Genomic DNA, 72,089 nt, shown 5'->3' on the forward strand with positions numbered 1-72,089 from the left:
AAAGATAAAATGTCAATTGTTAAACGTTCGATGGAACTATTTTAAATTGTCATGACCAACAAATTACTTATTTACAATGTAAAATCTTTTAAATTTACATTTGGCAGAACAATTTCATTTTAATTTTTGGAAACCTTTTCCTTAATGGATTCGATTTAAATAACTTATTATTGAGTGATGAAGATATTATGAATAATTTAAAATTGTTCAGCAGCGGCTTATATTCTCCGCCATTCTGAATGGAATGAGTATGCTTTCACATGAAAGTTTGTTTTTTTGAAAATGATCTGTACAATTGATGAAAAGTACCTATTCTGGTCATATTTTTTTTTTAATTCACAATATTTAAAGTAAGAATAAGTTTTATATTGAAAAAATAACTTTTGTTTTTATCATTATATTATTCACGGAGGTGCTATTCTTCCTTTATAATATAGGTTTTTGATATTTGTAATTACTTAATCACTTTGTTTCGTCTATTCGTCTATTTGTGTATTGGAATAAGGACCTTGCTGACTTATACTGTAGACGTGCGTCTGGCGTACTTAATTACAATCCTGGTACATTTGATAACTAATTATACATCTTTTTTAATTGAAATAATAGTTAAAATTTCTATTGCACTTTTCAATTTGAAAATAAGATAAATGAAAAAGTGAATATAACCAAAATTCCGAACTTTAATCGTGAAGTCCTTTATAACATGATGGAATACACCAAACGAATGATTTGCCTGTAACATTTTCTATTGTTTGTGATTTTAAACCTTACTGACCATTGACCGGGGGGTATACTACTGTTGCCTTTATTCATCTGTATCCCCCCACACCCAAACATTATTCCACTGGTTTATCGGTGTGTTCACAAAACAAAGATTCCAGTTTGTCAAAATATAATTAAGGGTTACATTGGTCGAATGTTGGCGATAGATTGATCGTTAATACTGTAGGAAATAAGGGGAAAATGTCTTAATTCCAAAATCAATGTATCGCGTTTAATATTGCTATTTCCTACTGTAAAAGCCTCGACTATGTGTATATTATACTTAAAACTATTGTCAAGGCGTCAACATATTCATATAACAGAATCCTGAAATGAAACCTTACTATCAGAGCGAAAGGACCATATGACATTAGGAGGGCATAATGCTCCTGACCAGGGATGGGGTAATTGAAAATGTAATGGTAATTAGGTGTAATGCATTACAATTTTCCATGTAATTGAATGTAATGTGTAATTGAGCATTTTTTTAATTACATGTAATGGTAATTTAATTAATTACATTGAAAAAAGCATGTAATGCTCAATTACTTTTGAATTACATTTGAATTACATATATTTTTCTGGTGTTAAAGATAAGGATTTGTGTTAAATAATAAAAAAAAAAAAAAAAATGTAAAATAATACTTGTTTTTGAAATATTGATATCACATACTTTTTTTAATATATGAAGTCTATACTTTATACTGAAGTTACAATGTATATTAATATTTATTTGACCTACAGATGTTTTTTTTTATTAATTATTTTTTAATTATAAAAAAAATGTGAGACACATATATTAGTGTTCAGAAAGATCTTTTAACTAAATAGATTGATAAGTAATTTATCGCCTTGTTAAACAGTTCATTTAGAATTTTAAAATCACTGCACACAATCATTTTGTCAAATTAGTATACACAAAAGGATTATAGAAATAAAAATTAACAGCTGTAAAAACAAACAGCAATTACTCAGATTAAAATGTCCAGAGGCAATGCCACTGTTACATGTATTTTTATCTAATTAGCAAGATATTGCTAATATTAAGACATTATACATTCATTATTTGTACTAAAAATTATTTTCAATATTGTGACAGGCACACTTTTTGATATTTTTAATTAAAAAAAAAATATTTATGATTTATGTATAATATCTTTATTTATATTATGTTTAATTTAAATGACTTCATTTCTGAGATGTCAAAATACCCCTTGATGTATTAGTTTAAACATATTTATTTATAGTGGATTGGGAAACAAGTTTTGCAACTTATATTAATCCCTTTCCACTTTGCGGGTGCGAGTGCTGCCTTGTAGCGGCATTAGCCTACTCTTTTTCGAAATCTACAAGGGTGTCTTTAACGTGCAAGAGATATGGCGCTCTCTTAACACGGGTCAGCCATTTATCGTCCCCTTCCGACGGGCTCTCATGGTTTATGTATTGACAAGTTAATAGGAACCAATTCCCCCTCCTTTCAATATGATGATCTTCTGATCATAGAACTTCCACCTTCTGATCAAGCAATATCTGCCACATTAGCTCCTGTCGGAAAGCTATTTAGAATTGATGTCAAAGTGTTCAGACCAGAGAGATTCAGACTAAATGACAAATCATTAAAATAGCTAATGATCATCAAATGCAGTGCTTAAACTATGCTTTTATGAATATTTTACACATGCATTATTTATACATGTATAATATTGTTAAAAAATACCATGAGGAAATGTAATGTGTAATTTAATTAATTACTTTAGTAAAGTAATTGTAATTTAATTAATTACATTTCAAAAACAGTGTAATGTGCAATTGATGTAATTGATCATTTTTGCAATGTAATGTGTAATTTAATTAATTACATTCCAATGTAATTGACCCCAAGTCTGCTCCTGACAAATTATCCAGATATTGAATGTGCAAGTCTATGTCTATCATTATGAATAGACAAATAAGGGGTATAAGGTCAATAAGACAGAACCCTAATTCACAACAAAGACACAAATAAGATATGAGCCACACAAGCAATCAATATACTAAACACAAATAAGCTAGAATGGTAACTAAGATAACCCTGTGAACCTAACCTGACCACAGCGGATAATTTCAGATAAGCCACCAATGACTGTTAAAACAGGTTTCATCATACAATAGAAATTGTTTACAGATGGGAAATGAGTAGGTTCAGTAAGACCCCTTTTTGGCCCGCAAATAAAGCAGTTTTACAAAAAATGTAATCTTTTAGCTATTTACTGAAAAATAGAATGCTTCTGCTACATAAATATGGGCCGTTTTTTTTACAATACAATGCTCATATATCGGGTACTAACATCATCGAGTCATGCTAAATTACTGAAATCTTCACAATTTTAGCATTTTAGTTAAATTTTAGACGTTTTCCCTTTTAAATAAAAGTGGCCGTATTCGTACTCATTCATAATATTGAAATGTAAGTTCTATTTGATGATGATACATAACATATATAAAGGTTGAGGATGAACACAGATGTGGCCACTTTCATTTTTGACGGTATCGGGACCGTTCGCCCTAGTAACATGTTCACCTTGGGTTCGTTTGCCCTGAGTTCGTTCGCCCTTAGAGTCCGTTCGCCCTACTAAAAAATATTAATATTCAGGGCATTGAAGTTGAATAAACTTAATCAGATATATTTCTATGGTATATATTCTTGAAATTTATGGAAACATGGAAATATCTAAAAGTTTATGGCTTGTTAAGGATCATTAATTTATTGTTTTATGACAAAACAATTCGGATCACTGCTAATTTTGATACCTGTCTTTTGATGGATTTATAATATAAAAAACAAATTTGTTTTGATAATATATTCAGCTTGAAATTATTTTTAAAAAATGTACGAACTGTAAAACGGATTTACAAATCATTCATTAAAATACTCTGAGACTAGTCTAAGTTATACTGCATACATTAGTGAATGACTGAATACAATTATTTTGTTAACAAATATCAACAAAGATAAATACATTGTATTCCTGTATTCTAAGTTGCAATCAAAGGGAAAATGATGAAATTGATTTCGGCAATATCAATATTCGGTGATTTTTTCAACAAACTTCAACATATTTTATTCAAATACTTAAAATTATGCCACTAGACAACAATTAGTAACTAGAGGCTCTCAAGAGCCTGTGTCGCTCACCTGTTACTGTATTTACTGATGTCGGTCATCTTGGTTGGTAGGTGGGGTCATTAGACACTTTTTTTAAATAGATACCATAGTGATGATTGTGGCCACGTTTAGTTTAATATGGCCCATAGTTTTAGAAAAGAAGATTTTTGTACAAGTTACAAAAATGACAAAAATTTGTTCAAAATTGACTATAAAGGGCAATAACTCCTTAAGGGATACTCTTACAATTTTTATCATGTTGACTTATTTGTAGATCCTACTTTGCTGAACAAAATTGCTGTTTACAGTTTATCTCTATCTATAATAGTATTCAAGATAATAACCAAAAACTGCAAAATTTCCTTAAAATTACCAATTTTAGGACAGCAACCTAATAACGAGTTGTCAGATTCATCTGAAAATTTGCGAGGGGATAGATCTTATTCTGATGGACATTTAAATCTTGAAAGATTTGTTCTAAATGTCTTAATTTTAAAGATATAAATGAAAAACTGCATTTTACCACTATGTTCTAATTTTAGCCATGTCGGCCATTTTGTTTGGTAGGCGGTGTCATCGGACACATTTATCAAACTATATATCACAATGATAATTATCGCCAAGTTTGGTTTAATTTGGCCATGTAGTTTCAGAGGAGAAGATTTTTGTACAAGTTACAAAAATGACGAAAATTTGTTCAAAATTGACTATAAAGGGCAATAACTCCTTAAGGGGTTGACTGACAATTTTGGTCATGTTGACTTATTTGTAGGTTTTACTTTGCTGAACATTATTGCTGTTTACAGTTTATCTCTATCTATAATAGTATTCAAGATAATAACTAAAAACTGCAAAATTTCCTTAAAATAACCAATTCAGGGGCAGCAACCTAACAACGGGTTGTCCGATTCATCTGAAAATTCTAGGGCAGATAGATCTTGACCTGATTAACAATTTTACCCCATGTCAGATTTGCTCTAAATGTTTTGGTTTCAAAGATATAAGCCAAAATATACATTTTACCCCTGTGTTCTATTTTTAGCCATGGCGGCCATCTTGGTTGGATGGCCAGGTCACCGGACACATTTTTTGAACTAGATACCCCAAGGATGATTGTGGCCAAGTTTGGTAAAATTTGGCCCAGTAGTTTCAGAGGAGAAGATTTTTGTAGAAGTTTAGGGACGACGGACGCCAAGTGATGAGAAAAGCTCACTTGACCTTTCAGGTCAGGTGAGCTAAAAATAAAAATCAGGGCGAATAGACCCTGGGCGAACAGGTATCAGGGCGAACAGGTACTAGGGCGAACGTGAATTAGGGCGTACAGACCCGGATTAATTTTTGACAATAACAATCTGAAAGGTGACGTTTTTTGTCATATTTGAAAGATTTTTCATATTTAAGCTTGATTTGGAGCGTTTTAAATGACTTAATCAGTTTAAATCTTTCATATACACTAATTGAATCAATTGAAATAGACACTTTGGTGTTTAAAAAGTCCAAAATCTTTTGTTAGATGAACCTGAAATTTGAGGCGAAAATCGTCCCTTACCGGACCTACTCTTTAGGAATAGATATTGATGCTATAAAACAAGGTTCAATTCACCATTTTCATCAAGTTATTGTTAATTGAACATAGTAAAGTTGGTTGTTAAATGTCCAGCGGCAAATATAACAACCATATCCTGATAATGTGAAATAACTAGCATTGTAGATCATTACTGTACAGTGAACTCCTTAACAAGTAAGAGGTTTAGCTAGCTATGAAACCAGGTTTAATTCACCATTTTCTACATAAGAAATGCCTGTACCAAGGGAGGAGTATGACAGTTCTTATTCCTTTGTTTGATGTGTTTAAGCTTTTGTTGCTGCCATTTGATTTGTGACTTTCTGTTTTGATTTTTCATTAGTGTTCAGTATTTTTATAATTTTACTTTTTACTTACTCGACTAAAGATTACAAAACGAACAATGATATACTGTCATTCTTTGTTTCCGATGCAAAGAAAATAAAGACACAGTCTAAAGGAAACAAGATATTTATTTTCAACAAACCATTAAAGATAAAAGGATAACTACATTAAAATCATATAACCCTGAATAAAATGTTTTTACTGTCAAATGTAAAATTAACTTTTGAAAAAACATCTTAATAAAACTTCAGTATCTGTCTATAAAGAGATTTTCACATAAAATTCTTTGAAAAATGTAACATGCAATATTAGTAATTAACAAATGTGGATCGATTTCAAAACAATTTACTTAAATAAAGCTTAATATAGTCTCGAATAAAACTGCTAGAGATCTTGAAATGCAAGATTTTTTTTCTGAATGTCTGCAGACATTTTTACAGAGTAAAACATTATAAAAACATATATACACATAATTCATTGTCTAACATTATGATTGTTTTGGCTTCTGAGCAGAAGATTCAGATAAAACGTTAAGAGATATAATATAACACTTTACAATACTTGAATGTACATTATATTTCATGTTAATAATTGGCCTACATTTTATTGATTGTATTTTCTGTGTAAATAATTGAAGAAGCTCTAGCATTAGTGCAAATGATACATGATATTAAATATAGTAATATACAAATATTAAACTATGAGTAATAATTACAGAATGATTTTTTTCTCTTCAATAAATATGTTATTTTTATACTTGCCTTTTTTTTTAAAGGACAATCCATAAAGATGTAAAATAAAATCCATTGCCTTAAAATTTAAATTAAAAATATAAATAAAAGAAGTGTTTTGCAATAAGATCTTTTGAGGTAGTCTCGTTTTACAGGGTTTTTAATTTCTTAATTATGCGTAGATATTGCAATAATATACAAAAACAACAATTGTTTATCAATTCTTATAACTGCTGTTTTGAAATCAGTTATTGAAAGGATATACAAAAGTTTGTGTAAAACATTTTTATTTTTCTAAATATTTCAAATTTTTATCTGAAGAAGCATTATTTAAATAATCGAATTTTCAAATCTTAATTAGAACAACTACTAGATTTTTCAAAATACATACAATGATACTATCTTCTTTGAACATTTTGATTTATGGTCATAAAAATCCTTTACTTTAAAATTCGATTAAATTATTTTTTCTAATGAAAAAAATCACTAATCTTCAATTCCAAAACACTTCATACATTTTCATGTAAGGTTTTGCAATAAAATAAACATTTTCAACAATGAAATGAAAATAAAAATAAATATCCATTTAAAATAAAATAAATTCAATAGATAACTTGGTCTCTTTCTGTTTTACACTATTTCCTTGGCGCAATAATTGAATGCCTATTTAATTGGGAAAACAAACCAAAATCTCATTTTATCTATTTTTTCTTATTTGCATAAAATTTAAAAAAAACAGTTTTTGGTATTGTCATGGATTTCAGAAAATAAAAATACAATTTTTCAGTAAAACAAAATGAAAATGGAAAATAATAAATCTATAAAAATATGACTAAATTACATGTCTTTTAACTATAAAAACTGAATAACATGGCAAATAAAAAATAAACTAAAACATACTGATAAATAAGATAAATATATAGCTCAAGTGTTGATAAAATCAGAAATAAAATCTATTCTTTAAAATATGTGATACTGGATTTCAATCAGATCTGGTCCTCCACCATTTAATAAACATTTGATACTGGATCCCTGTTTGACAACATCTGACCTTTGATATACATTTGATTGGGCATTGTCTTATTGTTTGTTTCTTTCGAAGTAGTTGAAATCAATAAGGAACGTGGCTCCTAATAACAATGTTTTCTTCATCACATCTAGATCTTGAGGAACTGAAAACAAAAACCATTAATGCATTATACAACATTTTGATATAGTGATGTGTTTACGTAAATATCTTAGAACATTTTTAAATGATAAATTAAACAAGAATATGTGTCCATAGAACACCATGCACTGCTTGACCATAATTTTCCATGTTCAGTGATCTCTGGGAACATTTTACATCTTCATGTACATGTGCACTAAGTTTCAAGTTGATGTGACTACAACTCTATAATAAACTACTGGGGATTCATTTATTTTTGTAGGTACCAATTTTCGTGGTTTGAGGAAAACTTGCATATTCGTGGATATTTAATTTTATGGTTTTGACAAAGTATATATCATTCCTTTAGAAAATTTGTAATTCATTGTGCATATTGAAATTTATAGTTCCCCTGTACCCACGAAAGCCACGAAAATTGGTATCCAACAAATATTAATGAATCCACAGTACCTTTACTAAAATATTTTACCAATATTGGACAAACACACAGACCAAAAACATAATACCCCTCTACTACTGTAGACAGGGCTGTTAACTTACATGTGACTTTGAAATCGTTAACAGCTCCACAGATTTCTCGACAGCCTCCCCAGTGTTTGATGATTTGTCCGATCTCATGACCTTTCTGGGCATCTACAACCTGAAATAAAATAAGTCAAATATCAACACATATTTACAATTTGTCCGATCTCATGACCTTTCTGGGCATCTACAACCTGAAATAAAATAAGTCAAATATCAACACATATTTACAATTTGTCCAATCTCATGACCTTTCTGTGCATCTACAACCTGAAATAAAATAAGTCAAATATCAACACATATTTACAATTTGTCCGATCTCATGACCTTTTTGGGCATCTACAACCTGAAATAAAATAAGTCAAATATCAACACATATTTACAATTTGTCCGATCTCATGACCTTTCTGGACATCTACAACCTGAAATAAAATAAGTCAAATATCAACACATATTTACAATTTGTCCAATCTCATGACCTTTCTGGACATCTACAACCTGAAATAAAATAAGTCAAATATCAACACATATTTACAATTTGTCCAATCTCATGACCTTTCTGGACATCTACAACCTGAAATAAAATAAGTCAAATATCAACACATATTTACAATTTGTCCGATCTCATGACCTTTCTGGACATCTACAACCTGAAATAAAATAAGTCAAATATCAACACATATTTACAATTTGTCCAATCTCATGACCTTTCTGGACATCTACAACCTGAAATAAAATAAGTCAAATATCAACACATATTTACAATTTGTCCGATCTCATGACCTTTCTGGACATCTACAACCTGAAATAAAATAAGTCAAATATCAACACATATTTACAATTTGTCCAATCTCATGACCTTTCTGGACATCTACAACCTGAAATAAAATAAGTCAAATATCAACACATATTTACAATTTGTCCGATCTCATGACCTTTCTGGACATCTACAACCTGAAATAAAATAAGTCGAATATCAACACATATTTAAAATTTGTCCGATCTCATGACCTTTCTGGACATCTACAACCTGAAATAAAATAAGTCAAATATCAACACATATTTACAATTTGTCCAATCTTGTGACCTTTTAGGGCATCTACAACCTGAAATAAAATAAGTCAAATATCAACACATATTTACAATTTGTCCAATCTCGTGACCTTTTTGGGCATCTACAACCTGAAATAAAATAAGTCAAATATCAACACATATTTACAATTTGTCCGATCTCATGACCTTTCTGGGCATCTACAACCTGAAATAAAATAAGTCAAATATCAACACATATTTACAATTTGTCCAATCTCATGACCTTTTTGGGCATCTACAACCTGAAATAAAATAAGTCAAATATCAACACATATTTACAATTTTATATATTGATATTAAATTTAAACATTGTTTTACAAGTATTATAAGCACAACTCAATTCTATCCAGAACCAGGATGCAAACATTAGAAGCATTAGGTGGGGATTAATGGCTTGATTTGCAAATTAAACAAGCATTCTGAGAGTGTTGCATGGTAATACATATAGTCCCCTACTGGTAAAAAATCATTGGTATGAACAAAACTCTTACTTGATCTATAACTTGTCATGGTGTATTTAACTACATAAAAATATCAAGTCAATAACTTCAATCATGACGGTAAAACTGTTGAAACCTGATTATTTAAGTGATTTTTTTATGTCCAAAGACCATAACTCTGCACAAAATCATCAGACTAGAACACAATTCCAACCAGATCTGTAATTAGTTATAATAAAGCTATAATATACTAATTATTAAATCAATATCTTCAAGAATGACAAAAAAAAAGTGTGAAAAACTGATTATTTTAGTGAATATACACATGGCCGTGGCAATGATAATCATTTGCTAACACTCAGAATAAATTTGAATATCATGGCCAGCCATGTGTAAATTTAAAACAAATCTATGGTTTCAATGAATTATTTATTAAATGAAATATATATCCTTTATCAAAAATAGTCATGGCTTGTGTTTTGAGTAGGGAGATGACTATTAAGAACCCAGATGCACACTATGACTTTTTAAACCATACACTGTGCTTTAGGCACAAATCATTCATCTTTTGAGAGGCATTGGGGTCAATGGTTTGATTTGCAAGTTTTAAAAAAAAAAGCAGATCTTTGAAGACAAGTGAAGAAAAATGGTAAAAGTTTGTTTCTATTGAAAAGTCGCAGAAAAAATGAGTCTGACTCTCTAAACCTTCACTACCATACAACAGACACAAAATTTTTCTTACAACATCTTCGTAAACCCTGCCAAGTGCAGTTTCTAAATACAAAGTTACTGTGTCAACTTTAGCCTTGGTAAAAATTGAATAAATCATATCCTTAAACACACTGACAGCCAAGTTTACTGCTACAGACATCATTACTACATGAACTACTGTCACATTCAGCATACGGTTGTCATCACAATTCCATCCTCTAACAACCAAAGTATTGCCATTGGTTGTCATTTTTATGAATGAACAATCGTTATACCTCATAGTCTGAACCTGTGATGCATTAATGAAAGTAAAATATTGACAGGTTCACATTTATGTACAGGGATATGTCAAACACAGGGTTGACACCTAGTTATTGCATGTTGTGAAATATGTTGATATTCAAAGGTCAATCATTCTCATTACTTTACTTGAGATATAATTTGAATTGGTGTTTTAAAGAGGAATAGAAATGAGCATTGGGTTACGTCAATAAGAGCATGGGTAATTTATATCTATTGTTAAAAGAATTATTTTTTATAATTGTTTAAATAAACCAATTTTTCAAGACGTTTCGGCCAATGGCCTTCTTCAGTTCTTTATTTTTCCTCTCAACTACATGGCTGACATTACATTCAATCATTTTTGAAAACAATTATTTTTTACATCTGATAAAAAAAAATCAAAGTCAAAGAGCAGATTGCTCTGAGGGCAATACAAGCATGGGTAATTTATATTTAATGTTAAGCATTATTTTTCACATCTAATAAAAAAGTCAAAGAGCAGATTGCTCTGAGGGATACGATTGCCATTATTTCATTGACACATGTTTATATGTACAAATGTAGCTGGATAATATTAATTTCAAAACTAATTCAACTGCACATGTAAAATGTAATATTAGTAATCTGTATATTTATAAAATAGCCAATCTCGAATACAAATGTATGAACAATGTACTTAGAACTATTGTGTTTTATTTTTGTACCATCAATTCTAAGTTTACTTTCCACAGCAGTCACTGAGACTCAGAGTGAGAGAAGGTATTACACTTCATATCTTATCACCTATTTTCCTACGTTAATTGTAGGAGGAACCCCATTCTTTACTCTTCAAAGATTTAATTTCCTTTAGGTCAGTGGTCATGAGTCCTTTCTGTACACATTCCTCGGTTTAAATTGTGATCGTTTTTAATATAATACGACGTTTATCGACAGATCGAGTTAATTTTTCTCAACGAGTTGAATCGTTATGATTCAGAATTGAAGGTAGTTACTTTGAGAAGGGAGACAACTCAAAACAATAATATGGAAGACTCCATTTTGTCTGAAGGGGTGTTGTAGTTAAACCTTTACGATGTGGACTACATATATTTTAAATTATATGATGCATATGATTTAAAATTATGCATCAACAATAACCCTCCATAGTGGACATACATAGAAAGGATCCTATGAGTTTTAAATTAATCAGTTGATTTGGGAATCCAGAGCAACCATTCCATCTAACGACCTAGATGGTTCTCTATTTCTTTATAAAAGTACAATATCAAATATCAGTTTCATAATGGTGAAATATAAGAAAAACTCCAGTTCAGGTCTTATATGACAGAAATAGATTTATCAGAATTCAGAGAACTCTTGCATTTTTATCAAAACTGTGGAATTCCCTCTGACGTGTTTCTAAATTAATAAAAACACTAAATATAAATACTGCTTAATTCTGATTTTCTGTGTTGTTAAAAACACACATATAAGACAAGGGAAACATCAAACATGAAGATTATGAGAAGAACATTACAAGAAAGTTGTTTATGTTCAATCTTTTTGCTTGTTTTTACCTTTTAAAGCAAGACAATCATAAGAATCTGAGATGTTGCTGAATGTTTAGAATAAAACGATTGACGTGAGGGAATGAGCCCTGAGTCAACGGTAAAAGTCTACAGATTGCTTGAAAGCAATCGTATTCCAAAAATGCAACAAGCATTTGTTTTTGATAGTATTTATTATTTATTTTAATATAAATTCGTTTATTATAATATAAAATCATGACACCTATATTTTAGGCAGATTACATAAGTTATATTTTAGGATAACTCATTTTTGTTTAAGCAGGTAATTTTGTTATCTATCTGGCTACACAGATAAATAGTTAGGTAACTTCTAAATATCTTTGCAAAACAACACTTATCTGACAAAAGAAGATTGCATTCTTTAATTGTCTATGGACATTTTAAGTGTTTGGAGTACATGTCTACTTCAAGTGGTTAAAACTAGCAGAATCAATACTTGTGCTTATTTTTAAGTAAATAGACCACACCATAATCAAACTGTACTCTTGTAAAAACTTTTTGGATCATTTCCGTGATATATTTCAATATCAAAAGGTCATCTAATAAAATTAAATTTGTGATGAAGAAAATAATTAATGGACAGATTTAAAGCTTTCATCTGGGTGTTTATTTAATGAAAGAATATTATTCCTGATGGAATGTACCTTATTTAATGTGCAGCTTAATTGCTAAATATCGTAAAACTTACAGGATATATATACTACAAGACCTTGCTTATCGCTATTCTGAGTCGCTATTATAGACAAAATGTAGTCTCAGCAATCAAATAAATCGGAAAATTATCTTTCCCTCTTATGTAACAATTTACTTCAGTCACTTACAGAACACATGGTTTAGGTATATGGAGTCATATATATCTTTAAAATTTTCACTTATTTAATGATCCTTATCGAGTTCTGTGAAATTTTCACACATTCAATGACCCTACAGAATCATCTGTATCAACATAAACCAGATGCTTCGCAGGGCGTAGCTTTATACGACCGCAGAGGTTGAACCCTGAACAGTTGGGGCAAGTATGGACACAACATTCAAGCTGGATTCAGCTCTAAATTTGGATTGTGATTAAATAGTTGACACAGCATAGGTTTCTGACACAGAATGAATGTGGTCTAATGAACTTAAAATTTTTGTTTTCTCTTAGAGCAATTCACTATGCTGTTCAATATTAATCCTCTCAAAAAAGAAATTTTCTTTTTATTTATGAAATTTCAAATGAGAAAAATTGAACCCAATTTTTTAATCACATCCCCCTTTCCCTTATTCCAAAACTAATCTCAATTAAAATATTCTAATGGAGTTTGCAACAATAACTACTCATTTAAATACATCATAAAATATTAAGATGTAAAAAAAACTGCTTGTTATTACTGAATGGTAAAGATTATTTAAATTTACCAGTTGGTAGTAAAAAGTGAATATACATTGTATATTGTATATAACAAAGATTTAAGTTGATTCTGGACAAAGAAAGATAACTCCAATTAAAAAAAAATCTTGCAATAAGATATTTCTTGCTTACTATTTTGGACAAAGAAAGATAACTCTAATTAAAAAAAAAATTGCTATTTCACAATATTGTGAAATTAGATATTTCTTGCCATTGCACAATACTGTGCAATTGAAAAGACTTGCTATTCAACAATACTTAATATAATAATTTTAGATCCTGATTTGGACCAACTTGAAAACTGGGCCCATAATCAAAAATCTAAGTACATGTTTAGATTCAGCATATCAAAGAACCCCAAGAATTTAATTTTTGTTAAAATCAAACTTAGTTTAATTTTGGACTCTTTGGACCTTAATGTAGGCCAATTTGAAAACGGGACCAAAAATGAAGAATCTACATACACAGTTAGATTTGGCATATCAAAGAACCCCATTTATTCAATTTTTGATGAAATCAAAAAAGTTTAATTTTGGACCCCGATTTGGGCCAACTTGAAAACTGGGCCAATAATAAAAATCTAAGTTAATTTTTAGATTCAGCATATCAAAGAACCCCAAGGATTCAATTTTTGTTAAAATCAAACTCAGTTTAATTTTGGACCCTTTGGACCTTAATGTAGACCAATTCAAAAACGGGACCAAAAGTTAAGAATCTACATACACAGTTAGATTCGGCATATCAAAGAACCCCAATTATTCAATTTTGATGAAATCAAACAAAGTTTAATTTTGGACCCTTTGGGCCCCTTTGTCCTAAACTGTTGGGACCAAAACTCCCAAAATCAATACCAACTTTCCTTTTATGGTCATTAACCTTGTGTTTAAATTTCATAGATTTCTATTTACTTATACTAACGTTATGGTGCGAAAACCAAGAAAAATGCTTATTTGGGTCCCTTTTTGGCCCCTAATTCCTAAACTGTTGGGACCTAAACTCCCAAAATCAATACCAATCTTCCTTTTGTGGTCATAAACATTATGTTTAAATTTCATTGATTTCTATTTACTTAAACTAAAGTTATTGTGCAAAAACCCAGAATAATTCTTATTTGGGACCTTTTTTGGCCCCTAATTCCTAAACTGTTGAAACCAAAACTCCCAAAATCAATCCCAACCTTTCTTTTGTGGTCATCAACCTTGTGTCAAAATTTCATAGATTTCTATTATCTTAAACTAAAGTTATAGTGCGAAAACCAAGAAAATGCTTATTTGGGCCCTTTTTGGCCCCTAATTCCTAAAATGTTGGGACCAAAATTCCCAAAATCAATACCAACCTTCCCTTTATGGTCATAAACCTTGTGTTAAAATTTCATAGATTTCTATTCACTTTAACTAAAGTTAGAGTGCGAAAACTAAAAGTATTCGGACGACGACGACGACACCAACGTGATAGCAATATACGACGAAATTTTTTCAAAATTTGCGGTCGTATAAAAATTAGAAGTACAAATATCACAAATGCCAAAAAACATAATAAAAACACAGCTAATATCATATGGTCATATATTAGGTCTCTTACTTGGAAAGTGATATCTGTACATGGACAACAAAAGCAACATTCTCCTATAATATGGAACACAGGGGTGTTCTGTGCGTCATGGACTTCAAACTTTGGCTTCCAAGGGGTCCATCTGAAAAAATAAGGAGTAAAAGCTGTACAAATATGTCACACATTGTTTACTTCTTAATTTTTGAACTGCTAATCATAAATGTATCTATAGAAAGGCCTTGTGGACTCATGTCCATTTCCGGCATGAAACATACGTGTTTGTATGTATGTATGTTTAAATGACTTACAGCTCTTAAGCACCTACAATAATTACTTGGGGTCTTAATTTGTTTAATTTCTGGATGAGACAGTACCATATGTGTGTATATAATCTTACTGAAATGCATTTGGGGGCTTAATATTATGTCACTTCCTATATGATATGTGTGTATGTATGTGTACTTGTATGGATAAGGCTCACAGCTGTTTAACATCTCCTACAGAAAGGCCTGTGGCTACATTCCCTTCCCTGTCATAAATGTGACCTGCTGAATTAAGACTATTTACTGGATTTGTTATCTCGTAAGCAACACAACAGGTGCCAAATGTGGAGCAGGATCTGCTTACCCTTCCAGAGCACCTGAGATCACCCCTAGTTTTTTGTGGGGTTTGTGTTGTTTATTCTTTAGTTTTCTATGTTGTGTCATGTGTACTTTTGTTTGTTTGTCAGTTTGTCCATTTTTAGCCATGGTGTTTTCGATTGATGAGTTTGAATGTCCCTCTGGAATCTTCGTCCCTCTTTCGGACTCATTATGTCCATTTCCTGTAGGTAACAGTACTATGTGTGTGTATGTACGTGTTTTTGTATATGTGTGTTTCAATATATAAAAGACTTACAGCTGTTTAACACCTCCTACAGAAAGGCCTGTTGGACTCATTATGTCCATTTTCTGTAGGTAACAGTACCATATGTGTTTAGTATGTGTATGTATGTTTATATATATGTGTGAGTAACAGCTGTTTAACACCTCCTACTGAAAGGCCTGGTGGACTCATTATGTGCATCTCCTGTATAAAACATTACCTTATGTGTGTATGTATGTATGTGTGTGTGTGTGTATATATATGTGTGACTTACACCTGTTATACACTTCTACTGAAAGGCCTGGTGGACTCATTATGTCCATCTCCTGTAGGTAACAGTACTATAGGTGTGTATATGTGTGTATTTGTGTTTGTATATATATGTGTGACTTACAGCTGTTTTATACCTCCTACTGAAAGGCCTGGTGGACTCATTATGTCCATCTCTTGTAGGTAACAACACATACATAAGCTGGCTTGACATCTAAATGGTCTGTATAATTGTATCAATGGCTGCTCATTGTTATCTGTAATGTTCATGGTAAAAGGTCGAGCTGGACCACAGAACTGTCTAACACAACAGTCGGTGTCTGTAAAATAAAATAATCTTTACATGTTCACCAAATATAATTGACCTGCTGCTTGTAATATATATGAGGAATAGACCAAAAGATCAAAACTAAAAGTTGTGCAATGAACCATGGTATTAGGTTGAGATCTGGTGAAGCCTTCATTACCGAATTCACAAGGAACTCATATAGCAAGTCTAGTTACTGTATAGTGGCTTATTTTTGTGGGGTGTAAATTTTCGCTTATTTTCACGGAACAAATTAGTTAAAATAAATTCCGTCAATTTACAAGTGCACATACAAAGGTATTAGTTGAAGTTTTGAATACACCGAAAAAATAACCGCGAAAATATTTTGTATACCTTATTCAACATGTTCAATGAAAATTGCGAAAATAACCCCCTATAGATACAGTATTTCATTATTCATAAATGAGGAGTGAGTATTCCACTTGACAAACAATTTTTTTTTTCAAGCATGAAAAAACTCTGAAAAAAAAGGTCAAGGACAATGGATATGACAGACAGAAACTTTGTAAATTCAGAAATATACATCTTTTTACAAATAGTTATTATCTTAGCAGCAGGATTGCAATCTCTATGTCTCATGAAACCACAGATGAGAAAAAAAACCAAAACAATGCACCATCACATATCTTCCACAAATTTTCTCAATGTGTCTGTCAATAATGCAAAACAAATTAAAAAAAACATTAGTCAAAGATTTATCACACCACACTAATGTCTGATTCGATACTAAATTGCCTCTTCTATTTATAATAAACATAACACATATTTTATCAGAACTAGAAAATTGAAAGCAAGAGTTTGCTCATTTTTTTGGAAGGTACAGAAACAAATAATAATTTATTGGGTTAGCAAAGAAATGAAAATATTATGAAATTTACATTATCTCAAATTTAGAGACCAGGAATTAATTCATGTTTTTTGTCAAAATTTAAGTATTCAGATCTAAGTTTACAACGTTAATGGGCAGCATACCACATCTACTTATTTCTATATTTAAAGACAAAACAAAGTTACAAATAACGTTTCAAATTGATTTCACACAGAAGGTGACAAATAAACCCTAAAGGCCAAAATAAACAAACAAATATTACGTAAAATTATTGACCCCCTGTTAGAAATATGAGGTGTGCCATTATAAACCTATGTACCCAAGTAAACATGGTAATTAATTTTTACATTAATATTTGGAAATACAGTACATTGTTACTATAGCAGATTATCGATTGTTTACTATTTAGTACATTTGTTATGATGACAATTTATATCTAATTCTATCTTTTGTCATGGTTATCATGGTTATAGGCTGTGGTCATTTTGTAGTGGCAAAGTTGTAAATATCAAAGTGGAATTTATAGGATGTTTCAATGTTATCAATGTATATTGTTATGATATGCAGTGGATAATCATCATTCATGGTTTCATCCTGAATTTTGACCCTCCATACACAGTCTGTGCAAAACTGTTTTAGCCTTTAGGGTTTATCTGGCCGGAAGAGAGAACTGAACTTTTCTACTGAATATTTAACCAAAAAATCTTAAAAGTTTTGTCTGACCGAAAGAATTTTTGTCTGACATTTTGTCGGTCAGACAGAGTTTGGGATACACTGCCATACATTGATCTTTTTGTCAAAGAGTTCTAATGAGGTCCATAGAAGGACAACTAATGAAAAATTACTTGTCATCTCAGTAATTATTTATTACATAATTCAATATTGATATCAGCTTAACATTTCAAGTTAGAACAAATGTACCGTTGATGAACGTTACTGTTATTGGTAGTCATACAAGTTCAATGAAGTTAGTGGGTAGCAACTTCTTAAAGTATAAAACAAATCTATAGTGTTGTATAGGTTCAAATTTATAGCAAAGTTGTTAAATAGGACTATTATTAAAATACTACGATTCCAGTTATTACATGTAGACTGACTCCCACTTACATCACATACTCTTTCCTTTAAGGTCTAAAGGAGACGAGTGCAAACAGTCTAAAAATATAAAAGCATGTGAAACAAGTCCATTAAAACAAATATCTACCAAAGTCCAAATGACATGGATATGAGCAACAAATGGTCACTGTATGACCTTAAACAATGAGCAAAAACTATATCGTATCATCATCTATAAAAGGCCCTTACAAGATGAAATGTGCAACAGCTCAGATATGATTTTATTGAAAACAAAATGACAGACTGCCACCAACAAACATGTTATAACCAACTTGTTCTTTAAAATTGTGTATACATTTTAATCTTACAAATATAACTGAGTCTAAGGTTAGTTATTTATGCTTAAGTGAATTTTTGTATTGACCTTTGAACTAATTACTGTTAAAGATTTATGCATTGACAAAGTATCGTTCATCTAAGTTGCTTGTACAAATGTATCTAAATATTTCACTTAAACTTTATTTAGGAATAAACAAGAATGTGTCCCCAGTACACGGATGCCACATCTATACTATCATTTTCTTTGTTCAGGGGACTGTGAAAATGTGATAAAAAATCTAATTTGGCATTAGAATTAGAAAGATCATATCATAGGGAACATGTGTACTAAGTTTCATGTTGATTGAACTTCAACTTAATCAAAAACTTCCTTGACCAAAAACTTTAACCTGAAGCGGGACAGATGGACGAACGGACGGAAGGCCACGCACAGACCAGAAAACATAATACCCATAAATGGTTCATAAAACATTGGTTCAATAAGAGACAAAATTTGATCAATAATTGGCATTTGCCTGGTCTTCCTTCTATCAAAGATGTCTGCAATAATACAATAAAATGGAAATGGGAAATGTGTTAAAAGAAGCAAAACAACCAAAGGCCAGCAATAGGTCTTAAACTTGTTAAACACAGTGAGTTAACCCTGCACCCAGATGGCTCCTAAACATAATGTGTACTAGTTTAGTAAAAATATATGTCAGATTAAACTTAACTCAAAACATATAAATGAAGTTGAATAAAAAAAAATACAAGATTAAAAAAGGCCAGAGCCTTCCAACTTGGGACAGGTGCAAAAATTTGGCAGGATTAAAATGTTTCTTGACATCTCAACCCTCTCCCTATACCTCTAATCATGTAGAGAAAACAAACACAAAGCAATTCACACAGTAAAACTCAGTTTAAAAGAAGTCAGAGTCCAGTATATGTCAGAATAGATAACAGAAAAAACTCAGCAAAATGACAATAATACATAAATTTAGACATGTTACAAAGAGCTACTACCAGTTTCTAACATGCCAATTACTCCAGACCTCTGTTTAACTGATTGAAAGATTATATAGTATTCCTCCATGTGCTAATATATTCTGGAATACATGCACATACAATGTTAATATCATATACCAGTTACATAAACCTAATGGTGACCCTGATTTGGCCCTTCCTGATCCTAAACATTGAAACCTAATTTCAAATATACTGTAATAGTTGTAAGTGGGCCAGGTTTCATGTTTGCCCTGTAATATCAGGTCCATTCATACCAGCTTTATGCAATACTGCAATTGCATTTTACTCTTACAATGACAATACCTTATTTTTTGGGGCCATTCCATAAACAATACATTAAAAATAATGTGTCCATAGTACATGGGTGCCCCGCTTGCATTATCATTTGCTATGTTCAGTGGACAGTGAAATTTGGATAAAAAAAATCTAATTTGGCATTTTAATAAGAAGGTCATAACCTAAGGACCATGTGTACTAAGTTTCAAGTTGATTGCACTTCAACTAAATCAATCAAAGCCTGAAAGGCTGTAAAAGCAATTGCTGCCATGTTTATGATTTGGGGACTTTTTTTTCATCCACATATATTTAAGAATTAAACATGACAGGAGTGTTGTCTAGTGTGAATTAAGAAGGTTTTAACTTTATATCAATTAAAGACTTTAGCAGAAAGTCATTTTTAATATGTTTTATATTTCACAAGGAGACAACACGTTTACCAGGCTAAATTTGGGGTCAAATATACATGTGCTGAAACATATAACTCCAAGAGAAATTATTATGGATTATCCCCTAGTAGTGTGTGTAACTGGGCAATAATTTCCTTTATTGATTTAATTTTCATAATTAATTTAAATTTAACACTTCAGTTAAAACATTTCAACTTTCCAGACGCAAATGTTGAAAAACGGGAAAGAAACAAAATATTTTACAAGACATAAACATGTAAAATATAAATATATATTTCAGCTGACTAAAAATATTTTCATAATGTTACTTTGTCATCATTTCTTAAAAACTAAGTCCCAAACATTATTGCTCAGTTGATATGTGTCATCCTCATGCGGTACGAGATAACTATATATAATTCTGAGTTTCTCATGCAATCTCGAAAAGAGAGGCCATCACAGACAAACATGACATTAAATCGTCATTATACGAACAAGAACAAACAGCTCTAAGTTGCTTTGATATTTATCCAATTTTCAGGAAACATTGTGAAAATGATCTTCAATTTTTCGAAAACATGTGAAATAAAATTGCAAACACGGTGGACCGTCGAGGGTCAACAAACGTAGTAGACTCGTCCATTGGAAAGACGAGGATAATGGTTTCATCATTTGTCATTCATACCCAGTTTTGAATATGATATCCAAAAAGGATGTACTTTTTTTAATCTATGAAACTAGAAAATTCCAAATTGTAAATATCTCTTCATCTGGACTTGGCATCTATCACGTTTGGACGGGTCCATTTCATTAGTAAGGTGATCGATAAATCTTACGGAGTTATGACAAAAAAGGAAAACAAACTTATTGTTATGTGTTTTTAACAAGGGTTTCGTTCCTCTAAATTATTTGCGGAAACAAATCAACAAAATAGGTCAGTTAACTTTGTCTTTTTTTAGATTACAGGTAATCATTTGACACTACGTATAACCTGATAACCTGTGTAGTGATTTTGATTTTACGATAAATTTATGAATGAACGACAATTTTATGAATGAACAAGAGCACCTGACCTCTTTCTTAAAAAAAACACCAATTAAACATATAAAACCGTATATTATAAAAGATAATTCAGTCAAATTTTCAATACTAAATCAACAACTGAAATGATTCCATATTTTGTTGAAACATCGTACGAACGGAAAACGGAATCGCAGGTATAAAAATGCATTTTTTTCACTCGGACGTCTATGTTTTTTGATAGTCAAACGGTTGTCCCCCTAAATACAAAAATACATCTACAAGAACGTATGCTGAAACTTCTTAAATCCACTAACGTTTTTCAAAAGTTTCAAGCTATGTATTGCATTAGAAAACATACATAGGTGTTTAAGAATGACAGATCAGGAGCCTGTTTAACAAAATACTATGGCTTGATCTGGGCGGAGTCTCTGATCTGGGTCACAAAGATGGCCATACGCGACGGCATGAAAGCAATTGCTTTAAAAACTACCTTGACCAAAAACTTAAACCTGAAACTTGCACTATCATTTTCTATGCTTAGTGGACTGTGCAATTGTAGGTGGGAAACTAGAGGCTCTTAAGAGCCTGTGTCGCTCACCTTGGTCTATGTGAATATTCAACTAAGGACACAGATGGATTCATGACAAATTTGTGTTTTGGTGATGCCAGATGGTAATGTGTTTATAGATCTTCCTTAACTAATCATTCTTGCTGCTTACAATTATTTCTATCTTTAATGATTGGCCCAGAAGTTTCAGTGGAAAATGTTAGTAGAAATTTACCAATTTTATGAAAATTGTTAAAAATTGACTAGAAAGGGAAATAACTCCTTAGGGGGGTCAATTGACCATTTTGGTCATGCTGATTTATTTTTAGGTCTTACTTTGCTGTAAATTATTGCTGTTTACAGTTTATCTCTATCTTTAATGTTTGGCTAAATTTAGCCCAGTAGTTTCAGAGAAGAAGATTTTTGTAAAAGTTAACGACGACGGACGCCGCTGCTGGAGGCCAAGATGAGAAAAGCTCACTTGGCCCTTTGGGCCAGGTGAGCTAAAAATATAGGCAAAGCAGATGATTTCAACTTTCTGGTGTCTACATGTACAATGTAAAATGTATCAGGTCAAGGACTTACCTCACAACTTTCATTGTGTGTAATAAGAGAGATAACTCCAACTTATTTACAGAGAAAACTGCCTTTGAAGTCATGGAAGTTGTCACATCCAACAAGCAATTATATAAAAAATATTCTAATTTAAGCCTGAACTTCAAAGCAAAACTTACAAACACAATAATTACAAATGAAAGTAACAACAACTAATTAAAACAAGAAAAATTATAAAACCCTTCAAACTATTCTGTATTGGGGGATAACAAAAGGTGGAAATTTTTTTCAATTACTGATCAAATAAAACTGCAAAATTTTGCAAAGAAAAATAATTGATTTTAAGAGATTTAAAAAAAATCATGTGACAATTGTCAATGTTCAATTTTAAAATTTTAAAAGATTTAAAATGCAGCTATTATTGACCATGTTGAAAAGATTTTAAAAAAAAATCATGTTAATGCTCAATTTTAAAAAAAACCATGTTGACGTTTTAACTAAAGTACCATGTCACTTTTACTTTCAAGTGCCTCTCACTGGTCAATTTCATAAAATACACACATGTATAACAAACAACATCAAACGCTTGAACAAATTACTTGTAGCTTGAGGCATTTAAATTACATGTATAAATCAATTCTATTATTTGAAACGACCTAAAACTTGTTCTCCATTGTTAACAGCCTTCAACACAAAAATTTCATACATGTACATGAGAATAGGAAGTACAAATATTAGCTACACCAAATAATGCAGGCTATCCTGTAGTGGATTTTCTCTTTCAATATTAATAAAGTTAGGATTCAATTTAATGAAACACAACAATTATCAAATCAAAATCTCAAAAAAGCTTCAGAAAACTTTATAGCCAGGCACATTGGATTTATACATACATGTACATTAATAAATATTTATATAGTTCATGTTAGTATTTGCCAGGGAATGAAAATAAGTTATGAATTTATTCAACATACATGTACCAAGTGTTCTAGCGCTAGTTCCAAGACTTCTTTGTTATACAAGTGAAAATTATTACAAAATACACCAATGACTTACACAGGCACTAGACTTAATTTGTCCCAGAAAAAAATTTCCTATACCTTAATGAAGACAAGTGACTGTGATGACTAACATCACTAGAATAAAATATGAAAATAATACAATAATTAGAGAAAGACACACTATGCTGTGCCTTTTGTCATACAGATTATAATATAATTTCTTCAGCATGTTAAAGGACACAAGATCTTGACTGCATATATACACTGAAATGTCTCACCTGCTTTAGTATCATGAGTGGTTCATCTTAAAATTAACTCATCACATACTTTAACAAGTAACCAATGCAAAAGTTTTAAAGTCAATAGATCATGACTGAGGGGCTGGGGCCAGGGCCACATACTTTCCATGAAAATAAGATGTGTCAATAATAATGCAATTTAATACATACTGTAACCAAATTTACTTTTTAACAGGTTTATCTTTACAAGTAACATGATAAAGTTTTAAATGAAGAAAGAGACATTTTTTGTACATGGCACTGTCATGACTGTCAGATGTTGTGTTCATGTGTAAATGTTTGGCTGTTTGTGTTGATGTTTATAGTATCCATGTTTAGCTTAACATAGTCTTCGTGATAAACTTTTGAATCCCTAGGCCTGGAGCTAACTTGTACTATATTTTTAGGTATATTATATTGGCCTATGGACATGATTTAAACAGACCTGACAGCAATCAATTTATATGAGCCTAGGCTAGTGGGTCTGTGGTTACAGGTACAGATTGTACATAACGATGTGTTTGTGTGTATGTTTGGCAGAATATGTTGATGTGTATGGTATGTTTGTTTGGCTGTATGTTTGGATGTGTGTTTGGCTGTATACATCATGTCCATGTTTAGTTGTGTGTTTGTTTGGCTGCATTGATGTCTGCTTGTATTAAATGTAATAGGCACAACTTACCTTCCTTTGCATACATGAATTGTTGATCTTGACCGTTGCATATTCTATATTTGTTATTTTTCTCCCATCCAATAGCAACTGAAATTAAAAGAGGTACATGTATCACTTTATTATTGGAAATAAAGGGAACTAATGTTTGATGACTTGTGACTGACCTCTCTTATATAGAGCTTTAATATTTTCATCACATATTGTGTATCTTTAAATTTTGTGGGCAGTAAAGTGACTTAGCGTGTGTGAATGCATATATAAAACTAAGACTAAGACAGTCTCCCAAATTTGGTGTTTAAAATTTTTTTTTTTTTAAATTGTCTCAAAGACAAATTTTGGGAGTACAAAATACTGCATTTATAATCCTTTAAATTTTTTTTAGACTTTGTACGGTTTTAGGAGTTGCAGCTCAATAAAATCGGTCTCTTCCATTAGTAGTATTGTGCAGATATTTTATATACATTGTATATACTTATATTATATATAATGAATTTATGTAAAATAATTACATTCCATTACTAGTTAGATTTTTTTTTTTTTATTTCTACATAAAAAATCTATGCAGAACACAGAGGATACATGTATTGGAATAATCTTCATCATGGACATCCCACAAAACTAGTGAAAATTCATGTCAGTGAGATTTATACAAAAGTCTATAGTTTTTGCCAAAGCACAAAATATGGAAAAATAAAATGCTATTTAAGGACAATACCTCATACAATGAGTTGGCTGAAATTTTTTGACCATGCATATATGTGATATTTAACCCTTCTCTATATATATATATATCAATTACAGCTTTCAACATCTATATGTAAAACATCTATCTATACATGTATTTTATCTATAATAGGAAATGGCCAATTAGATTACAACTTACAAGTGCTACTTCCTTGTTACATGTATTTAACTGATAAATCAACTTATAAAAGGTGATAAAAAATAATTTCACAAGTATATATTGCCTAATACATGTAGTCCATTTGTCAATTATTGATTTGATTGTTATTACACACAGGTCTACAACACAAAAGTTAGTCGGTCAATCAATAATCATAGACTGGTTCTGAACCAGATCAAATTGTTATCAGCCCACCCAAAGCAAGATAATTTGATAGTTGATATATCAGCATTTAAACCAACTTTTAGTGAAAAATAACTACGAGTATCAAAATTGTTTTAAACAAATGATAAATTTACTGTATTTATAAGATTTAAAAACCTTTAATAGGGACATTAACTCTAAAACTATTAAAAAGTGACGCCACCCAAATCTAAAATTGATTTTTTTAGACTTTGTGCATAACATTTGATTGAGACAAACTTAAGTTAGAGAATGGAAGCAATTAGAATTTTTTATAAGGATTTTTGTTGTTGTGTTAAATATTCAATGTCAGAGAGATAACTCTTTGGAACACAAATCTAAAATCTACAAATTATACAAGCTACCAATAAATTCAGTTAATTTTATATGTCATGGAAGACTGCTTGTATGTCAGAGGGAGAGCTTCTTGTACAACACTGAAATCTTGTGCTCCACTGACTGAGTGGTACAATGTAGGTAAAGTTTACAATAAATATATTTGCAAAGATAAATAGAAAATTTCAGTCATTTTTTTTTAAATTTCTGCTGAAGGCAAATAAAAATAACTTGAGTCAGAGATGTTAGGGGTTAAAGGTATACATGTATACCAGTAGAAATCATGTAGTGTGAATCTTGTCGTTGTAAACAACGCCATCTGAACAGTCGTAAAAAGTTACATGACTGTTGCAAAAGATGGCCCAACATTTGTTGGTAAATGAAGGATACATTTAAAGTTTCTTATTTTTAAAGTTTAAACAGGTTTCAATTTGTCAATAGATACATTATACATGTAGGTTTCTATAGAAGTTAATGGGGATTTGTTATACTTTTACCCTCATAATCAATGATATTGAATTGAATTTTTCTTGGATGTGATCATATATATATTTTTTTTTATTCACAACTGAAAATTCAAATTCACTGTAATATATATACATGTTAAAAAATACAAAAGAAGTTGTAAACAATGGGTTTACATGTACAGGTCTCATAGGCGGATCCAGGGGGGGGGGGCCTGGGCCCCCCCCCCCCCTTTGGTGTGAAAAATTTGGTTGATTATATAGGGAATCATTGAAGCATGACTGGAGCCCCCCCCTTAGTTCAGTCAGCGGGCCCCCCCTTAGGAAAATTTCTGGATTCGCCACTGGGTCTGTCTTAATTTTAACTAGAGGCTCCAAAGAGCCTGTGTAACTCCCCTTGGTCTATGTGAATATTAAACAAAGGGTGCATTTGAATTCATGAAAAAATTGTGTTTTGGTGTTGGTGATGTGTTTGTACATCTTACTTTACTGAACATTCTTGCTGCTTACAATTATTTCTATCTATATTGCAATTGGCCTAAAAGTTTCAGTTGAAAATGTTAGTTAAAATTTACAAATTTTATGAAAATTGTTAAAAATGCACTATTAAGGACAATTACTCCTAAAGGGGTCAACTGACCATTTTGGTCATGTTGACTTATTTGTAGATCTTATTTTGCTGAACATTATTGCTGTTTACAGTTTATCTCTATCTATAAAAATATTCAAGATAATAACCAAAAACAGCAAAATTTCCCTAAAATTACCAATTCAGGGGCAGCAACCCAAAAAGGGGTTGTCAGATTCATCTGAAAATTTCATGGCAGATTGATCTTCACCTGATAACAACAATTTTACTCCTTTTCAGATTTGCTCTAAATGCTTTGGTTTTTGAGTTATAAGCCAAAAACTGCATTTTACCCCTATGTTCTATTTTTAGCCATGGCGGTCATCTTGGTTGGTTGGCCGGGTCACGCCACACATTTTTTAAACTAGATACCCCAATGAAGATTGTGGCCAAGTTTGGTTTAGTTTGGCCTGGTAGTTTCACAGGAGAAGATTTTTGTAAAAGTTAACGACGACGACGAACGACGGACGCCAAGTGATGAGAAAAGCCAGGCCAGGTGAGCTAATAAAAAGGAAGAAGATGCATGCTGGGAATCCATTTGAATTTGTTTATAAACAATTGATTCTTTAATCATGTCAACCTAGTTCTTAAAAATATATATGTGGAAAAGATTAATCTGATAAATTCATAGCTTTTATTTAGGTATTCGATTATCTCTAGATTTCATTCAAATAAATGCAACTGAACATTAAGAAGTAAGCAAGCAAGAACTTTTCAATTGATTAATTGTAATTGATACATGTATAAGTTTCGAAACATGATTAAATATTTAACAACTGACTCTTTATTTCTATTTTGCTGAATGTCAGATATGGATATTCAGACATAAAAATGTATGTTCAGTTAGTATGTCAATACATTTAAAATCTTAGTATTGTAGAACTTCTCCAGGGAAATTATTGTTATATTCTAAATCTCAGAAATAAGACATCTCTTTTCAATACTACATGTAATACATTTTCAAAACTAGTGGTTGCGCTGTTTTATATTAATTTATCAAAGAGAATTCAACAGAAATCTCTAATTTTACAGTTTTTTTTACTGCAGATTTTTTATTTGAGTCTATGGTAACTTCTGAAAATTCTTAACTGGCATTACTGGTTAATCAGGGGGTTCTTCCAAAATATCAATTGCAACTTCACAATATGGATGGATAGAAAGCTTTTGAAAACTGTACATTTCAATACTCCAAAGATGAAAAACTGCAGAAATGTATTGACTATTTAATTTGTGCTTTAATTTTTCACCTATTTGAATTTTCTAAGGACACAATTGACAAGATACACATACAGTCAGCTCAAAAAATCAATTATGTGACTAGCAGGTTAACAAGATGATTTCTTTTTTAATTACTTATTATATATTTATGAATATAGTTTGACAGGTAAAAATGTTTAACTACATAAATATTTCTTACAGCTACATGTACATGTTTCAACCAATACTACATGTACATGTTTCAACCAATACTACATATTTTACAAAGTGGATATACATGTATAAGCACAGATTGATGAAGTATGCTGACTTGTTTCTTCCTTTTTAAAATTCAATTTACATAATTTTATAATGTATTATAATATATGAATAAATCATAAATGTAACACTGCAAGTTTAAAAAGACATTAATTTTGCAGTTCATCATGCACACTATACCAGTAGTTAGATTGAGGTTCATCATGGTTTTTTTCTCGAATATGCATCTTGAAAACTTTTAGATTTTTGCTAATATTTTGTTTTTACAACCATTACAGAAGGTGTGAAAATAAACGTAAGTCAGGGAAGTTTGAGAAAGCTCCCCTCATCATTGCTCATATACAATGTAATACATTGTACATTTTGTGAGATGTATTATTTTAAATGTACAATAGATGGACAAAAGGCATCCTCCAACAATATTTAATTTAAAAATTTGTAACTGAATAGACTGTATCAAATTAAACTCATGTGTTTGTTAATTTTGCTGTCTTTTGCAGACTGGAGGAAAATGCATGTTCATGAAAATCAAAGATAGTTTTTAATTGTCTGAAACATATACTTCATATAAATTATATATACATCTAGGTCATGTCATGCATTAAAACTCTGCTAAATATATATCAGTTTGTCTGTACACATAGTTGACTTTGTGGTGTAAAACAATAAAAACTGCTAGTTTTCTCCTTTCACTTATTATTTTTCTAAGAGGGTGGTACAGGGTTAATTTCATGCAATGTTTTCGGCCTTTTTATTTCAAGTGTTTTTAGTGTTTTCTTTCTCGTTTTCTCGTGTTTGGTTCCATGTGCGTGCTTCGTATTTCCCCTTATTTATTTTCCGTGTTTCGTATGGGTGCTCCTAATTTCTCTTTCTTGCCTTTTCCCTCATTTGATTAAAAAGTGAATTGGATACTATTGTATATGTATGCTAGACATGTAATAAAGTCCATCATAATAATATTTTTTTCAAATCAGATGCAAGAAGCAGACGCTTAAAGGTAACCACAAGGTCTGTATGTCCATTAACAATGTCTATATGGACCATAATTTGGTATTCGGCCTTTGGTTTCTTTTTGTATCCTTTTTTATAAGTTCTAAAATTTTAACTTTTATTTTGTGGGTTGTGTTGGTGTTAGAATAGTATGAATGGAACAATTGAGTTTTTCGAGAAAAAATTAAAACATTTTGATTCACCGTTTACGTGACAGGAAACCAAACAGGAAACCAATCTTTATTTTTCTTTATTTTGCACAATATAATTCAAAAGGCATAAATAAACACCATTACTAGTGTTACTTGCTTCATGTTAATATTTAAAATCTATTTTCAATGTTATATTAAAGTTTTTTTTAAACGTGACAGGAAACCATAAGAAACCGAAAGCATTTTTTTAGTTTTATTTTATTGCAAAATCTGCTTAAAATAATCTGAACAGTATACTTTTTCTTAATATCCATCTTAAATGTAACAGTATTATAAAACTCCTAAATATGTGCTTGTTTTGAAAACAATTAGTACAATTTATTCAGAAATTTCCATATTTTCTTCATTGATACAGGATACCATAATCGTTGTATCTACATCGTTATTGGGAAACGTACATGTAGTGTGTTTAAACGTCGGTCAAATCTGAAATCGATTTTGTCAAGTCATTGGGCATTTATTTTCACACAAGATCGTATGTAACATTATGCACATAGGAAAAATAATAGACCCCCGGCGCAATCTCTTTGAAAATTATATTTTCCTTTTTTAAACAAGTCGAAACAAGTCTACAGATTATGTTTGCTAACATCCCGTTGGAAACAAAAACAATGTTTAGAACTAGTATATCGTATGTCCCACTGTAATGGCGTGATCACATGTTAGTCACATGTTTCACGTATGACCGGAAATGATTAGAACTTAAGGACAAAAACAAGTTTAAAAAATAACTGGACTTCTGTTTCGTGTGAAATGTAACGCATAACGATAACGTCATTTTCTTACTTAATTATTACGAAGATCAAAACAAGAATGTAAATCATCTCTGATTTTCCTGTTTGAACATCTCGCGAGAGTTCATATTTGCATATTGTTTTTAAGAATTCTATTACAACAAAGCAGATTACATCATCTAAAATTTGCGTTACGAAATCGGACACAAAAGTCACGCCACTGTTCTTACATCTGCTACATAAATACTTATAGTTCTCTGCATTTTCTTCTGAATATTCTTATTGGTCGATGTTCTTTGTTATTTGAAAGCAAAAGTTACGAATTTGCCGGTGACGATTATCTATAAATCAGTCAGCGTTATGCTCTTCGGAAGCAAAAAGTAACGCGAGAAACGACACAAAAATACGGTTGTAGAATCTTTGAAATTTGTATATTTCAATTTTTTTTCTAGGGAAGAGTAGCATACACTTGTATGTTGATAAAAATAATGGCATCTTTAGATGTAGTTACAACTTTTCTTACAGTAATTCACAATTTTATCACTTTTCTATAGTTTATATAGGAATGAGCCCAATAGCAAATTATGGTCCATATATATACATGAACTCCAAGAACGGCTGAGTAATAACTGCTGGTACTTTTTTACTTTATATTTACAATTTCATTTCTCGTGCTTCGTTTTTCCCGATTTTTATTTTTCGAGTTTCCGTGTTCAGTACCCCCCTCTTCTAAGTTTACACAACCGGGTATTACTATTTTTATGTCTCAGCTGAGACTTTAATACTAATAATATAATAGTTCCATGTCTCAGTTATTACGAAATAGCCCGAATTGTCTTTCTATTTCGCACCTGTTGAGTTTAAAATACACAGGTATGCATTGACATATATCATCCTCTTTATTGACCTGTAAGCAAACTGATGTAAATATGTAAACAATTATGAATTATCATAATAATACTGTAAAACAGACAGTAATGAATCAATTTACCTTCAAGAATATCAAGATGCTGATGAATATTGACCTCTGAGAGTGCAGACAGAAAATTTAAAGCTGGTGGCAATCCTTGTACCTGCGGTTGGGCAACGCCCTGCATTTGCATTTGAACATGAGCTGGATCCGCCATAATGTTTGTCTTCTGTCTAATCTATCTGAAGTTCGTTCAATCAGACCGTCGTATAGATCTGCAAAGCTCACAACACGTTAATATTACACACAAACACTAAAACGGCTAGCTCATGTACCGCTCGGTATCAGGTCCGTTCGCGCCCAGTATAGTTTCGCACCCTACACGTTCGCACCTCACATATTCGCCCCCCAAGTCCGTTCGCACCCTACACTTTCGCGCCCAATTATTATTAAAATTTTTGTTAAATTATTAGAAATTATTCTTATGAAAATAACAAATAATCGTATTCTAAATGAGTAAAATTTGAGAAATTATTGAATAGATTTTTTTTTTATTAATTTGAAGACTAATTAATAAATGTTAATTATGTATGATTATTGCTAATTGGTATTTATACACAGCCTAATTTGGTGTTATTGTTTACTGTTTATAAATTTTGATTGTTGTTTTAAATAGCTTTGATGTAAATACTGCATGTATTTAGCTTGGTATGAGTAAAACTTTGAAGATTTTAAATAAAAAACATGAAAGAAATTTGTTTTTAACAGCTTGGCTCCTTTGATCTCATGTGTGTTTGGACAAGTATGATATATATGATGGCTAAATATCACCATGAAGCATTTACCCCAAAACTATGGAAGTGCATATGTGTATATCCTGTGATAGAGAGGTCCGACCTCGCCAGCATGCTATATCCTGTGATTCATGTGATAGATGGCAGCATAGACTCTGTGATACTGGTAAGTTTTTGCTTCTGCTTTCTTATTACAAAGTATTAGTAGTATTATACTTATCATCAATTGTTATTACACAGAAAAATAATATCAAGTTTATATAACTTTAAATTACCATCTATATGTCCAGATAAGTTACTAGTATTATTATAATCATCTTTATCATTATAATCATTACCAAGGAAAACACATCTAGTTTTGCCTTGCAGTATACGAATATTAATTCAGCTCTTGTGTAGCATACAACTTTGCCATATACGTTAAAATTATCATTATTATAAGTATCAAAATATTAAATAAGTTCTTGTGATAGAAATATATAAATTATATTTCATTTTTGCAAATCTAATAATTTTATATCAATTTCAGGCATAACACTGACAGCATACAACAACGCCAGACAGGGCCATGCCTTACAGTTTATCTGCAGACCATGTGAACAACGTAATTGGCCAGCAGAGGCAGCACCAGAGGCAGCACCAGAGCCAGCACCAGAGGCAGAGCCAGCACAAGCACAAGAGGCAGTTGCAGATCCTGAACCAGAGCAGCCAATAGACCCGCTAGATGGTACTTTTGACATTGGTCATCGTGATGCTGATGATCCACCAGAACCAATGGATACGTAAGTATATTAGGGTTTTTTCACAAGTTCAAATGATATAGAATTAAATGAGAATGTTTATAATAAGTAAGAATATGTGTTTGTTAAATCATAGATATATAACATGTATAAGCAATAGAGAAATAAGATATGTGTATTAGTATCCTAATGTTCTTTGTCCGATAATATAGGTTTAATATATATTATATATACTTTGCACACTCATCTGTGTCCACACTTGTTATGTTGTTTTAAAAAATCTGATACATATTATTGAATAAATTCAAATTATTATGTATATATGTTATTTAAAGCTACACCTTTATAAATATGTTCTGTTTCGTATATATATCATTTTTTTATACAGATCTTTGAATGCAGAACCAGACCTGCCTGATGAGATATTAGAAGATGACAACATTATCCACTACAAAGTTTTGGAGAAGGGCAGCAAACGTGGTGGGCGTCTTCTGACTGCTAGTAACGGATATACATTTGGAGTAAAGGTATTTTTAATTCAAGTATATTTTTTAACAAAATATCAATGAAAATTTTATTTTAAGAAGTTTATAATTGTTTTGATTAAATAAGTTTTTATTCCAAGTTAATTCTGGGCTTATTAAAATTGTTTAATTTACTTGTAATTAGCATTTAATCCAATTAGTTACACATGTATAATTTTAATGTTTATTGTTATAACTCGTTAAATTGTCACACCTTTTTAATTAGATCGATAATTGTTGACACGTTTTTAATATTCTTTTATTACCTAATTGTATACTATAACTAACTACTTAATTACAGGTAATTGGTTTCAATTATATGTTTTCATGTTAATAACTTATTTATTTTTTTGTTTCAGAAAGACCTAAAGAAGTCAACCCTCTGGACATGTAGTGTTCGCTCAACTAAGATGCGCTGCCATGCCACAGTAAGCCAAGTTGGTGATGTCTTCAGAGCTGGTCCTCAGAACCACACCCACCCAGCAGATCTGAAACTACCAATTTATAAAGAAGTAGCTGCAAAGGTAAGTACATTCAAAAGATAAATTAAAATATTGCAATTCGTAAACAAAGCACTTCAACCGTATAATCTGCCAATGAGACTGCTGTAATGTTATCTAAAATATTTTTAGAAATTGAATGGAATATCTTATATTTTTGAATCAAATTTGTAAATATATATGCGTCATCATTTGTATATGTAATATAGTTCCTTCACTAAGTTCAACTTCAATTATATATATATATATAACATGTTAATTTGAATTTTGTATTTCAGGTTAAGCAACAGGTTTCAGACAACCCACAGGTTAGGGCCATGGATATTGTGACAACTGTAATTACTAGAGACATCCCAGTGGAACAACGCTTTCTTGCCCCAAAGCAGAAACAGATGAAAAGAACAGCCAACAAGCATAGGTCAGCCAACCGCCCTGCAGATCCTGATAACTTGGAATTTGAGGTAAGTAAAATTAGTGTTTAACCTATTGTAATCAATTGAAACGCATAATTATGGGTATGGTTGCTAATGAGTCGACTGTCTATAATAAATGTATGCAGATTTTAATACAAAAATGAACAATTAGATTTTAATATAAAAAAAAAAATACGATTATGATTAAAATGAACAATGAGATTTTTTTATTAAATTGTTATAAATTATTAATAAATTAAATAAATTATATCATTTACAATGTTTACTTTCTCAGTCTTTTCAAACATTAATTTTTTTCTTTTTTTTACAGCTTGACGTTGACTATCTAAAGTGTGCAGACTTCCTAGTAGCTGACCTTCGTGTAGACATAGCCAGACATGTTGTCTTTGCCACTGACTTCCAGCTAAACCTGTTAAAGCATGCAAGCAGATGGTTCATGGACGGGACCTTTAAGGTAATTTTATTTATACATATTTTTAATAAGATAAAATAACATGAAATTGAGGTTATTCAAGATGTTTTCACATTTGTGTTTCATCTATTATTTATAAAATATCAAATATCAAATAGAATATGCGGTATTATTGCTACTGAAACAAAGAAATAGAAAATAGAACATGCGGTATTATTGCTACTGAAACAATGACAATGTAATTTTGAAGCAATTTAATAACATTTCAACTTTTTCAGGTTGTATAGGCACCTTTCAAGGCTACCGGGCAACTTCTCAGCATCCATGCTTTCATCCTCAAAGACGGTCAGAGGAAACAACTACCTTTAGCTTTTGTCCTGATGTCCAGAAAGACAGAGGCAGACTACATCGCAGTACTGCAATCCCTGAAAGACCGCATGGTTAACCCAGTTGTTGCTCATTTTGTGGTTGAACGCAGATCCTGTTTAGTGTGGTTCAGTCACCCGTATCAGTGTGAAAGGGAGACAATTTTGATTCTTTTCCCGCTATAACTATCCGAAACGCGGGAAAAATCATGGACATTATGAGCTTAATTTACTCTCTGGTCCTCTCTCTGAATCCAAGAATTTGTATAAATCTAGTATCTCTGATTTTGATTGTAAAGATAAGATTGATTTTTTTGAAAATTTATGGTAAATCGGTGAACTACTTTTTTTTTAACAGAATTTATCGAAATCAAGTTTTATCTCACTTTTTTGTTTGTAATAAAGAAGTGTGGACAGGCCCGTAGCCAGGAATTTCCAAAGGGGGGTTCGTTGGACTCACAAACTCGACTTTAACAGTCACAATTCGAACAGAACATTGACTTTAACAGTGCTTATTTGTTTTCAAAGGGGGGTTCGTCCGAACCCCCCGAACCCCCTCTGGCTACGGGTATGGTGGACACAGACTTAATTGTGTTGTCGTATGCACCGTTTTGTTTAAATAATGACTTGCGCAGTGGTGGATTCTGCAGGGTGCCAGCAGGTGCAGATACCGCTCCAAAAATAATTCTTAAAATTTTGCTTTCTTTTAGGTTGACGGGACATTTATTAATAAGAGTGGAAAGTTATTAATTGATTTATGTAAAGAATCCGGACTCAGAATACTGAACGGAAGAACTATTGGAGACCCTTTGGGCAAATGTACATGTATAACATATAATGGTTCCAGTCTTGTAGACTATACACGTGTGTCTTCTAATATATTACAATGCATTGGAAACTTTAAAGTTAGTGATTTTACTCCAATATCAGATCACTGTCCTATCAGTTGCTCTTTACTTACTTGCTTTCAAAAATGTAAAACTATAGAGACAAAATTAGATCCTCTCCCTGGTAAATTTTTTTGGGATAACAAAGCAATGGATTGTTATACTACAAACATTCAAAACTCACATGTAAAACAAAGACTAGATGAATTTGTAAATAATAAACAGATTGATTCTAATTCAGCTGTTGAAAAATTCAATGCTATTTTGTGTGATACAGCACTTTTATCAACTAAATTTGTTCAAAAGAAAATCATGAATAGGCCTATTAAGAAAAGTAAAAAACCATGGTTCTCAGACTCTTGTCATGACCTCCATACTACAGTTAAAAAGTACTGTTTACTTGTAAATAAGTTTCCAGACAACGGATCCTATAGAAAATCATTTTACTCATTCAAATCTAAATTTCGAAGAAGGTGTAAACAAGAAGAAAGAAATTACAAGAGTCAAATCTGTGACCAAATTTCATTAAATATGAAAAAAGACCCAAAGACATTTTGGAATTTACTTAACAAATTAAGTTCTCTTTTAGAAATAAAAGAGGAAAACCATTTTGATCAAGAATTATTTATAAACTACTTTAAAAAAATGAACAGTACTTCTAACATCCAAAACAATAAATTCCATGACATAATTATTGAAAAATTAACAGCCTTAAAAAAGACACTAAATACATGCAACTCTGACAACGAATTCAATAAACAAATCCAGCCAGCTGAAATTTTAAATGCAGTTAAAACACTTAAAAATGGTAAATCATCAGCTGAAGACTTAATTTCTAATGAAATGATTAAATGCGGTATGCCAGTATTATTAGAACCCCTATTAAAACTTTTCAACCTAGTATTTATGAAAGGCAGCTTCCCAAAATTATGGAACAAAAGTTTGATTACTTTAATTCATAAAAAGGGGAACAAATCTGACCCCTCTAATTATAGAGGTATCTCATTGACTTCTAATTTGGGAAAATTATTCAATAAAATTATACACACTAGACTAATGAAGTTTATTAACACTAATAATTTGATAAGTGAAAATCAGATTGGCTTCAAAGAAAAAGCTAGAACAGCAGATCATATCTTCTCATTAAAGTCTATTGTAGACAAATATAAAACTAAAAAAAAGAAAATTTTTGCAGCATTTATAGATCTGCGAAAAGCCTTTGATACTGTCTGGAGGGAGGGTTTATTCTACATTCTACTCCAAAACAGACTTCCAGGCAAGCTTTTTAATGTCATCCAATCAATGTATAATGACAACAAATGCAGAATTAAATTTCAAAATGGTATGAGCCATGAATTTATATCAAATTATGGAGTAAAACAAGGGGATGTACTTAGCCCCACTTTGTTTAATATTTATATAAATGGCCTTGTAAATGACCTTGATCATGCAAACACTCAACCAATTATTATAGGAGATGTTAAATTAACATCATTATTATATGCAGATGACATTATTTTATTATCTGAAACCCAAGAAGGGCTACAAAATGCACTAAATGAGTTAACTAAATTTTGTTCCCTATGGAAACTTGATGTTAACAAACAAAAATCAAAAATTATAATATTCAATTCTAATGGAAAATCTCACTGTAATTATTTTAAAGTAGAAAAAGAACATCTTGAGACTGTTAAATCTATTTGTTACCTTGGAATAACTATAAATTGTTCAGGAAGTTTAAGTCATTCAAAAAAAAATCTTATGGAAAAAGGGAGAAAGGCTTGGTTTAAAATTAAAAAAACAGTCTCTTTAGATAATTCCTGCAGTATGCTTGAAAAATTATTTGATACTTTAGTTGTTCCAATAACTCTTTATGGGAGTGAAGTTTGGGGTGTAAGCCAAGTGTTCAAAGATTCAGATCCATTTGAACATTTACATATTAAATTTATTAAAGAAATTTTAGGTGTACAGTGCAAAACAACAAATGTAGCCTGTTTAACTGAGACAAACAGAATCCCTTTGTACTTTAAAATTCAGCTTTCAGCTATAAAATTTCTAAACCATATTGTAAACTCGCCTAACACTTTAGTCCATAAAATATATAATAATGTAGAGAAAACAAGTAAATGGGTTAACATTGTAAAAGACTGGTTAAATAAATTAGGTTTTGGTCATCTCACTTTTGATACTTTTAATTTAAAATATCACATAAATAGTATCCAACAAAGAATCTATGACCAGGCTTATCAAATTATAAATTGTTCTATCAATAAATGTGAAAAATTAAATTTCTTTTGTCATACTAAAAGAATTAGGAAAAGGCCCCCATATATTGATATATGTAAATTCAAAACTGACCGATCAGTTTTCAGTAAATTTAAACTAAGTGCACATTCCCTAGCAATTGAAAGAGAGCGTTATACCAACATTGAAAGAAGTAAACGCATTTGCTTATCCTGTAACAGACAAGAAATTGAGGATGAATACCATTTCTTCTCAATCTGTCCATGTTATTCATCATTAAGGGATACCTATATACAAAATATTAATAAAAATCTTAATTTCAATTTTATTAACTTGCAGTCCACTATAACACTTAAGCATTTGACTGTACTTTTAAATAGCAGTCTACCAGTCATTATAAAAATCACCATAAAGTATATTAATGATTGTCTTTTATTAAGAACATCTGTATAACTTGTATTTCTTTTAATATGCAATGCCAACCTAATTTTTGTTTGTGTTCTTTTTTCAATTGTTCATGAACATTAATAATGTGTTAACTGTTGATATTTATAGCCTTTTTTCTTCTTTGCTGTGAATACCACTGTCACTCTAATATAATTGTAATCAATTTAACTATTGTAAGTTTATTGTCTTAATTTTGTATGCCATAACCATTTAATGTAAATGTGTTTGTGTGAATAAAATATTGTCTATTGTCTATTAATATTCAAATATTAAAACATAGTGCCTATATACGTCAGGAAGTCATAAAATATTAACCAAGAAGGTCAATTCTCGAAAATTACCAAAACAGACGTGGTTTTGCAAGTATGTTGCATATTCTTAATTTAGTTTGTCATGTGTAGACCCTAAACCAAATTCAGAACCACAAAGGATATTATATGAAATTAAAATTTTATCTTTTCTTTGCAATAGTAATAAACTTCAAGAAAAATATTGTAAATATTCAGAATATTAGTATTTTTTTTTTGCATCGGCTTGATAATGGCTGAAAAAAGATAAGAATAGATCCAGCGTCTGTTTGACCAATTTGATTGTGATCATTTGCAATGGAACTCATAAGTAGACTTTGTATTTTGTATTTGTATTCAACAGGCGCCGGTTGATACGTTTGAACCCGCCGAGGTATTCGTTTGCACCTGTCCTGTGTTAGAAACGTGTTGTTCAGTGGTTGTCGTTTTTGATGTGCTTCATAAGTGTTTGTCATATAATAGATTACACCGTTATTTTCCCTGTTTCCATGGCTTTACACTGGTCATTTTTGGGTACCTTTTAGATAGATCATAGGTATATATATTTCTTGATATAGAATTTTCTTATACTTTGTGCCAAAACGAAGATGTAACTATGCTTTCTTCAAACATATAAAAAGTATGGATCACCGTGCTATTTTCCAAGCTGAGTCGTTGAAAAATTGGATAGATTGGTCATTATTTTTTTGGTATGTACCAAAAAAAAATCATCTATGTGATAGAATTTTGAAATGAACTGTGAGATAAATTTTATATGTTTTAAAAAAAAGGGTGTCACCGAAATTGTTTTCCTGCTACAAGTAAAAATATGAATATTACCTATCTGTCCAGTATATATATATTTTAATAAACGAGTTATCTTCCCTTAAATGGATTATTTAGAAGAATTGATTCTAAAATCACTTAATTTTATATTTTTTCAAAATATCTTGAGTTTCACTATAAATCATTAAGTTTTCTTATATAAATAAATAGTCTGTCTCCAAGATTGTAGATAGCTAGGCCGATTTTTTTACTGGGATTGTAAAATCTAAGATGGCGATCTGTCATGAATCTACCTTAATGTTTGGTGTGAGCCAAGGCTCTGTGTTGAAGAATACAGATTTAAAGGCTCTGTGTTGAAGGCACAGTAATTTGACTGACGACGTCATGAACAATCTCAGAATTTCATGATATAGGACAATGTCAGATACAATAATAAAGATAGAGAATTCTATTAAACCTATCGAATCTGATGATTTGAAAATATGAAGATGTGGTATGATTACCAATGAAACAACTCTTCACCAAGAGACCAAAATGACACAGAAATTAATAACCATAGGTCACCGTACGGCTACTTATCATATGTTTTCTTAAATATGTTCGAAATTTTAGAGCTTCCATCTTGACATGATTTATGATATAAATTGGATTTTTTTCTATTGATAAATTAAGAAACCAAGGTTCCAACTACCTCAGATAAAGTTGACCTAATATGAATGTAGATATCTTTTTTGTTTGTTTGCAAATATTCACTAGGAAAAGGTAAATCATATCACTTGAAAAACACAAAAGCAGCTTATTATGATATAGATATGTTGCCAACAAACAAAACATGTTGTATTTTTCTTCTTCGACCGACATCGGATTTCCTTCTTGTGGAAGGACATCCGTTATTTTTCCCGATTGATAAAATTATACGACTTAATTGGCAAATACTTATTGTATAGTGCGGTCAAAGCAATAAGTATTGCATGGTATAAACTTCTGTGTAATTTAAATGGCTAACTCTAAGAAAGCAACTGGTTTTATTGCAAGGTAGGATGTTTTATGAGCATATGAAGAAAAAATACATGCATAGAAATTTCACAAAATACAAAATAAATAAAAACCGCGTTTAAATATACCAACTTGAATACAGACCATCGTATGGACGTTTCGCTACTTGTTTCCAAGTTAAGAATTACAGATTTTTTTTTTATCAATAATTGATTGACATTTGTTCTATCGAGGTCGATTTAAGTTGTATCATCTTTAAATATAGAAACTAGAGAAAAAATATCTTGATATTGAGTGACTAACAGGAAAAATCTATCATAAAGGTCATTAAGAAAGTCATATTCTAAAACATGTTACTTTCAGAACATATATTATTTATGACTTTTAGCCAAATCAAACTGATCTGAATGAAATTAAATGAACAGGACAGACTTCAATTAGATAGCAACACACCAATTGAAACTGTTTATCTATGGATATTAGATAACGTAATATCAAAGTTACAATGTTAAAGCTTTTGAAAGTTATATCTATTAAGAATTTTTCTGAATTTTTCTTTCTGATTCATATTTGTATGATTCTAACAAAGCAATTGCTAAATATGCTATATATGATGGAAGTTATTAAGCTATGTTAACTCACATATGTTCAACAGTTTTAACTTATTTTATATGCTGAATCGATTCACCGAATAAATTTGCATTTTTTGATAAGAACAATGGCTCCTAATGAATAGTATATATACAAGTCTTCATTCATTTATCTTTTTTTTAAAAGTCAAATTGAATGCAATTGCTTTATATTGTTGCATCACTATAATGATATATGATATATCATCATAATTATTTCATATAATGCAGTTGTAGCATATCTGTAACGTGAGCAAATACTGCCAAACGATGCGTTAAAAAATAGTATATCTGAGCCTATATTCGTTTTGTAATTTGAGGATGAAAAAGGGGTACACCCTAGCCTAGATATATTTTGAGGGAATTTGAGGATAACATATCAAACCATTTTCACATGTACAAATCTATATAAATTAATCACATCCGTTCTATTACATTTTATATTTTGTACATGTATATGCGTGTTTTCATTTTTTCACAATTTAAAGAAGTCATCACAATTTTTAAATTGAACCAATAATGATGCGTGTTGATTTACAGACAGATTAACACTAACAGGTTATTAATTTCAGATAATAGCAAAATATTACAGTTACAAATGTATATATCTACGTTTTTTAATGTTTCTTAGAGCCCACTGTAAATCTAAATAAAATACATCTAGCCAATATATTTTGTTCATCTTGGTAATACAAATTTAGATTGAAGTCGGTTCTTCTTATAAGCAGATCTATGACAAATCACTTATTTTACTGACAAGGACAATCGCATAATGTGTGTTGATTATTTTGTAATCTAAAAGGTGACATTTCAGTCTTTCTTTAATTTTTTTTTTAATTTTTAAAAATACCGCTAAAATCCTAAATAAAAATAGCAGAACGACAGTCACATCATAAACTATTTAAAAATTGTAAATAATTCCCGTTTTGTTACATTTTTCTAACAGCATACCAAATTCAAACAAACAACATAATACAAATATGTTCTGTCTTTTTACCTTTTATTGTCCATTTTCATCTACTTTTACAGAGAATTCGATTATTCAAACAATCCAATTTCAAAAGTGGGTCTGAATGGGGGTTTACAGACTACAAGATAAAATAACAAAAAGTGCAGAAAAACGAGGAACAGAAGAACAGAAAATAATGTGCAAAATAGATAAAGAATCATGAAACATGTTCTTATAATTTAAAGAATAAAGAAACTGAAGACCTCATCCAGACTTTCAATTTAAATTTAAAAAACATAATAATTAGAATTCTTATTTTTTCATTCAGGGATGACAGTGAATCAAACAGCAACAAAATCTGCACACACCAAACAAATGCACGCATACTTGGACCTCTAGAAAGGAGTTTTTATTTCTGGACTTTGAAATGTGATGATACATTTCCATATAAAATGTCGCTATCCAGTAAATACCCATTTACTGTAAAACACGTGTCTGATGCAATATCTTATCTGGTCAAACAGCATCCAGTTTTGCGCAAGTCATTCGTGGATACCGGAAGCAATATTGAATTAAATGAAACCAACGATCAATCAAATCATCTTGAAATTTTACCGAAGACACCCTTTTACTCAATTTTTAACGAATTTTCTTTGAATGGTAAACTTTGGCGTTTTATACTACTGGAGCCCACTGCCAGCTCTACACATACCATTGAAGTAATGGTTGCAGTTCACCATGCCTTATCAGATTATATTTATAATCGAGAGATACTTAGAACTTTTGTAAACAATTTGCATCTGTTACAGCTAGATAAGACACCTTCAACAGATATTGAATTTAATCTTACAATGCCAATCGAAGATATTACAAAAAATGTGCCTGTCAAAGATATCCAAAGCTATAGAATCGATCGAAGATTTGTCAACAAGAAAGTTTCAACAGCCTTTGAAATATTGTCCCGCTCAATCGAGAGGCTTAACCAATCAAAATGTCCCTGTGGTTCTAGTCAGACAATAAAATGGAGTCTTGACAAACACGAAACACGTTCTTTTCTTGCTTCTCGTAGCAAATGTAATGGGTCGATTAACGCTTTGATATTATCAGTATGTATTACATCTTTCATGAAATTGATAAGTGGAAGTCTTCAACAAGATGAAATTGTAGATCTTTCATTCGCATTCATGGTTAATCTACGTAGGTACATATTAAACCGGGAAGAATTCCGAGGGAATGCTAGTATAGACGTACACTTGTTCCTGCAGTTAGACGCAACTGTAAGCTCGGACAAGCAATTCTGGCTGATGGCCAATGAAATCTCAGACAAAATTCGTGAGATAGTCGATTCCGCGGGACTCCTTACTTCAGCAGAAGACTGGATAGATATACCGCGGGAGATAATAGCTCTGACACACGTTGGTTCTATAGATGATTTCCTTGAAGACGAGACGACCATTCGCCTAGAAGACCTTCAAGTAAACGTAAATGCCAATCAAGACCTGTCCGCGTTATTTCATGTCATCACTCATTTTTCCCGAGGTGAAATGCATTTCTGTATAGCGTATGGTTCGTCTTTTATACCTGATCAATTTGCTCAAGCGTTAACCAATGGAATCAATGAAACTATCCAACATATAGTGAATGTATCCAAACTTTAGATATTTATTTTTTAACAACCTCCGTTGTAAGAATGTTTATTCGAGAAATAAAACCAAACCAAATATATTGATTTAAATTAAATCATGTTTCATAGTTGTATTTGTATGACTTGATTACCAAAATCATTTTAATTTGAAGATAGCAACTAGTAAAAGAAATATCCTGCTTATTCCCTAACATGTTTTTGGAGATACCACCCGTATGACAAGGAAGGCTTAGGTATGCCATTTTTGATCTGGTGATTAAAAGCATTCTTAAATGCCCATTTATAGACAGCCGTAAATCCAAAATACCATAGTAAATCAAATATACACAAACCTTTAGATCACACGATAAACTAATTAAGTCTATAAAAACATGTCTATACTTAGCCTAAACAAACGAAATTATTCAAACAGATAGCGTTTACTATCAGAAAGAGATAGACATGGAACGCTACAAGAAAACATATTTCTAGCAGACAGATGAACTTCATATTCAAGCATAAATCATACCGAATAATCAGATGTACGAAATGCTAAAACTTAGGAAGAAATATGCATGTTATATTCAATCAAATCCTATACATAAAAAAATGTTAAGCTAGCTATAAAACTATGTTTTATCTACCCTTTTCTATAAAAGGAAATACATGTTCCATGTCAGGAATATGACAGTTGTTTTCAATTCGTTTGATGTGTTTAAGCCTTCGATTTGGTCATTTTGCAAGGGGCTTTCAGGTTTAAATTTTCCTTGGAATTCGGTATATTTGTTATTTTTTATTTCAATTTATACTCAAACAGTAACCTATATAAGTATCATAGAAAGACATAATAAATATCAAAACTAAGAAGGAAGATCTATGTTATATTTAACAATCAACATATGTATAATAGGAACACCTTTGACATACTAAAACTTTAGCAAGCATATGAAATGCTAAAACCTTAGCATAAATGTACGTCATCTTTAAAAACAAACCCAAACTTGAAAAGACATGAGCAACACACACAAAATCAATAAAAGAGACGAATGAAAAAATTAAAAACAAATAATCAATCAAACAAAAAAGATTGATTGATTAATTGTAGTTTGCTTAACGTCCAGTGGCATGTATTTCATGTATGTTCAGTATGAGAACTAATAATGACAAATACAATACAGGTAGGTCCAGTCATAGCGATCAGCTAGGTTAGAGGTCGGGTAAATGTTGACTGCCACGGGTAAACGAGGATAAATGGAAAAGGGTCGGAAATCTAGCCTTATAACAGGCCACTCGAATAGTTGTTAGACGGATTCTTCACGAGCAAAGAGCATGACAATCTCTCTACACGAGGCAGGGATTTAAAATCACCATTTTGACCGGACGTGGCTGCGTAAACTTATACATCCAGCACAACCAAACGGACAGCCCACTTCGGACAGGGTTTAACTGCTAGTCGGAAGAAGACATATTGTTATTCCCCAGTCACCTTGCTTGGTGATTTTCACAACCCCGAGTTTAAAATTTCAAACATAAAAAACAACTTATCAATCGTTCAGGGTAATTAATAAATCATATTTAAAAACAAACCCAAACTAAAAAGACGAAAGCAACACACATTAAATCAAATGAGCATGACAATCTCTCTACACGAGGCAGGGATTTAAAATCACCATTTTGACCTGACGTGGCTACGTAAACTTATACACCCAGCACAGCCAAACGGACAGCCCACTTTGGACAGGGTTTAACTGCTAGTCGGAAGAAGACATATTTCTATTCCCCAGTCACATTGCTTGGTGATTTTCACAACCCCGAGTTTAAACTTTCAAATATAAAAAATAACACATTATCAATCGTTCCGGATAACTGATTAATAAATCAATCGTTGTGAACACCTCGATCTATTACTCGAAGAAATATAGAGGATCTTGATATTTCATAGTTAATAAAAACAACAACAAAAATGTAACGATGTTTTTTTCTTAGTGAACACTATCCGAACCTATGCAAAAATCACTAATACAAAGAGAGTAAGGAGTTGTGCTATGATTGACAATGAGACAACTATCCTCACGAGTCTAAATGATGTATATATATATATGTAGATATAAGCAACTATAGGTCAAGTCACAACCTTTAACAATTAATAAAACCCATACTTTATAGTCAGCTATGAAAGGCTCTATTTCATTACAAAATTTTAAACAATTCAAACGAAACACCGAACGACTTGATTAATGACAAAAAAGGTAAAGAATTGTTTTCTACTCTATGGTCGTTGTTGTCTCTTTGACCCATTCCTAATTTCCATTCTCAAATTTTAAATATTATAAAAGCAACAAACAGAAACCACTGGATTGTATACTAGTAGCGTGTTTCTTTTAATAGTTAGCAAAGGCACACTACTTTTAACTTGATACGACAGACGCGCGTTTCATTAACATTAGAATCATCAGTGACACTCAGATCAAGTGCAAAATTGAAGAACATTGAGAACCCCAAATTCCAATATGTTTTGCCAAATACGGCTAAGGTAATCTTTGACTCGGATAAGAAAAACTTGAGTACAAAAAAATTATTTCGAATAATTCATACTACTGCAAACAGCTAATTTATAAAAATGACCATATACTGATATTCATGTCAACACCGAGGTGCTGTCTACTGGTTTGGTGATACCCTCGGGGACGAAACGTCTGCTAGCAGTGGCAATGACCGTGTTAAGTTATGTATTTTAGAAAATGAGACGAGGACTCAACAGCAAAAATAATCTAGCGACATAAAAAAAGACTACCTACGACCACGAGAAGCTTCTACATTCTTGAAGTTTTTTTTATGTTGCACACTTCTTTCTGAGTTCAGAATATTTTGCAGTGCGACATCGTCATTTTCTAAAGCGTTATAAAAACGCCTCTTTGACATATTTCCCATTTACATTCTCAATTTTATTATTGTATACAGCTAAATGCAGACAAACTTGACTTAATAATGTCAAACTATGACAAACATATGTGTATGCTATGTGAAATACCGTTATACCTGATAAACCAGCAGTCTAGTCTATCTACATTTTAAATATTCAGTATACATTGACATGAACTGCCCTATTTAACAATTTCTACCTTAGTTTTCGAATGAGTGGTTATATCATTGTATATGTTGTCGACAAAATAGAATGTAATACACCAACATTTGGCCACACATTTTGTTATTCATTACACGAACTAAGTAAATATTTTACTTTTTAAACATTCGATGCCATGTTTAATGAAATAAGGGAAAAGGTGTTCAAATGTGCCTGTCTACTTACATCAATTTTGAGGACGATTCTGACATTCCCTTATAACTGGATGCTAAGTTTTACCGAGAGGCTATATAAAAGGTGAGACCCACTTGTTAATTGAAAAATCAATCTGTATAAAGTTGATACGTTACATACTATAATGTCAAATCTTGTTTTAATCAAACAAGTGAACAAGTTTTCTAAACAGAGTTATTCAATGCCACACTTGCTTGTATTAGATTATACTTATAAACAAGATTAATTATACTTTGTGTTGCCTATAGTTTTGAATTGTTGGACACACATGCATATGATATATGACACACAACCGTATTTTTAACCTTAAGTTTACTGTTTGTACTATATCAAATTTAATACCACTGAAATACACTCAATTTTCCGTTGATACATGGTTTTCTCTTTTTATAAGAATATTTATGAACTTGGATTTGTTTTACAAATTTCAATTAAAGTTTGAATTTTCATTCACGATTCACAGGATCTTGATCAGATTTTTGACAAATTTTAATCGGGAATGGTCCGGTCAAGGACGGCAGTAAAAATCGTGGATGTGTGACCCCCGCTTAACTGGTGATGGTGAACATGCAATTTATGTCGTTTCCCCCCATACACCTGGTTGAAGTGTTTTTGCGTTAGGAGCACATTGCTGTAAATGAAGTTATTACTATGAAGAAACATATAAAGTTAATTTTGTAATTCGTTTTTTTTACATATTTGTTTGTTTTAAAGGGATTAAGAATATAACACAAAGTTAGTTGACTACTGTACCCCTATTTGTGACATTTTTTTTTATGTTTGCTTATTTTGTTCTCAAATCATTGTTTGTATTTATGTTATTTTACTTTGTATTCCTCTTTTATTTTGACACAGGAATCAAAACAATCTACAATTGAAGGAAGCACGGACACTTGGATCTTTAGAAAGATATTTTTATTTTTGGATTCTACAATGTGATGATACGTTTCCGTATAAACTTACTCTCTCAAGCAGACTCCCGTTTACCATCAAACAAATATCGGATGCAATTTCTGCTTTGGTTATTCAACATCCTGTGTTACGAAAATCCTTTCTGAATAACGGACGAACTGTGAAATTGATTGAAATTCCAAATATAGTCGATAACCTTGAGATATTGTCGAAAACCCATTTTGACTCCTTGTTCAATAATTTTTCTTTAAACGGCAAATCATGGCGACTTGTTATGTTGGAACACGATGTGGAATCAACACATACTATAACCATTTTGATCGGTGTTAATCATGCCCTGTCAGATTATATGTATAACCGTCAAATAATAAGATCATTTGTTCACAATTTAGATAAGCTGCAACAAGGTATGACTCCCTCAACAGACATTATCTTTAAGCACAGTAAACCGATCGAGGAAATGACACGTGATACACCTATAAGAGAGGTTGAAAGTTACTATGTTGGTCCAACATATCCAAATAAAAAAGTTCTCACAGCTACAGAGTTATTATCACATGCAGTCAATAAATTCGGTCATACAAAATCTACGTTGAGTTCTAGTAAGACATTAAAATTGAAGTTAGACAAGAAAACATCACAGAAATTCGTTGATTCAAGAATGAAATGTAAAGGATCAATAACTGCGTTACTTTTAACTGTGTGCATCTCATCCTTCATGAAGTTAACACAGACATGTTTGAAATATAACGAAGTAGTTCATCTACCTTTCGAGTTTATGGTTAATCTACGTAGGTATATAAAAAGCAAAGAAGAGTTCCGAGGGAACGCATCCATAAATGTACAATGCTATTTACAAACGACTTCATCGTTTACCTCTAACAAACAATTCTGGAATACAGCAAATAATGTTTCGATGAAAATAAGGGAGATAGTAGAAAGCGGAAATCTTCTCGTTGCAGCAAAAGATTGGATAGATTATCCTGTGTCAGCTATAGATTTGACACATGTTGGTTCCACAGATAATTTTATAGAAGAGAAAACTAACATTTGCATTGACGACATAGAGACAAACACAAATGTCAATCAAGAAGGGTCACCAATCTTCAAAGTCAACACCAATTCAGTTCGAGGCGAGTTGCAATTTTTAATTTCGTACAGTTCCTCGTTAATGCCTGATATGTTTGCACAAAAGTTTGCTGCTGGTTTATCTGAAAGTATACAAAATTTAGAAAACGAGCAGCCCAACTGATCAATGTTTGTGTAATATAAAACTACAATCAAATACTAATCTTGTGAAATACGAAATTCAGTCATATTGGTTATGCGAGATTTTTTCAAAAAGAAACACAGATCAATTCAACATGATACTAATTCAAATTTGTTTGAAAATTGCCAAACAATTTAACCCCGACAATTGCTGTTTTGTAAATAAATAAGGCCGTTAGTTTCCTCGTTTGAATTGTTTATCAAGTTGTCTCGTGGTACATTTACCAAGAGGCTTTACAGGATAATTTGATGAACTAATAATTATACGAAATAAGCAGACATAAAAATATTTTTATTTTTTTTCTTAGTCATTTTTTTTTTTTTTTAATTTTCTATACTTTTTTGGGGGGTGTCCTTTTTAATAAGATACCATTATGAAATCCCAACAAAATGTTATTTTAATGTTCCATACATTATTTGATGAGTTTATTATATTACATTTCTTTATATGAACTTACTATTTGATATTTGTACTGTTTTATATTATATCTGTTGGATAAATAAATAAAAATTAAATAAAAAAAATTGTCTCGTTGGCAATCATGCTACTTCTTCCTTCTTATAAAATGAATGCAAATTTGATATTTACAATGAGACTATAACACTTTATTTTTAAATAATACTTAAAGTGGCTCGGGTGTCTTCCTCCGTCTTGGATTTTGAAGTAGCAGATCATAATTGATCTAGATCGTTAATAAAATTTGCCAATTTTGAGAGTGATAAATTATTCATGTGTCGGTTTTATCATATATATGGCTGTATTTACTAAAAAAACACAATATTTTTATTTGATTATTTTTTCCACACCCTAGCCACCCTAATATATCTTTAAAACTATATAAAAAAAATCGTTAAAATTGATTCCAATGATTCAAGATTTTGCTGGGTCAATAGAGACAACAGTAGTATAGCGCTGATCAAACGTCATTAATCGACTGGTAAAGGACATTTAAAGTAGAAATGGTGGGTTGCACACGGGTTTATGGCTAGGAAAATCTCCTGCTCATATGGTAGTGTTAAAAAATATTTCGCTTAAATAACAACACTCATCACAGGGAAACGCACCAATACATGAATAATAGTCATGACAACATGTAAACCGCAAAATTGTAACGAAACATCATTACTTAATACTCGAATGTTCAAACGAGGTTTACTGTTCCGAGTACTAAAGTTGATATACTCTTTAAACAGCGAGAAGACAGGACAATGGCCTACACTTATATCTTATCAAAGGTAAAGTAAAACAAAACCATCAAGCAATTGAACCACTAACATATAAAAGACACAATGAGGGAAAACAAACAGCAGTCGATTAAACTCTTGATTGAGCAGCACGAACACATGAGCTTGATAATATTATTTTGTCTAAACCTAAAAAAAATTACCCATCATAGATACTGGGCTAATGATTTTGTACCGAACACGCTCTTTTCGTCTCAATGAAATACAGGAGTTGCGCGCTCGAATTAAAACATTTGGCCGGTCAAATTAAATAGAAGCTGTAGAGCTTTAAGAAAGAATATAAATCATCATTACATGTACATGATATTTAATAACCATAACAAAATGACAGTGAACGTGAAAAATTGAAATGAAAACACGATACAGGATGAAGAAGAATCATGACCGATAACTGAAATACTGCAACACGCATCCTATAGAAAAACAAAGAGTTGAATCAGGTACTACAGAATAGTTTTCAGTTTCTATTCAACTTAAGCTTCCTACTATGTTTTAATGACAGATGAAACACGGATTCGGAGATTTTATAAACGAAGATAGCTACGCAATGTCTCTCTTTGTCTGTCACGTATATTTTATCATGGTCAACAGAAATATGAAATGATTCCACGAATTATACAACTAATAATTCTTATTTCAATAGCTTACTAAAATGCTACAATTTTTTATAATACACAGACGTCGTGCACGAAGTTGACGGCAACTGTAAAATGCGTTTAAAAAATCAGTTTCATGCAACATTTATTTTAAAAGGAAGGTTTTTGATGATAAAATGTTGCAAAATAGCGATTAGAATACATATTATTAAAATAGTTATAAAAATTAAATCTATAATGTATGAAACGATCATGGAGAAACTTGTAACATGTAATAATCATTAAAATAGAGTTGATCAACTTCAACGTATTTCCCTGCATTTTCATACAATAGATTTTTATCAGATTCGGACTATGACGTCATACGAATTTCCCCCCCCCCCCCCCCTCCAAAAAAAAAAATCAAATGCGGCTTTGATGGTTAAGTTTTGAATGTGTTCATTATGTGTAAGTAGTACTTATTTGGAAGGATTATTATTAGGAAATGGAAGAATCGGTGATCAAATATTTATTTGATATTTTTTGAAATTAATTGATATTACAAATGTGCATGATAAGAGGTTTAAAAATATCTTCAAAATATGAATGATTTGATAGTCTAGGCTGAAACACAAATGTTCTTTAATGTATGTCTAGCTATTATGTTACAATTTAAAGAAATGACACGTTAACACTATTTTCTGAATAGGGTCCACGATATAGTCGCTTATTATTTCCATTTTACTTACCTTAGCATATATATTCTTTAAGACTTACAGAATGTGCATTTGCTGTGCTTTGTTGTTAGAAAAAGGAAATGTTATATTGAACTTTTATGTTTAAAGCTATGTCATAAACTAAGTGTTACGCTTTTATTTTCTGGGGAAAATGCCGACGTCGCAAATGATTTAAGTAATTTGAAGACGTTACGTTTATGGACTCAGCTTTGTGCACGTCGTTACAGTACTCTGATATTATATCAGCGGGTAGATATTTTATTTAGTTGTTTCTATCGCAAATATGAGAAATGAAATCATTAACTTTGTAGGAAAAAAGTAAAATGATAAAAGTTCCGAACGCTGAGGAAAATTCAAAACGGAAAGTCCGTAATCCAGTGGTAAATCAAAAGCTGATACACATTAAACATTTTAATGACCTGGTACATGCATTTTCTTATGTAGAAAATAGTGGATTAAACCTGGTTTTATAGATAGCTAAACCTGTCACTATTAGAACAGTCCCATAAAATTCCATTATTTAGGAAAAACGATTTTTTAACAAAACAAACAGACATAATAGGTACTTCAGTCAACAATATAGAAATCACAATTGTGTTATTACCTTAATGACTACAAAACAAACACCAACGGTGACCTATGGTTGTTAATTTATGTGTCATTTTGATCTCTTGTGGAGAATTGTCTCATTGGCAATCATACCACATTTTCTCTTTTATACATATGGAACAAAGAAATACAGAAATACAGAAAGACATATAGACAAAACACATTAGCAAAATTGAAAGCTAAGAATACAGAAATTTACTATCTAACAATAGCACAAAGACGGACCAACGACAAATGAATATCACCAAAATATAGACTAAACAGTAAGAGAAATATTTATAAAGACAAATAAATGAATATTATAACACGTTATTGAGATGGCAAACAACGTCAGTACCAAGAATTCATTCTTCAAGACCACTGTGTATTATTTTAAAAAGTTGATACGTAATACCAACAAGCTCTTGGTACCTACCGGTGAACTATCTTTTGGAAAAAGGAATTTAAGTTCTTTGACATATCCCATGATCATAAAGTGTCTACTCAGACATACGTTTCAATATCAATGTGAAATTTAAAGCCTTACTGTTTCGAATTTTCTCTTCGGAACAATTCTCAGTTCACTGCAAGTTCAAGATCAAACATCATTGATTAATTTGTCATTGATTGATACGTTTAAATATTTTTTGAACCAACAGTGTACTTGCCCGGTAAATTCCAACGATAAATGCCTAGAACCTAGTATGCGTATTGTACATTTTTATCAACCATAACGCAGAGGGTAACATTCATTTTCTTTTTCAAATTGATTGTTTAATCTATTTCATTGTTACACCTTTCACCAGTTTTTGTTCATACAATAATCACATTCAATTCATGTTAGCAGACGGTAGTATTAGAAAATTCTAGTTTTGACAAAAGCTTGTACAAAACACCAATATAGAAAAAGTAATTCAGAGATGAATGAATCGTTTTTTAATTTCATTGGAGTAACGAATTGTTGACCAAAGCACATTTCGTTTGAAGTGCAGATATTCATATTAATAAATGTGAGCTTCATCAACGATTTTACAACCTTCTAAAATAAAAAAATAAAAAAAATATTACATTAGTATACAACAACCATGAAAATAAGAGTCATGTCCAGTAATTCGTTTGTTTGCCTATGTATTGTTGAAACGTTGCCACATGAGGAGGAGGATCTGCTTACCCTTCCGGAGCACCTGAGATCACCCCTAGTTTTTGGTGGGGTTCGTGTTGTTTATTCTTTAGTTTTCTATGTTGTGTCGTGTGTACTATTGTTTTTCTGTTTGTTTTTTTCATTTTTAGCCTTGGAGTTGTCAGTTTGTTTTAGATTTATGAGTTTGACTGTCCCTTTGGTATCTTTCGTCCCTCTTTTATTACCACTGGGTCGATGTCTTTGCTGGTGGACATTTTGTCCCCGAGGACACCATCCACCCAGTAGCAAAACTATTGCATGAAACTACGAAGAACTAACAGGAAACTGGCTCAGACGTCGCCCAGTATAAAAAGGTCCGAAACAGACGTCACCCTGGACACGGTGTCGTCTGAAATGGCAGGTGTCCCCTCATCACCAGACATGACAAATATCTTAAACACGACTCATTCAGATCATCGTCCTAGTGACACTGGCAATATAACACATACACAGCCATGTTCAGTTCTCCTTAAAGACATTTTGGTTTTTGATGACACAGTACAACACTGTCGCATTTCAAAATGTGAGACCAAGGGCTGCAAAACTTGTGCTATTTTAATTACAGATGCTGAATTCACTAGCAATTTGACCAAGAAGTCATATTTTACCAGAAGTTACGATGATCTGAATTGTAAATCGATAAATGTCGTCTACGGATTAGAGTGCAACTTTTGCGGATTGGTATACGTCGGTGAAACGAAAGGAAGGCTAAACCAACGTATGTGCGGTCATAGATCAGACATTAACCTAAATGCTAACGACATTCTATACCAGCATTTCAATCAGCCCGATCATTCCATCGGTTCTATGACAGTTCGCATTATCGAAAAGATATATCATAGCTCTAATAATCCTAATCTTTCAACGACTCTCCGTAGACAAAAATAAGACTACTGGATTAGACAATTGGGAACTGCAACACCGTATGGCTGCAATGACAAAATTGATGGTATAGGTATTTTATCTAGTCCTTCGTGTAACTCGGTGAATGTGATGAATATTTTCAACTCGACTCCTTGACGTTGACGCAGTCATGGTCATCGTCATTATACATCACCTTCTCTGCATGATGTCTCTATTAATGACTTGCTACCATTCATACAAAAGCCGTTAGGTATTCATCACATTCGCACGAAACTTTATTCATTACCCATTTCAAAACTTCATTCTCTGTTCAATTTATGATTGGAATCCACTGTTACAAACCCTCATTCAAACCAATACAAACTTCAAGCTATAATTTCGGATATTGCAAGTCACAGACTTTTCAAGCCAGTTCGCATTGGAAAAGATGAAAAAGAGAAAAGATCTTTTCTTAATCTTTCCTTTGCCAACATAGGTCTTGATGGCGTCAACCTAGGCAATATCCTTCATCATAAATTAGTTCAATCGAAAATACCTCCTTATTTCAAAGACCAGTCTGTACCAATAATTTCTTATACCTATACCAAACCTATTGCAACTAAAACATTCAATTACAAACGCGTTTTGCAGGATCTCAATATTGACGACTTCAAGTCTAAACCTCCTGATTGCACTTGTGCTAGTTCCCAATTCACATATAATCCTGCTGGCCACGTTATTACCGGTGACCTTAACATAGTTAATAACAACTCTCTACGAAATGTGTTATCGAAAGGTCCGAAATATCGTGAGCCTAAATCCATCAATTGGAAATACAGTCTTAAAATTTTGATGTATTCAGTAGAGGATTATGCCAGGCAATGGGCTAAGCGCGAGAAGGAAGACGTAGACACCCTTTCCGAATGGATTAAGGCAGTGAGGTCGTTAATACAAATCAGAATTAAGAAACTGAATGGGTCCATCAATGCCCATGCTACGTCAATCTTTAAAGACCCTAATGTTGCTAAACACCTATCCGAGCTCCATGATAAATATGTTGTTGTCCCCGCAGACAAAGCCCCAAATAACATCGTTTTTGTCTGTAAAAGTCATTACATTAATTGCTTGATAAACGAATTAGGTATAGACAATTCACTTGGAAACTCAACATATACCCTCACGACACTTACCAAAGAGGAAATCCTGGATAATCATAGATCTGTTCTTTGTTCCTTTGGTATTTCAACCAAAGATGAAGAACTGGATCGTCCATCACTGTATTGGATACCTAAACTACATAAGTGTCCTTACAAACAACGGTATATTGTTGGGTCTTCCAAATGCTCCACAAAACCTCTTTCTAAATTATTAACATCTATTTTATCAGCAATCAAAGACGGGTTTCAAAGTAATTGTGAAACTGCCTATTCTAGAGGCGGCGTGAATCAGATGTGGATACCTAAAAATTCCAAAGATACATACAATCTAACTCTCTTTCATCTTGTAACAGTATTAAAACATTTGACTTTTCTACTCTTTACACAAGTATTCCACATTCCAAACTAAAAGACAAATTGAAAGAGTTGGTATTACTTTGCTTCATAAAAAAGAATGGCCAACGTAGATACAAGTATCTTGTCTTAGGGAGGAATAAATCCTACTTTGTAAAGAATCTGATTCAAACAAAAAATTCTCTGAAACCGATATTATCAAGATGCTTGATTTCTTGATTGACAACATATTTGTTACGTTCGGAGGACATGTTTTTCAACAGACTGTCGGCATCCCAATGGGAACAAACTGTGCCCCTCTACTTCCCGACTTGTTTCTTTATTATTATGAGGCTGATTTCATGCAGGAACTTCTTAGGAAGAAAGATAAGAAGTTAGCAATATCCTTTTACTCTACTTTCCGCTATATAGATGACGTTCTTTCACTAAACAATTCAAAATTTGGTGACTATGTGGAACGCATCTATTCCATCGAATTGGAGATAAAGGATACTACAGATACAGTTAAGTCGGCTTCATTTCTTGACTTACATCTAGAAATTGACAATGAGGGTCGGTTGAAAACAAAACTTTACGACAAAAGAGATGATTTCAGCTTTCCAATTGTGAACTTTCCATTTCTAAGTAGCAACATTCTAGCAGCACCTGCATACGGGGTATATATCTCCCAATTGATACGATATTCCCGTGCTTGCATTTCCTATCATGATTTTCTTGATAGAGGGTTACTGCTCACAAGGAAGCTATTAAACCAAGAGTTCCAAATGGTGAAGTTGAAATCATCCCTTCGTAAATTTTACGGACGCCATCACGAGTTGGTTGACCGTTATGGAATAATCGTTTCACAAATGATATCGGATATGTTCCTTACGTCTTAACTACAACCCCCTTCCCTTTCATGAATGTGACCTACCGAATTAGACTATTTACCGGATTTGTAATGACATAAGCAACACGACGGGTGCCACATGTGGAGCAGGATCTGCTGACCCTTCCGGAGCACCTGAGATCACCCCTGTTTTTGGTGGGGTTCGTGTTGTTTATTCTTTAGTTTTCTATGTTGTGTCGTGTGTACTATTGTTTTTCTGTTTTTCTGTTTGTCTTTTTCATTTTTAGCCTTGGCGTTGTCAGTTTTTTAGATTTATGAGTTTGACTGTCCCTTTGGTATCTTTCGTCATAGGTTTTACGTTCTGTCATGAATTTGAGCACGGATTTTATTTGAAAATAAATCTATTCTTTGAATGCCCCTGAATTGTTTTCAGTCGATCAATATTATTGATTTTATGGAACATACCTGCAATGTAATTATTTATGTGTGAAGAGGGACCGTTAATAAATGATGATGATAATAAAACATAACTTTGGCACCTTGTCCTCCCACTACTAAGATCATGATGATAGATCTGAGTTAAATTATAGAACGAGATCAAAGTTACATGATATATATATATATATTTTTTGAGATTACCTTTCCAAAGAGAATGTGAACTTTTGCCATCACGGCGTCGGACATAGTCGTTGTCCGTCAGATGTTAACTGTTTCAGGTGTAACACCACTAATTCAGGCCCGGCCAGAAAGCACATACCAGAAAGTAGTACATATTTAACACAAAATAGTTCCTACGCATGAGTGTAACTTTCAAAATATGTAGAATATTTAGGTATTTTTGGTATCAAATGAAAGCTGAAGGACTGGTGATCATTGTAGAACACTTTTGGACTATTAGTTTTGAATATTTAAAGAACTGCACCAAATTTTAAAAAGAGGGTACATTTTGTCTGTTTGTCAGATCTGAAGTACCTGTTTTGGTACATCTGAACTTCCGGGAACCAGTTCTTTCTTATATGCCATGCAATGTATGTTGATTTTTTCAGTACAAGACACCATAAAGTGTTGCTTTGAAATGCAATGATTGCCACTTTATTTGAACTTAAAATAAAAGAGGTGTGCCTTTTTGAAACGGAGGGATTTGACATAGAAAGCAATGGGACCATGAATTAGTGGTGTACTTCCTTCAAGCATCTTTTCCCCTCAAACTACTGTATTGATTACAACCTAACGCAAGCATAATCATTTTTTGTTTAATTTTCTATTTCATTTAAAAAAAATTAGGGGTAAAGTGCAGTTTTGGCGTATATCGCAAAAACTAAAGCATTCTAACAGTCCATTGTTGGGTTGCAACTTAATTGGTAATTCTAAGGAAAAATTGCACTTTGTTTGTTATAATCTTGAATACTGATATAGATAAGATAAGCTGAAAAGCAAAAACATTCAGCAAAGTAAGATATAAAATGACTGAATATGACCAAACTTTACAATAAGGGTTTGACGGAATTGTTGCCCTTTAAAGACAATTTAATAAAGTATGTTTATCACGTTTTCTAACTCTAAACAATCTGTTATTTGACTCCATTGGCACTTAATACTTTTAGATTCATATCACTTATTTTGAAAGTGTTGCATGTTCCGTCATCCTGAAGCTATATATAGTCATGTTTCTCATGTATGAATTGTATTTTGAGCAAAAATCCGGACTTGGAAAAAAATTAAAATCGGATGAATCTCGGTTTTCTATGTCTTACACAGGGAGTTCATATGCCTTAAACTTGCAAAAAGTGTGCCAGCCCGCAGGCATATAACTACTGATCGTTATTATTATTGAAATACACATAGGAAACGACTACTGCCAGTTTTGGGTCCATTTGAAGTCAAAAATCAGGAAATAAATGTGAAACTCCGTATTTTTGGTCCAAATGACCTTCTGTAGACAAGATCAGATTCATACCCACCTAACAACTGTTGGGGTCAATTTGTTAACTTGGGTCCACTTTCCATGCAGGCTACAGCTTGATACCTTTACTAACATCCCTGGGTTTTCAGGGTCAAGATAAAGGACGAAAAATCGTCAAAAGTGACACTTTCTGCAACTAATAATCAACTTTGGGACACATTTTGATCTGAATAATACACAACAACAAATATGTGTTATTTATTTTACCCTGTAAAAAATTTAGTGTGCCATTCCAACGAAGTATTAAGATATAGATTTTTGTTTGGTTACTGTGTATTCATTTATTATCGTTGGTACAAATTTTCGTGAATATTTGATTTACAAAAAATTGGTATTCCGCGAGTAATAATAAAACCAAAGTAAGTGTGTTATTAACTTTTGAATATTCGACCTGACAAACAAAAACACAATAATTAGTTATCAAAGGTACCATTATTACAATTAAGTCGATAATCTATGACCAGTTGTAATCAATACACCTGGTTAATAATCAATGACCAGGTGGAACTCGACGTATTTTTTGTACTTTTGTTGCTTAGTTAATTGGGGTTTTAGTGACATTTTTTTCAGGTTGTTTTAATTCATATCAATTTTTGTTTTTATAAACGTCATCTTTAGTTAATCCAATTACATTTTAAACATATTATAGTTACATTAATAACTTATAGGTTGTAATTATTGCACGTCTTCATGAAGTGATGACGTCAGGATGATATGCAGGGCGGAAGGTTATTCTGCTACTTGAACGCTCCAAGTTCGAACAATATTAAATCGAGATGGATTTTTAAGGTAGGTTATGTTTTAGTTTCTATTTTATTGCATTCTTTTTATATTTATGGATTTCAGCAAGTCTGCATAGTGGGCTGATCATTACTTTACTAACAAATTCAAGGCTTGCATGAATTATTCTTAATTAGAAAATAGCTCTTTATATATCGACAACGTGGTTTACGCAAAAATTACTAGAAACGTTTAATACCAGACCACATTCAGGTTTTAACCAAATAAATTCAGATGAGAAGAACAAAGAATTGTTATAGATCAACAGCTGAATGACTAAAAACTGTAAACAACACGTTTAATAATTTCTTGTATCTAAAGCGCTATTCTGGATCTACCTTCACCAGGAACGCTCAAAGCCAACGTTCCCTGAGGAAGCCGACACCTTATTTTCTTAAAATAATTCAAAAATTTAAAAATCGAAAGATAGGTTAAAACTTGCCCTTTGGCTTGATGTGTAATTCGGATATCTTTTATTTTAATATCTTTTATTTTAAATTTCATTCGAGCAGGTTTTTATTACGGAAAATTATTCGCATGACTTCCCTTCGAAAGCAACTTTTTTGAGGGATTTGAACCTGCTAGGGAGTTTGACATACCATAAAACGAAGAGTTAACTCCCTTGAAACTGTATCACATCCCCTTGAGTTTACCAAAGGTCCAAAACTACTTTAAATGATAAGAAACCTCAAATTAAAAAAATAGAGATGCATATGTTTCTTTTTAACTCAATGGACAGTTTTCCTTATAAAACTTATGTACATATACGTTTTTCTGAAGAAAATTCTTAAAGGAGAAGGTCTGGTAAGGGCCGATTTTGGCCTCAAATTTCAGTTTTAATCTAAAGAAAGATTTTGGACACTTTTTAAACACTTAAGTGTCTATTTCAATTGATTCAGTTCGTGTATGTTAAAGATTTTGAATGATTTAGTCATTAAAAACGCTCCGATTCAAGCTAAAATATGAAAAATCTACCAAATATGCCATAAAACGTCACTTTTCAGATGTTTTTGTCAAAAATGAAAGTGGCCGCATCCGTGTTCATCCTCAACCTTTAAATATGTTATGTATTATCATCAAATACAACTAAGATTTCAAGATCATGAATGAACACGAATGCGGCCACTTTCATTTAAGGCGGAAACTAAAATTGTTAAGATTTAAGTAATTTAGCATGACTTTATGATGCCAGTACCCGATATATGTGCATTGTATAGTCAAAAACAGCCCATATTTATGATGCTGAAGCATTCTACTTTCCAGTAAATAGCTAAAAGATTACATTTTCACAATTTTGTAAAACTTCTATATTTTTTTGGGCCAAAAAGGGGTCTTACTAAACCTACTCCTTTGTTCATATTTAGAAGAAATTTACTTTATGTTAATTGCTTGCTTCCAGGAAGCAATTCCCCGACATATTTTCTGTATGCACAGTGACATCAGTGTGACCCATCTCGTAGAAATCCGGTGATCATAATACGCATGGATGTCCTTCAAGTAGACTATTATATCTGATTGTACATGTTAAACACGTGCTCAATATCCATGCTTTTTGTTGATAGATGACAAATAGGTGACAATCGTATTTTCACAACAACACTGACCGATTGAAAAGAAATGATTTTACGAAATTTATGCGAAAAAATGATAAAATCGTGCACAGAAGACTAAGTTTCTGATGTTTGTATGCACTAGTTCAAGAATTGGAATGCCTTTATTTTTCTCCTGACACTCGTTTCATATGACTTTAAATGAGATCGCTTATTGTAAAAACAAGCCAATTGAAACTATCATTTCAAATCCTGTTTAAACGTTATTATACATGGAAAATGACGTTTTATCTTAATCAATGAAAAAAAGTAAAGAGTCAAAATCGTGTTATTAAAATTGTGGCCAAATTCCTTATAAAAGATATTACTTTTTTAAAATTAATAAACGCACACCTACATTAAACAGTTATGTGTGAAAAAGTTTAAAACATCCATTTAGATAAAACTAATCAAAATCATTGTTCTTCCTTATTGGGACATTTTAATACTTCTAATTATTTATAACCATTGCTATTTATTTTTAAAAATCGAATATTATACAAATTAGTTCATGCTAACAGTTTTATATATTCTAGCAAGAAATGATGCATCGAGTAAAATACTGGTATATAACTTTCCTTAAAATTTCATTATTCTTAGAAAGTAATAAAACTCCAATTTTTCAATTAGACATATTTTTTATTTTCGTTCCTTGTATTATAAATGAAATTATTGAGGATTTCTATCAGATATACAAATATATCGAGTTTTTAGAAGAAAAATAATCAACACCCTGACTTCTGGGAAATCACTAGATCTCCATACAACATGATCAAAATCATAAACTTATTCCCTGAGCAGAAGTTACCTTTAATAAGTCAGGTGCGGACATATTACGTTGCCATAAATGGTTGATTTAACCTACGTACATTCCAAATATTAAATAAAAGGGGAACTAAAGCAAGCCTCTATCTCGAAGTTTGAAACAGAGCAGTGAACATCTCTAAAGCTGTAAGTATAAGTTTAAGATCACATTGTTTTGTATACAATACTTCATTGCATGTCAGTGTAAAAAAGGCAAACAATTTATATTTTAAACATATTTGAGAGTGAATAAACGGTGTTTGAGTTCGTGAATATTAGTATTTCTTTGAAGTTGGAACAGGATTAGTGTTTCCTGCTATACAGACATTAACAACCATGTGAATCCATACACAAACAGATAGCACAACCGTTAAATTTACAGATAAGACTACAATATATATACTGACATCTTAAGATCAAAGATCGTGAACATATGTCGCTATTGAGGTAAGACATTACCACATCGTGTCCGTCAACCAATTCGTGATGGTAACCGTTCAAGGTATTTATTGTCTATTGCAGCCATCTTCTTTTTAACAAATATATGAAGATCTGGTATGAGTGAAAATAAGATAACTCTCTATCCAAGTGACAATTTATAAAAGTAAACAGTATAGGTCAAGATACGACCTTCAACACAGAGCATTGGCTCATACTGAGCAGCAGGCTTAGTCTGCTTGAGAAGTTTTTAAGAAAGGGGCAAATATCTAAATGAGATAGGAAATTGGAAGTTGTCATTGGAAAAGAGGAAATCAAATATTTTTTTGTCAAAGATTCTTGTTGGAATCCGTTTATCTGTGTCACTTTCGTTAACAAAATCAAGGAAGATTTGACGCAAAAATTCTACATTGGCAATATCATAGATATCAGCTTCAATGGGATATATAAGCACTCACTGAAACGTGGATAAGGTTAGTTAAAAGGTTAAAATGCAAGGGTTATTGAAAGTCCAAATCTTCTTGGTCTTTCTACGAAGCTGACCAAACTTTAAGGAAAAACGCGAAAAATTAATGGATTTGTATCTGTTTGATAACAGCTCAGCCCTTGAAATTATTAAAGAAAATGAGTTTGTGTCTGTAACAATTCTAATTCGATTACTTTTTCCATTTTATTGATTTCGACTACTTTTAAAAAAATGGTTAAACGCCGGAATTAATTGTGGTGTTAATTGTACTGGTATTTTAAATATATGTTTTGAGTATTTTATAATATACAAGTGTACATTTCTAACATATGCTATGTACACCATTATGATATATGTTTATCGTTACGGGTTTCTGTGTCACAGAAAGCCATGATTTTTTCTCGAATTTTTAATGCCTCAATCTTTTCGCTTTTCATCGCTTTCCCCAAATAAGATTTGATAAAGAATATGCAACGTCCATCTACAACACGACGGTTGTCACACGTGAAGCAGGATCTTACAACCGTTCCGATGCACCCCAGGTCGTCCATGGGGTTTAGGTGGGATTCGTGCTGCTCATTTTATATTAAGTATTGTTTTTCGCTGTGTATCATTTATACAATTGGTGTGAATTTCTACATGCACGTATTTTGATTTTCCTGTGTATTATACATCCAGTAATAAAATAAATCGGTACCTAAAGAATATGTTCATGTTGCTATATATATAGCTTTATTTGGCAAAACGTTTCGGAATTTCGAGTCATCTATACTCTTCAAATTCGTAAAGTATTTGATCTTATTACTTTTTTTAGCGAAATGATAATGAATTTTAATCCTGGTATATATGATAAGTTTACCGTTACACATACCACTTATTATCTGTTTTTTGTTTTGCTGTTATTTCAGATCAAAAGATGAATGGCTTATTCTTTTTTTTTATATTCTATATTCATGTACTTTCTAACCAGATCGTTTTCCTGTTCACGAATTATCATAGCAATTACGGATAACTTGGTTTACATTTTTTGGGAGCAAATTTGATAAGTTGTTATTGATACAGTTGTGTTACCAGTTCCTTCAGGGAGAAGTACAAAACTAATTAAAAAGACGACTGTATTATTTAATAACACATGTATTCTACCAGGTCAAGCGGGTGATAATTGTATTGCGTACATAACACTGTTTCTAAATACTGTCAAATCATTCATTGACAAAAAAGAGTCAATTTATTCCCCGTCTAATACTGATTAAGATGAGTTCTTTTATTTTAAAATATCTTACACTTAATATAACTTCTTAAGGTAAAATGTTTCAAAATAAAAATTTGTTAAGAAAAGTAAAAATAAATTAAAACAAATAAGAACTCAAAGTAAAATTTAAATAGCGAAGTTCCTTAGCAAATGGCAATATCAAAAGCTAAAACACATCAAACGAATGGAAAACAACTGTCATATTTCTTACTCGTACAGGCCTTTCTTGTGTAGAAAATATAGATTTAACTTGGTCGTAAAGTTCACTAAATCTCTCACTTGTATGAAACTAAGGTTCCTTCTCCAACTTTCAGGCAAAACGTTGACCTTTGATTAACTTTCGGTTATTATTTTAAACCCATTTTGTTCATCAAGCTCCGAAAGCATCTATTTTTGGCTATCGTATTGTTGATTTTGTTTGCTTGAAAGTGATCTATGGTAAGCTTCAACTTAAAAAGTTTTTATTTTTATATTTTAATACTATTTTAGATTATTCCTATTTTGTTGAATTCGCTTCCACTTATGCCAATAGCTATTCTAACGTTGATTCTCCAATTTATATGATGAGCTTTAGGGTCTCAATGTATTTGCAGATTCGTCAGTTCGATGCACCTTTTACAAAAATAGTATGAATAATTTCGGATACGCTATGTCAATTCACACCTTTTTGGTGGGATTCATAATTCCCAATCATCTGTTTTCTGAATTGTTTTTTGGACCGTTGTTTGTCTTTAAGATGTTTCCGTTTGGGCATGATGCTGTCTGTTTTTTTTTATAATTACACCATTATCAACACAATTCTATTTTAATATTTTTGTAACAAATAAAAACTGCATCAAATAACACCAGCACAAACTTAATCAATATTCTATATTCAACTGTTCGAAATTTACCAGTGACGTCTCTTTTTGTGGCGTTGATACATTCTTTTGACACACAGTTCATAATTGTTTTTGATGTACTTACGGACTGTTCTCAATTAATTTTAGATGATTGTTGCTATTTTGTGGGCGACGGGCGACATTTTAATATGTTCTATTATGTTGTTTATTTGTGTTATTCTCTGTTCTGAGTGTTTTGTGTTTTTGGACCGTTCGTTTGTCTTTAAGATGTTTCCGTTTGGGCATGATGCTGTCTGTTTTAAACAATAACACCATTATCAATACAATTCTATATTCAACTGTTCAAAATTTACAAGTGACGTCTCTTTTTGTGGCGTTGATACATTCTTGTGACACACAGTTCATAATTCTATTTTGCTGTACTTGTGTACTGTCCTTAAATAATTTTAGGTGGCCGACATGTTAATATGTTCTATTACGTTGTTTATTTGTGTTTTTCTCTGCCATGAGTGTTCTTGCATTTATTTGTACTGTATTCGTGGCAGGTGATATTGCCATTTAAGAGGTATGTTCAACAATGGCATATAAGCGGGAGGTTTTTCTTATGGTAGTTGTTTTCAATAAGTCCGTGTCTATGCATGTTGCCGCTTGTTTTTGTTACAGTTAATGGTTTTGTTATTGCTTATAATTGGTGTGTTACCCTTGGTTTTGGTTTGTGAACATGATTTGTTTCAGTTAAATCCATTGATGATTATTGAACAGCGGTATACTACTATTACCTTTCTTTTTCCTAGATAAATATTTTTTTTACCACATTTGCTTTTTTGTGTTAATAATTTTTATTTCTAATTTTGATAGTTTTTGTTTTCATCGTTTAAACAAGCCAAGCAACACAAAAAACGAAGCGCATTATACTATTTCATATAGTTCAATGTGTTTCTTGTTCTTAAAATCTTGAAATTGAAAATCCGTAAATGTGAATTTTGCTAAATTGTGTAATTTAAAGGCAATGTGACATCCTTTTTATGTCTAACCATTTTGACCCGTCGTCAACGGTCGTCATCTATTCAATATAAATTTCTTCTTTTATTTAATATTATTCAAGGTAGAACATTACGTCCCGAAAACATGGGTGGTTTTCTTTTCATTACCATGACCTGATTTGAACAGTAAGAGATACATGTAGACTGTATGTGACAACAAAGCAACGTTTCTTATCAGCAGCAACATATATTTATTATAACGTCTATTTTCTGTTCATATGTCACAAAATTTGAAATCATCACAATGAAAATGACTATGACATAAACAAAACCGACTCAAATTATTCACCTGTTGGATCAGGATGATGATAGTTTGAAGATGCAAAGAAAAAAAGGGCAATAAAACCAACATTACGTGATTTTGTAAAAGGTCGTCATGATTTCACCAGCAGACTTATATACAGCAACGTAAAGTTGGAGATTTTAATCAGCTAATCATTTTGTGATCAATTCCTTCTGGGTAGTAAAATAATGTGCAATTCCCAATTTATTTTAAATTCAATATCACATTTCTATAGGAAGGAAGATACACAAATTTATTACCCAATCATGAGAAGATAATAATAGCAATTGTACTTCAATAATGATGATTTTTCTCTGACGTCGTATGTTCGTTTAGAGACTTAATGTTGTATAAAAACGATTGGCTGAAAGAACTTATTGATTTAGATTTAAATAAAATACAGAAAAAAATAATGTGACATCCAAAACATCATTAAACGAAACTGAACACGCCTTGGCATAAATCAGAAGACGAAAACAAAACCCCGAGATAGACAACATTATTAGTAATAAATCATGCAATAAATTGCTAGATTTTCAATAATTTGAAAAAATGTACTTGTTCTCCGTAAAAGAGGCAGACGAAATGTATTTCTGTAATTTGTCATCATTACTGTGATTGTCTTAAGAGTCTTTGTTAAAAGACATAATATATCATATCTTATCTGAAGGTGGCATATTATGAATAAAAACGTTTCCTAAAGATAATGTCTTCCCCTTTTATATTTTCTCTTTGCTGTTTCCTGATGATGCTGATCTGTGGCTCCTTATTGCAAGGACATTTACTCAGCCTAGTACTGTGGTTTTTCTAAACCAAAACACACTGACTGCTATTTCATAATATAAGCAACATCGTGCGCTTGTGACCTAATACGATATATATGGGGTCAGTAAATTCCATATGGGATGAGAGCGAAGCTCGAATCCCTGCACGGAATTTACTGACCCCATATTTATCGGATTAGGTCACTAGCACACTATGTAACGACTTTATTTTACCGTCTATCTAAAATGTGAAATTTAGACTAGTGGCCTATAAAGTTGATCACGTCTTAAATACTGATCTCTTAGTATTATGAACCAACTTCCATAAGTCTATTCAAAATCAAATTCAAACAATAACAACTTGCTAGCTTTAAATGTGTAGTATTGAATCAATTTCAATCGTTCATTATTCATTTAATCGGCGGTTGAAAGCTTTAAGATTTGTTTCCCACCACCGTGTTGTTTGTATAAAGGGACACAACTCCACTACTAGCCTACTATGGAACTTTACTAACCTAATATGGAATATACACGGTCTCCACGCGGTTTCTCTAAACCAAACATATTCGCAGAAATGTATAGGAGATAAGATAAATTAGATTATCGGGTTTGCTGCATATTGATATCAAATTTGATGTTGATCGGTACTGATGATTTAGAGCGACATAAGAACAAAAAAAAGCGGCTTATATTTTTTTCCTCGTTGTTTTTTCCTGGTCTTAACATAGCTTAACGAAAATATGCATGATATTGTCTTCTCACACATAGTGTCATCGCTAATAACTTCCACTCGGACATTTTAACGTCAAATCTGAACAGAGTTTCTTAAAAGTGGTGAAAACACCAAAAATAAATCTACCAGTCGTGTTTGTAATGCTACAAAATCTTTACACATATTTTAATTTCAAAAGAGTCCAAAGAAAAAATTATACAAGGACACTTTATATAATGTAGGTATCAGCTTTTCGTTGATATTTAAAAAAAAAAGGCGCCATCTTATTATCCTCCGAGGTGACCACCACAGACGACTGACGGTCACACAACCCGATTTAAACTATATATGGACAGAAAACACGTAAATCGTAAATGCAATCACAAAATTACGATTTTCGTTTTTAGATCTGTTTAATTTCAAGTTATTGTACATCCCGGTTTTACTTGTATAAGAATGATTTTCGTTGGTCAGATCAGTCAATGAAATTGTTATTCCTTGCATCGCTTTTGTTTCATTTTTCAATGTTGAAATTCTATACTTTTCAGCTAAACAAACATATTGACCTCAGTCTGAGCACATAAGAACCCAATCTTTATTAAAGGTCAACTAAAAGATTGCCTATTCAGCGCATGTGTAAATAATATTTTATTGTGAATAAATAAAGAATTATCAACACATATATTTAAATACTTCAAGTCGTTTTGCTCTACACTAGAAGTTTAGAAAACAACAAATGAAGAGTTTTGGTTACCAAGACCAAGAGAATACAAATATATTAAAGCAATTGTTCTCGTGATATATATACTCATAAAACGGACCTTTCAAATTTATCATATACATCATGTTAATGACTGATCGACAGATTTTTGTTTTATATTTAAAGACAATGAAATATACAACGATACTGATCTCATTGGCAGTCCTTTCTCTTCACATTTCCTGTATACATGGCTGGTTTTTTGAAAGCCCAGAACACCCGACAAGACGAGAGGACGAGGTATGTATGATATTGTATAATCATTTATATATGTTATGAAATATAAGGTTTGGTATTATTTCCAATAAGGGAACTATCCTACACAGTCCAAAATGAAGCAGATTAAAACACATATGAGTAAACGTGTGGTTTCCGACAATGAGTTTATTCAATAAATGAACATTTCCAATCTTTGATAGCAAATAATATTTAAAGAGAGAGTCGTTATATTGAAAAACGACGAAGAGACGAACAACAATAAAAAAAGAGACAAGGAATTTAATAAATTGGGAACCTCGAACCCTATCATAATCCTACTCTCGTGTATCTAAGAAAAAAATATCTTTTGAATCGGAAACTTCCTGACCATATGTTTGTCTTAAACCTGGGACATAAATTGAACATCGATATACTATAATATTTATACATGTAAGATCGTAATATGATTGTTTTGTACTTCCAGTTAACAGATATTGCTGAGGTAAATCCAGAAGATCTAGATGATATGCAGTTATTTTTAACATATAAACCTTACTTTTTGGAATACGCCAGACAACAAATGTTAAGGAAGAGAAATCCACCATCAAAACGATCACTGCCAATCATGTTGCGACAACGGAAAGAAAAATAAGAAGCTTGACTTTAATACAATAAAATATGTACCAACTGTACAAAATTATTTTTGCATGTAGTTAGCCAATATTTATAATAAAAAATAATTAACGTATAACTCACTTTTAGTCGCAAGCAGACATGTACTGAAAAAGTTTTTCGAATTGATTTTTTATACTAAAGGACCGAATTGCAATGTAAGTTATGCCCCCTTAATTTATCGGCGTGAATGCTACCGTTTTATACATGTATAATGCTTGCAATGTGTCAAGTATTGAGCTACAGACAATATTCTATCAACAGATAACTCGCATTTCAGTTTATTGAAAAGTGAGTCGATGACCCTACTTTCATAAAGTCTTGGTGTAAATAAATCCGTTTAGAGTAATTATATGGAGTTTTTTTAAAGGAGACGAAATGAGGGTCAGCCTTAGTACAACTACTTCGGACGAATATATCATTTAATCCAAAACGGACAGACTTTATGGTCACTGTTACTAATTTGATATTATTCAAAAATGATATTTGTACATGAAATAGATATAACATTAAATAGATAATATTTTATTATAAACATTACATACACTTATATAACTTCTGGTAGGACTAAATTAGGGGAAATGTTCTTTAGTTTGATATGCAAGTTATAAGAAGGAGGATCATAAACAATTGACTAACTAATGGAATCGTTATAATATAAGAACTGAAATCAATTTACAAATTGAACGTTTACATTAAATCCTATGGTTTGAATATCTTCGATTGTCTCTGTTATCTAAGTAAAAAGAAAATATCAATAATTAACAATTATCCATATTGTACCACTCTGATAAATAATTGAAAATAATAATATTCTGTCAATACAAATTGTATATTCATTTTATACAAATGATCAGAAGTATTTTCCACATCGATGCTATTTCAATTTTATGATATATCAATCTGATCAACATAATGCTCAGTGCTCCTCAATGCTCTTCAACTTTGTACTCATTTGGCTTTATAACTATTTTGATCTGAGCGTCACTGATTAGTCTTATGTAGACGAAACGCGCGTCTTGCGTATTAAATCATAATCCTGGTACCTTTGATAACTATATAGAAGCTGTTCTTACATTGATTTGAAAACGGTCTATTCTACTTTCTATTCATAATATTTTTCGGGATCCTCAGCTGGCTTTGTCGGATAAAAAGTAAAATTATTTAAATACTGCACCCCGAGGAAAATTTTGAAGGGTGAAATTTGATTGGCTAATAATTATTAGAACAAAAAATAAAATGGAGGATTGTCAGATTATTGAAAGCAAAGCTTCGATAGGATCTGAATGTAAATTAGAATGAAAGTATGTCAAATTCAGAAACGTATACAGTCGTTGTCTTATTTATCTTAAACGTTTTTGTTGTTTCATTAAAAGATATAAATTTGATCATTTTAATTTTTAGATTATTCACAATATCTTAAATTTGGGACGAATCAAAGCTTAACATTTTGTGGTATATGCATCAGCTATTTGTTACACACTGCATACAGGCCTCTATATGTCGATGGGTTATTTGTGCCATTAGTTGCTGTCGTACTAAAGTATACGCCTACTTGTATTCAAATGTAGATAAGTTTTCTTATGTTATATCTATACATACCAAGCAGGGCAATCACATTCACATTTAGTCTTAAGGAACCCTGTACACTTTCCACCAATACAGCCCTGCCTTAAGTGATCACAACAGAGGTGACCATCTTTTTTTTATCGGACACCCCCCCATCTACATTGAATCTTTTTCCCTTCTGTTTGGTTTATGGTCATGTCTGAAAGAATTTATTAAGAAAATGTACTATTATTTAGAATTACACAAAGAAATATTGTAGAAATACAGCACAAATATTCAAAGCTATTTAGAAAAACAAACAACGAAAAAGGAGGACATCATGAAATAAACGCGTTTCCCCTTATGTTATCGCGGATAACACAAGTGTTCACTTATGACTGCTATTCTATGAATGTAGTCAAATGCTGTATAATTCTATATATTTAGTAAAGACGTGTATAAAAGGTAAATTTCTCAAATGTTACTCAAATAAGAGCGAGACTGAGTGCCTCGATCGACAGAGTAAGCGTCTTTTGGTATGCTGCATCACAAGTAGTAAGTAAAGCAAAACTATTTCCAAATATTTAATATTAAAACCAAATGATCATCAAAGAACTGCACAACAAAAGGCGACGAAAGTCTTACGCAAAATGCAAAGAAAGACAAACTAAGTCTTGCCTGTAAAGCAGAGAAATTATAAAAAAAAAGATGTGGTATTATTGCCAATGAGACAACTATCCATAAAAGACCAAAATGACACAAACATTAACAACTATAGGTAACCGTACGTCCTTCGACAAGGAGCAAA

General features: G+C 31.6%; 4 protein-coding genes and 1 pseudogene across 8 annotated transcripts; 4 read left to right on the forward strand and 1 right to left on the reverse strand.

Annotated features, from left to right (window-relative positions):
• Positions 1-5,926: 5,926 nt before the first annotated feature.
• On the reverse strand, positions 5,927-31,885 carry LOC134699005 (phospholipid scramblase 2-like). Of its 4 annotated transcripts, XM_063560696.1 has the most exons (6): positions 31,623-31,885; positions 24,714-24,791; positions 16,530-16,725; positions 15,302-15,413; positions 8,256-8,355; positions 5,927-7,719 (listed from the first exon to the last, which is right to left on the reverse strand). In XM_063560696.1, the coding sequence occupies exons 1-6, from the start codon at positions 31,756-31,758 to the stop codon at positions 7,628-7,630; spliced, it is 714 nt and encodes a 237-aa protein (XP_063416766.1). In that variant the 5' UTR covers positions 31,759-31,885; the 3' UTR covers positions 5,927-7,627. The 4 variants fall into 4 exon arrangements, with proteins under 4 accessions (XP_063416766.1, XP_063416769.1, XP_063416768.1 ...); XM_063560699.1 differs by lacking the exons at positions 5,927-7,719; positions 8,256-8,355 and adding an exon at positions 8,515-8,583; XM_063560698.1 differs by lacking the exons at positions 5,927-7,719; positions 8,256-8,355 and adding an exon at positions 9,351-9,419.
• Positions 31,886-32,261: 376 nt separating this feature from the next.
• LOC134699012 (uncharacterized) lies at positions 32,262-35,496 on the forward strand (annotated as a pseudogene).
• Positions 35,497-40,856: 5,360 nt separating this feature from the next.
• LOC134698917 (uncharacterized) lies at positions 40,857-44,289 on the forward strand. Its single transcript, XM_063560598.1, has 2 exons — positions 40,857-40,996; positions 42,864-44,289. Exons 1-2 carry the CDS (start codon positions 40,959-40,961, stop codon positions 44,191-44,193), a joined length of 1,368 nt encoding a protein of 455 aa, XP_063416668.1. The 5' UTR covers positions 40,857-40,958; the 3' UTR covers positions 44,194-44,289.
• A 3,011-nt stretch (positions 44,290-47,300) lies between these two features.
• Positions 47,301-49,931, forward strand: LOC134698919 (uncharacterized). Its single transcript, XM_063560600.1, has 2 exons — positions 47,301-47,541; positions 48,334-49,931. Exons 1-2 carry the CDS (start codon positions 47,420-47,422, stop codon positions 49,640-49,642), a joined length of 1,431 nt encoding a protein of 476 aa, XP_063416670.1. The 5' UTR covers positions 47,301-47,419; the 3' UTR covers positions 49,643-49,931.
• A 9,901-nt stretch (positions 49,932-59,832) lies between these two features.
• LOC134699105 (uncharacterized) lies at positions 59,833-69,786 on the forward strand. 2 transcript variants are annotated; one of them, XM_063560795.1, is made up of 3 exons: positions 59,833-59,919; positions 68,990-69,103; positions 69,546-69,786. In XM_063560795.1, the coding sequence occupies exons 1-3, from the start codon at positions 59,845-59,847 to the stop codon at positions 69,711-69,713; spliced, it is 357 nt and encodes a 118-aa protein (XP_063416865.1). In that variant the 5' UTR covers positions 59,833-59,844; the 3' UTR covers positions 69,714-69,786. The 2 variants fall into 2 exon arrangements, 1 of the variants encoding a protein (XP_063416865.1); XR_010103526.1 differs by lacking the exon at positions 59,833-59,919 and adding an exon at positions 62,316-62,450.
• The last annotated feature ends 2,303 nt before the right edge of the window (positions 69,787-72,089 follow it).

This window comes from Mytilus trossulus, unplaced genomic scaffold, assembly GCF_036588685.1.
Source record: "Mytilus trossulus isolate FHL-02 unplaced genomic scaffold, PNRI_Mtr1.1.1.hap1 h1tg000024l__unscaffolded, whole genome shotgun sequence".
In the NCBI taxonomy this organism is placed as follows: domain Eukaryota; kingdom Metazoa; phylum Mollusca; class Bivalvia; order Mytilida; family Mytilidae; genus Mytilus; species Mytilus trossulus.

Coding starts and splice junctions, on each gene's coding strand:
- LOC134699005 (XM_063560696.1), bottom strand. CDS start 31,758: ATGGCGGATCCAGCTCATGTTCAAATGCAAATGCAGGGCGTTGCCCAA. Junction 24,792..31,622: donor GCATCTTGATATTCTTGAAG/GTAAATTGATTC, acceptor TTTTAATTTCAG/TTGCTATTGGATGGGAGAAA. Junction 16,726..24,713: donor ATTCATGTATGCAAAGGAAG/GTAAGTTGTGCC, acceptor TTTATTTTACAG/ACACCGACTGTTGTGTTAGA.
- LOC134698917 (XM_063560598.1), top strand. CDS start 40,959: ATGGCTAACTCTAAGAAAGCAACTGGTTTTATTGCAAG. Junction 40,997..42,863: donor GCAACTGGTTTTATTGCAAG/GTAGGATGTTTT, acceptor TTTTTCATTCAG/GGATGACAGTGAATCAAACA.
- LOC134698919 (XM_063560600.1), top strand. CDS start 47,420: ATGTTTAATGAAATAAGGGAAAAGGTGTTCAAATGTGCCTGTCTACTT. Junction 47,542..48,333: donor ACCGAGAGGCTATATAAAAG/GTGAGACCCACT, acceptor ATTTTGACACAG/GAATCAAAACAATCTACAAT.
- LOC134699105 (XM_063560795.1), top strand. CDS start 59,845: ATGCAGGGCGGAAGGTTATTCTGCTACTTGAACGCTCCAAGTTCGAAC. Junction 59,920..68,989: donor AATCGAGATGGATTTTTAAG/GTAGGTTATGTT, acceptor TTATATTTAAAG/ACAATGAAATATACAACGAT. Junction 69,104..69,545: donor CGACAAGACGAGAGGACGAG/GTATGTATGATA, acceptor TTGTACTTCCAG/TTAACAGATATTGCTGAGGT.